This window comes from Zonotrichia leucophrys, chromosome 4, assembly GCF_028769735.1.
Source record: "Zonotrichia leucophrys gambelii isolate GWCS_2022_RI chromosome 4, RI_Zleu_2.0, whole genome shotgun sequence".
Taxonomy (NCBI): Eukaryota; Metazoa; Chordata; class Aves; order Passeriformes; family Passerellidae; genus Zonotrichia; species Zonotrichia leucophrys.
Window position 1 is genome coordinate 10943008 of NC_088173.1, and position 64184 is coordinate 11007191.

The following is a 64184-nucleotide window of genomic DNA, read 5'->3' on the forward strand; positions in this document are numbered from 1 at the left end:
CTAAACTGCCTACTCAAATATTGGAAGATCGGTTTGAATTACCTGAAAATATACCTTACTACTTCTACAGAGTTATCTTAAAAAACCACATCCATTATTAGGTCATTTGAATGGAAATCAAAGTACAGATGGGAATTTTATATAACAGAATCTACCCACAGAAAAAGAAAACTATTTGCCAGACATCTTATCTAGCATATGGGCCCACACCTCTTGACACAACTTGCTGTCTTTAGTGCAGGCTTTTAAAGTACATAAAATATGCTGCTTTTTTTGCTACTGTTTGGATTATAACATTATTTATATTACATTTGCCCAAAAATGTAATCTATATTAATAAAGTATTTGAGACATGAGGTACTATTTGAAGCCTGAATTTGGCAAAGGTAAGCCAACATACTTAACCAATTGGTATGCACAGATTACAGCACATCCAAAACATGAAAGAAAAGGAATGTGTGAACTGGCTTTTTGGAAGTTGTTAACAACATAAACAAAGCCTCAAAAAGAAGTGCCAGAATCATATCTCAGATACTGCTGTTCAGCAGCAAAACCACAAAATGTTTAAAAAAATCCCTGAATCTAAGGTAAGTAGTTTTAAATAGTGCAGTTGATTAGGACTTTTTGTCTGTTTACTATTTATGATTTCAGGACAATTTTCAGTCTCCGACAGATGGACTATCTGGACTAACCAATAATTTAAAATGTTTTCAATTTTAATTGAGCTTCAGCAGGTTTCTTAGTTGTATTAAAAACAGCAAAGAAAATAAATCCTTTACAAAGAGTAAGGTTTAAAAACTGTATCACACATAAATCATCCTCGTTTTCCAGTTCATAAAGCACAGAGTCCCATAAAAGGTTTGGAGGCATTTTGTCTTTCTGATATCATTTTCAAAGCCACTCTTTTCCGAAAGCATAATAAGCAGGTGATACAACCCACAAAGAAACCACATCAGACAAACCTGCCAAGAGTAGTGGTAGAATAAAGGTAGTACAATTCTAAAAAGCCCAGTAAATGTTAGATCTATAGCTAACTTGATTTTCTCTTTAAAGCAAACATTTATTTCATGTTTACACGCTGTAGGAAATCTTCCTTCTGAGAAGAACTGTCTGACTACTCTCTTCTACTTCTTAAAGCATCCATGTGCTATAAAAGCAATTAAGAGCCATTCCAACAGATTGTTTTGACTATGGGGAGGATGATAGGAAGCTCTTTAATCACCTTTTTACGACTGCTAAACCAATACACACCAAAACTCACATGTCGTTGACAACAGCAGGTTTGTTCAGATGTCCAGCCTCTACAACTACTATTTAGGATTTACTCTCATATCACAGGTTGCCTTCTGCTCCTTTGGGTTTATTGGCAGAGAAGGCTGGCTGGGAAGCATTTTAAGCACTTAATCAAAGAGGCATTTTAGGCTCCTCTGCTTCAGCTTTATGTCCTTCTGCAAAGCAAAGCAGTCTAATGCAGCCTCAGGATCAGCATGCCCAAGTCTGTGACCTATACCTTTTACAGAGGCCCAAGAAGCTCCAATACCAATAGTGAGTGCAAAAAGGGTCAGTGTGACTCCCGACCATTCCCATGAACCTACGGCGTATGCCTGTGCTCATAGACCCCCAGTACAGGCTGAGCAGTGCCTGCCTCCTGACTCACCTGGGATGCCCAGCCCCCCCTCACTACCTGCCCTGGTGCACACCCCATGGCCGAACGCCGGAGGGTGAAACCTTTCTGTTCCGAGGGCTCATCCACCTGCCTCGGCATCCCTAGCATCACATCTCCCTCCCCAGAGCAGGGCTGCTGCCGCCCAGGCACACACCGAGGCGCTCACACACACACACCCACACCCGCCCCCGGGGCCGCGCCGCAGCCGCCTACCGAAGAGGCTGTGGTCCTGGCGGGTGCCGCGCACGCTGCCGTCGGGCAGGATCTGCAGGTGGAAGCCGGTGCGGCAGTAGAGCTGCCGCCGCCGCAGGATGCCCTGCAGGTGCGCCAGCTCCGCCGCCGCTGCCGCGGCCGGGGCGCGGCGATCCCCCCGCTCGGCGGGGGCGCGGCGGTCCCCGAGCAGCGCCGGGCGCTCCCCGGCGGGCGGCAGCAAGAAGTGGGCACCCACCGGCTGCCCCAGGCCGTCCAGGCCGCCCAGGAAGCCGCCCACCTCGGCCAGCGGAGCCATGCGGGCGCGGGGCGAGCGGGCTAGGGCGCGGCGGCGGCGGAGAGCGGCTGCCGGCCTCTCCCGGCGGGCATGTGGGGGTGCGCGGCGGAGCCCCAAGCATGGGGAGCCGGCAGGGCCGAGCGGAGCGGACCGGGGCCGAGCCGTGCTGATCCGAGGCGGTGCGAGCCGGGCGGCGGGATGCTGCTCATCAGCCTGCCGCGTGTGTATATATATACGGCGGTCCCCTGACATATGCTAATGAAGCCGCTGCGGGGAGGCCGCGTTTGAAATTGTAAACCGGCTCCCCCTCCGCTCGCACCTTCCTCTGATGTGCGGCGCGGCGGGGAGGGGGCTCCGGGCGCGCCCCCCGCGCGCTGCCGGGCGCGCACACGCGCGGCGGGGGCGGGGGCGCGGGCGCGGCCCCTGCGCGGAGCGGAGCGGGCAGAGGGGGACGGGCGGGAGCTGCCGGAGCATTACGTGGACAGGTGCAAGGAGAGGCAGGAGGGAAGAAGGAGAAAGGGCGTTACCTGAGGGTTAGACCTGCCCAGACACACATGAAAGAAAAAACCCGAAGATCTGACGGCTTTACTCCCTGTTTCTAAAACGCTAATAAAATGTACATGCATTACGCTTCCCTTTTATCGCTTCAACTACAAGGAGGGGAATTTCTAAAGAAATTGGCATAGTCAGGGAGGTGCTTTCCCCTCTGCAAATTCTCCCTCGCATTTATCATTAATGTGACACTAAACTGATCTATCGTATTTGGGTATTGACAGGAGGTGTTAAAAACATAAATGGGCAGCCCCATAGTTTGGGATAAATATTTTCAAATCTTTTGCAGAGAAGAAGAAAGAAAGATTGTGGCTCATCTAATCCATCTTCTTTGGGGTTTTTTATTGAGCCTGTAGCAAAGGTCTGTGAGCATCATAAATTAGCAATATTATGTACTGAAAGATCCCTGTTGTAGTTCTACAATATTTTGAATCAGTTTGGGACTTTGTTGTCCTGTTCCAGAGGAGAATATGCAATTTTTCATCCCCAGAGTAGAATGGCTCACACAGGAAAATATATTTTGGTGGGAAACATATTCACCAATGGTAAAACAACGCTGAATTAAATCTAAGACTTTGACTTTTGCCATCTCTCCTGACTTTTCTGTAAAGTCCAATGAATTTTAGAGCTTAAATGACATGACCTATCTCAACATCTAAGATATGCAGTTCTTTGCCAATGTTAAAACATGGTATTAGAGTATAAAATGTAAAGATCTTTCATAGGTAATTCTTTCAAAAGTTCAAGAGAATCACTTGGTGGTTTAAGGTTTCATTTAAACAAAAAAGTTGCAGAGAATCATGAGAGATTAGTTCTCCCGTCTTGCTTCATGGTCTTTTCAGTCACAGTCTAAATCTGAGAGATCAAATGGATTTGACTGCTTACCTTTATTTGCTATGGAGAGTATAGGGCTAATTAATTGGCAGGTGCTTTAAAGCAGGTAATGTGACACCTTTTCATCATTGCAGTCCTAAGTACTGCCCCTGTGTGCACCTGAATTATAAAAAGGCTGCTTTAAAGCAAGTGATTTACTGTGGAGGGATTTAAAACTGAAAAAATTAATGTTAAATACAATGATCAGATAAATCACCTCAGAGGAGAGCACAGGCAGACCTGTTCTGAAGGCTGTTACAGATAGATGTTATATTATTTTACCTTTCAGATAACAGGAGCCTGTCATGTGGTGGGACCCAAAAATCCACCATAATCGAGATTTCAAAGCACATCTGTGTAAACATTATCACATCAGTGTAAAACATCAACCAATGAGCTTTCTCTTTGAAGCAAATCTACTTAATTGTAGTGCTAAATCAAAGAAATAGATCAAAGTTGAATAATCTATATGGCACCTATTTCTCAAATAGCCTGTTCACTGATTACTCAAATACACCAAAAACGTTTGAAACAAACATCAAGTATTTTTATTGACATGACTGACAGGTCAAGATCAAACTGCTCATCACAGCTGTTGAGTTGCAGGACATGCAGCAGGATGGTACAGTTAAATGGAGGAGGTATCTTGTTCCAAGCCCAAAGATGCTCCCATACAGATGCTGTTTGTGGGTCCAAGCAGTACCCTTGACCCCTACAAACAGCAGAGGGGTCTACAGTTCAGATAACATTCACTGTCTCCAGTGGAGAAGGGTTGGGGTTATTTCGAACAAAAAAAAGTCTTCAGCAATCACACACTGAAAGACCCTTATGGCTAAATCTTTCCTGTTATATAATGGAAACATTTAAAGTAGAGCGGAATACATAACACTGATCTTTTCTGAGTGGAGTCTTTAATGTCTGGGAACTAAACCGGTTATGCTGTTTTATAAAGTACCAGAAAAGAAACAAAAAGATAAGATTTTGTGTGTGTGTGTTTGCACTAGCCATGTGACAGGAAAAGATAACGCTAAAGATTTTTTTTTTGCACCTTCTGAAACTATACCATGGGAAGTTAAATAATTTTGAAGAGTTTTTTACAAGAGTACATAATTCAACTTAAAGTATACAGTACAATCTAATCAACTCTATGAATACTTCCTAGAGACGGCACTCTCAGTGTCATTGAACAAATATATATGTGGTCAAGATTTTATTTCCATAGCAAGTAGTTAGGACTTCTAGAGACAATACAATTACTATATATTGCCTAAGAATAGCATGTTGTCATAAGCAAAACGTAGTGGCTACAAAAGAAGTGGAGAATTAATGACTGAAATTTTTCATAGATAGTCTATACATATATGGAGAGACAGACTGATCTGCATATCTCAAAAACTCCTGTAAGCTATTAAACGTTAGGTCCTACAATTTATTGCACCTTTGTTAATTTTAGAACTCCCTCATAACAGTTCTGTGCCAGCCATAAATTTTTAATGATATAATAAAATATTGGAAAGGGAGGGTTCATGAATACATAAGAAAGCAAACATTTGGTGGAACAAAAACCATGGAGTAGCACCAAGGGGATATGTCCAGCTGGAGATACCTGTGTATCATGGCCAGTCTCAGATTCTTCCCAGATTTGGACACAAAAATATGGTTCTCTGCTTTCAGGAAGGTGATCAGAACATGCACAGGTTACATTGAGTGGGAAAAAGGTGTATTTTTGTGCAGAATTCACTGTGAAGAACAGAACCTTTCCAACGCTCCATGTACAAATTAGGGCATAATCTGATGACCTTTAAAATGCAATACATGCAGATTTTTAAAACATTGAAAGCTTTCTCTTCTGAACAGATACAGTAGCAGGTATGTATACATATATGTATGTTTCTATTTAACTATTTAAGAAACGGAGATGAGGAAAAAGCAACAAGGATTTTTTTTCCTGTGGGAAGGAAGTTCTTCCATCTTCATGCTTTGTTTTATTTCTTTAATTGAAGAAAAAAATTCATAGAGCTTTTTAAGATTCATGATCTCACTGTCCATGGTTTTGTTGACACACATGAATAACCCCTATATATGCAGAATGGAACAGAGAAACTATTGCAGTGAGCACATATTTTCATGGCTACATCCAGTGAGAATACACTGTTTCCATATATCAATATTCAAATGCTTCATTTGACATCTTTTTTATTAATCCTGTAAGTGAATCATTGGATTAAAACAACATTAATTTATTTAAATGACATGCTTTCTGAATCTCTGCATACAAGATGTTCAGACAGTGTATGTTTTTAGACTTGCTGCACAAATAAATTTTCCTCTTGTTCCTAAGCAAACACTTCACCAGGGGAGTTCTGCCTAAAATTACCTGGGTGTAAGTAGTTGCAGATGTGAATTGAATTTTTGAAGTGAAAGAAATTTTAGTCTAAAGGTGTTATTGAAAAGTCAATAAAATGTGGCTAATTAATTTCAGGGAAACAGTGTGAACAGGGAGATAACTCATGGTTCATGACTACAGTTTAGGTGACTGATGAGCTCTTGACAGGTTTACTTTGGGACAGCACACTGACCAAAAGTGGTTTCTTTTCCAGTCAAACCAAAAAGGTAGACTATTTGAAAAAGCTAATTGTATTGCTGAACGAGGTCTCCTAATGAGGCAGCTAGAACTGATAAGATCCAAGAGCCACATTCTACAAAATTTTCCAAACTGGGTGCTTAGTCATGTACTTGCAAGAAAAGTACTTGTGTTCCAGTCATGCTAAGCATCAGAAATTATTATTGCCTTGACTCATAAATGCTGGTCTCCATATTGGCCTTTAGTCATTGAGTACAGAGATGTAACTCAGACTTGCAGACAAGGATTTTGCTTGGGAGTCATACATATAAAGTATAAAATAAAGCAGTAGATTATTTTTAAAAAAACTCCAAAAATAGTTTTTGACAGTTGGGAATAATGTGGTCAAGGGAATTACTTGATGAATGAACTGGCTTGCAGTACTCCAAAATTTTGAAAGAAATGCAGTAAATCCATCATTCAGCCCAGATGCTTGCTTTTCCAGCTATAGCTGTGAGGTAACTCAACCCTGGCCATGTTTACAGTTGCATGATCTGACTGACTGTCAGTTGACAAAGATGCCCACACTTACTCCTTGACACATATCATAACCACTGAATGTGACTGAAAATGCATGAGCATGTCTTAAAGGGTATCAAGATATCATTTTTGTATTTCCCAAAATCTTGTTCATAATAACAGAAAAAGTCATTTAAGATTTGGGGGGGGCAGCGGGGGAGAGAAAGGATAAGGCTGAAACTTGGGTAAAATGTACTTATGTAAAGAAGAAAAAGATTAAGACTGTACCATTGCAAAAAAAAAAAAGCTATAAGGTGTGTTGAATCTTGAAATATTTGTGTGCAGTTTATAAAGTTTCAAGTTAATGTAGGTTGTGATGCAGGTTGTACCATGGAAGAATGCCCTAACGTGAAACGCCTGACAAGATTTATTGCCCATCAATACCAAGCAGGCAGGGACAAAGGACCATGCTCAGCTTTCACAACTGGTCTTCAACGAGCCCTTGGTTATGCTAAGGAAGCTACCTGTCGCCAAGAATATTTATCAGAGGAGAGCCTGTTGACATGGCAAGGACACTCGGGGCATGGTGCGGCACACTGGCCCGGGAGCAAGGCCGTGGAGTAACGCGGCGAGGCTCCGGGCACGATGCGGGGCACAGGCGGCCCCGGTGTGCGGGCAGAAGGCAGCGAGGGGCACGCACGGCTCTGCCGCGCTCACGGCAGCCGCCCGCATCACCCTGCCCGGCACTTGGGCTCACACTGCGCGGTCCAGCTCCGTGCCGGATCCCCAGGTCTGTTGGGTCTGCCCGCCTCGCATCTCCGCTAGCCAGGCCGCGCCCCGCCTCTGGCCCAGCCCGTCCCGCCGCCTGTCCCGGGAGCAGCGCCCGCGGGCGGCCCGGCGGCGGCGCGGGGTGGGGCGGGGACTGCGGGGCCCGCTCGGTTCCCCACCCCCTTCCCCGCTTCTCGCGAGGCTTCTGCCGGCACCGGGGGCTCGGTGCGCCGGGCGCTGGGGCGGAGCGGGGCTATGGCCGCCCTGCGCTCCCTGCTGCGCTGGCGCCGCCGCCTGGGGCCCGCGCCCGGCGCTCCGCCGGCCCGGCGGCTCTGGGGCGGCGGCGGCGGGGCCGGGGCGGCCGGGCCGCGGCGGTGGCGGCGGGAGCTGGGCTGGGCGGCGGCGGGGGCGGCTCTCGCCGGGTTCGCGGGGTACCGGCTGTCCGAGCGGCGGCGGGAGCCCTCCCGGGAGCCGGCAGCCGCCGAGCCGGGCGGGGCCCGGGCGCTGCTCCCCATCCCCGTGGCGGCCGCTGCCAAGGAGACGGTGACGGTAGGTGTGTGCGCGCCCCTTCCTTCGCGGGGAGCCGGCTCCGCCGGGGCCGCTCTCCGGGAGGGCGCTCCCCGGGCTGTGGCGCAGAGGTGACCCTGCGTGGGGCCAGCCCCTGGCCGGCAGGCGAGGCTGGGCCCCTGCAGGAGCTGTCAGCCATCGGGAGAGCTGGCCCGGCTGTCACCGCAGCGCGGCCGCGGGCGCTTGGCTGCGCCTCGCAGCGTGAGCCCTGCGTTTGGCCCCGGCGCTGTCCTGGTCGAGTCTTTCTTTAATAGGAAGCGCTGGTTTGCAAATGGAACAGCTCCCGGCAGCGCAAACCCTGAGTTTCGATTTGTACTTAGGACAGTTACGTTTCTAATACAAAATTTCCTGTAGAGTGAAAGGTTTACACTGAACTTTCTAAGAAGTGACAGCGTTGTGACAAATAACGGTTCAGTTCGACCAATTCAGCGAAAAGAGCGATTGAGTAACCAGGGCTAACAAGGAACAGTTGATGTTCACCTGGAAAATGAAGTTTCCTGTGATAAGGATGAACTCCTGCATCGCAGCCTATGTAATTAATATATGGTAATTATAGGGTTGGGGTTTTTTTAATTTGAAATGTCAAGAGCTGTGATGAGGCCGTTTGTCAGAGTGGCATCTGCTAAGACTGGAAGTCAGTGGTGCAAATGGCCTGCGTTCTCTATGCCGAGTTTATTTTATACTGTCTTTGAGAACAAGATCTACATTTTTATAGGAGGCCTTGTGCCTGGGTATGAATGTTGTTCACCCTTTCATCCTGCATTGTTAGCTCAAAGGCAGATTCTGTTGGGGGCATCCTTTATGAAGGGAAGTTAAATCTGATATTTTTGGTTATTCATGGTGTAGTGTCTGGAGTGTGTTACTGTGGCACAGAGGACTGAAGACAAACTGTTTCAGTTTTTCGTAGTGTTTTGATTTGACAGAACTTTACATTGTTTTACTTTGCCAGTCTTAATGCTAAGTTTTCTTTAAAAGGAAGTATTGCTGCTGTACCTTTGAAAGTCAGTGAATTTGCTGGGATGTATGGTTATGAATTTTCATACACATCACTATAAAAGCATTAGGTTGAAAATTAAGAACTAAGTTTATATTTTAATTAATGTAAAACTAAAAAATAATTAGAAAATGTAATATCTATATTTACCTATTTTTTTTAAAAAATAGGAATACATAGGTATAGGCAGTAACTGCCTTGAAGCACCTTGCTCTGGTATGGCAAAAGGCTCTTAATTAATTTGATTTTCTATTTGCATAGAAGAAAATTTGAAAGACTAACTTGAAATATGTCCAGTCAAATTGTGTGGACTAAATCCAGACTGATATCTGAGAATATTAGTTTTATGTTGCAAGTTTTTATTTTTGAATGATTAGTCTAATTGATTTCCAATTGCATGCCTATGTACTCAGGATTCCTGAAAAAATATCCTTTCAATTAAAGCACTCTAAAAATGAGGATCAAATAGCTGTGAATTTTTTGGTCTGAGGTCGTGGGTTCCTGTGCTTTTTCTATTTGACTCTTGTTCCACTGAATGGCTTGTAGGGAAAGACCATAGTTTGAAATTGAATCTAGACAGGGAACTACCATGAGTAGTTTGACCATGAGCTCTATCTGTTATCCATTTATAATTGCCCTCTAGACCTGTGATGAGCACCAACTCTGTCAATACAGATTTCTAAACCATCTCCAGAGATGGGAAAATGGATGCATATATTGTGTTCAAATTGTGTTGAATGGTCTTCATGGTATTCTGCAATGGTATTGTATTGTAACATCCTTTGTTAGAAGGCTGAATTAGTGTTGCCTCAGGGGCAGTAACGTTTTAATTCCTGATTTAGAGTGCTGAGCTTTCAACTTTAATAGTGTGTAAGAGTTTAAAAAGTCTGATAACTTTGAAAGTAGAAAATTCTGTCATGAAAAGTCATAGAGGTGTCGGTCTTACTAGGATTAAGGTTGGAGCTCTTGGATCAACTGTATAGTGTGTTTAGAGCAATCATTGGAGAATGATAACCTGCAGCTTCTGTATAGATGAGTTTGGTAGAGCTGTGATGCATGTTTTGCTGGGAAATTTTTACAGTTTTGTCAAGTACTCAACAAAGAATGATGAGGCTCAAGTATCTTGGAATCCTTTCCAGCTACTTTTGGTTGTTTCCTTATGTCTGATGCATAAAGTCTGGCACTGCTTTCTGGGATTTTCTAGTTTCTAAAATTTCCCTAGTTCCCAATTTCATTTCCAATCTCAGGCTGTTTCTCATTCCACCACACCAGAGCAAATCATGCAGTGGCTTTTCTTTTTCCTCCCTCCATCCAAGCCACACTCTTTTACTTCATCCTAATATTTTTATCTACATGTTTCTTCCTTAATCACTCCTCCAGCAGCATGCTCTTCCCAAATGCTATTTACTTAGATGACTGGAAGCAGAAATGGTGTCTCTGCTGTAAATGTTCTGGGGAGGAAATCTATGTCCTGCCATAGATTTTCTGTTAATTTTTTTTTTTAAATCCATTCTGAAACATTAATTGACGATGGATAATTTCATTTATAAAGGTTAACAGAGTTACAAACTGAAGTCAGTATCACAGTGTAGAGTATTCAGATACCCAAGGCAGTTACAGCTGTCTCACCTGTAGCATTGTGGTTAACCTTGGCCAGCAGGCACCACATGGTGCCACACAGCCACTCCCTCATCTTCTAGCAGTGGGATGGGAAAGGGACATGGAAGTGTAAAAGTGAGTCAACTGTTGCATTGAGATAGAGACAGGTTAACAAGCCGAGTAAAGACCACAGAAGGAAAGGAAAATAAGCCATGCAAATAAAGCCAAACAAGGAGTTTATTCACTGCTTCCCATGGGCAGGCAGGTGTTCAGCCATCCCCATTACAGGTAATGGAGACCTGGGAAGACAAATGTTCTGAATGTGTGTGTCCATTTCCTGTGTCTTCCCCAAAGCTTTTATTAGCAAGCACAATTATTGTATGGTGTGAAATCTCCCTTTGGTAAGTTGGGCTCAGCTGTCCCATCTGTGTCCCCTCCCAGCTTCTTGTGCACCTGCAGACAACTCAGTGGTGGGACAATGTGAGAGGCAGGATGAGCCATGACACTGTGCCAGCGCTGCTCAGCAACAGCTGAAACATCTCTGTGTTATCCACACTTTTGGTCACAAATCCACAACATAGCACCCTACCAACTGATGTAAAGGAAGTTAACTATCCCAGTCAAAATCAGTACAATGCCTGGTATTGAACTCCCATATGTCTTTTTTACTTCCTCAGAGGAATTTTTGTAAAAGTTTAATGAGTGAAGTGGCCTTCTTGTTTCATCCAGGCAGCTCCAGTGGACAGCAGAATACTTTTCTGATACTCCCAAACACTAAAAAACAGGAGTTAACTTAATTTACATATTTACTCTCAAAGAACAACTGTCTTTTCTGCCAGGCCACCTGCTTCCACATAATGTTCATACGGCCTGTGAAAGTATTTTGAGAGTTATGCTAGTCCCAGTTAATATCCCTACAGCTGACTTTTCAGATTCTGTGACTGAGTTGAAATAATGCTTGGCAATAGTGACAGAATATTTAAGTGTATAAAGGTATAATATATCTTGATAGTTGGTTGCTTTGTCCTACTACTGTCTTCTAGGATTTATGAGCCAGGAAATTTTAAAAGGAGTTTTGGATTCCAGGACTAATAGTAATGATTACACTGATGTTGATGGGACACCTTTTTAACCAGTTCAGAAGTGAGGCACATCATTTGAGACTAACTGGAAAAAAGTGTATGTGACACTGTGGGAATTGTAGAGAAGCAATGTCAAAAGTGTCAAAATGGTCTGCCTCTCTGTCTCCATGTTCTATAAAGTTGTTGAAGTATGAAACCTGCTGAGCAACAGAGTTGTGAGTTTATGTACAGATAAGTAAGATGCTGTTTGCCAAAAGTCAGGTAGGCTCTGAATGTGTCACCAACGTGGGGTCTGTGGTGTGACAACCTGTTTGATCAGACAAAGATTGTGGGATCAGTGTAGAAGTATGCTTGCTTGACTAAGCATAACACTTGAGGTGTTCTGGTGGAAAGTAAGGTTTGTTGCAGAAGCAGCATGAAGCTAAGCTCCCTACAGGATTAACTTTCCCAGATGCTTTCTGAGAATAACTCTGGACCCAAGGGCTTTATATATGATTACTTGGAGTGAAGTCTTGGACACTATAATAAACTGGCAGTTTTAATTCCAGGGGGTTGCCACAGAACATTTCAGAACCAAAGTAAAATTCTGCACTCAGAGCTCCTAGTTTTGTGTCTGAAGGTTTTGGTGAAGACTGAGAGAGCTCTGCTAGCAGACGGCTCCTTTAAAGTTTAGGAGATGGTTATGCAGAGCAAGAATCTGTTTGGAAGAACTGTTGTTTTGACAGAGTTCCTCAGAGGAGTTAATATTTGTCTTCCAGAATTTCAGTGTCATTAGCAAAGCTTGCTAAAATTGTCTTGGAAATACCAATGAGGCATATTTGTCCTCCTAAGAGCCTTCTATGTAATCATGTTGTCATTATGTGAAGGTAGTGAACTCCAGGCCTCTCTCTAGTTTTTGGGGATATGGTCTGTGTAGTTTTGGAGATATGGTCTCTCTAGTTTCTGGGGATATCACTTCCTTCAGAGATGATTTAGGAATCTAAAGAAGGGCAAGGAGAGATGGACACAGGCTGTGTATTTCACATTTCTTGAAGGCACATTAATTTCCAGGAGAAGAAAGCTTTATAGCTTGGGTGTTTCCAAAGGGGTTTTCCCTAGTATCTCAGCAGTACTGTCAAACTCCCACTTTGTGAAAATAATCAAAGGGTCAAGTGTTTTCGTAGCAGCACATTTCTAAGTGCATTACATCATGTATTTCCATCTCTGTGAAGAGAAGAACTAAACTTTACCTCCAAAAAGTAAGGGAAGCTCCCCTAGGGAGGAGGCTCTCCTGCCTGCTCAAAGAGGATGCTGTTGCAAAAGATGCATAAGCATCACTTTTCCAAAAACCATTTGCAGCAAATGCTATTTCATAAGTATTGTGCATTTCATGCCATAGGGAAGTTGCCAAATGCATGAAGATGGTTTGCTCTTTGGCTGATCCCATCTGAAGTTCCTGATCAGCATAATCTTGAGAAGGATACTGCTTGCCAGCTGTGGTGAGAGCCATGCTGAAGGACAAGGAAGGTTTACCTTTTACTTTATTTCTGTGTTCCTCGTGATGTTAAAAATGGATGGCACATGTTTGGGATGGACAGATCCAGCTACTAGTGTGTTTTGGTGTTGCATGCAGTGAAACATATGAACATGTGGGGCTGGATGTACGTGCTGACTAAGGCTTCTTGAAGCACAGCCATAGGTGAAATGGGTCCCCAGTGAAACTAATGCAAGAAGGACCACTGTTACCGCAAGGATTTCCTGTGCCAGAGTTATATCTGAATGTGGCCCTTTTTACAGCATTTTAAACGCATTCCAGCTTCCTATGCTTGTAAATACTATAATATAATAAATTCCTTATCTGAGTGAAGCAGGATCAACTAACAGAATTGTTGGCTGTACTACATCTGAGTAGTCTGCTAGAAATACAACTTCAGTAAGCATCAAAACAATTTTGTCTACTTTGGGATTTTCCCACACTGGAAACCTGATGGTTAACCTTTTGGCCACCCAGCATGAAAACAGAATTGTGCTACTTTTATCTACATGGGAGCATATTAAATAAGCCTGAAGTCAAATATAAACGAAGGAAGTTAGAAACAGCATTGCTTTGAAAACCTTTTTATTTTAATAATTTGCACAGATTCTCATTGATGGAAGACAGATTACTTTGCAAACAAAAAATTCAAAGAAAGCTACTCACTTGAAATACATTAAACTACTGTAGCAAACATATTTTTGACTGCAAGCAAAATATATCTTTAGTAGTAAACGTTGGCTTCTTCAGCTAAAATAGACTCTCCTTTATCTCAGTTGGACAAAGCAAGAGAACACTGATTTGACTTGGAATAAAGTTGTGAGATTTTATATGATCCTCTTGGAGCTTTTTGCCTCACATGCGCACACAGAATATATATTTTTAACTATTTTTTCTGTAAAACATTTTTCCTTTTTTGTGGATATTCTCAGAATCTGGTAATTGGAGGATTACTCTGGGTTTCAGCAATGGATTCTTGCAGATTACTTCTTTAATTTCCAAAAATCATGTATCTGGCATTTAAGCTTACCTCTATGAAAAAACTAGATCTTTTGTCGCAGAATAAAACTTACTTATTACTGACCTAACGTTACACAAGACTCACACTTGACAAAGAGCATTTCTTTTGTGTTTTTTAATAAAAAAGAATAATGTGGTACTGCTTTATCTTCTGCACTTTACTCCCAGTGAATTTGGCCCATAATACTGCCATTTTTTGATATTTTCAGATCATTCAGTGTCATAAGTACTACAAAGTTTTAGCTGTTTCAATGTCAGAATGTGCCCTGTGTTAGGCCTTGCATTGTGTTATGACAATGTAAAGTTATTGCATGGCTTTCACTGGAAGGCCATACCAGTTAATTCATGTTTTACCAAATTCTGAAAGGAAATGTTCCTGAGGTAAGACAGCTGGTGAATGAACATGGACATGGGACCAGAAATAGATTAGCCTGTGCTTCAAGGAACTTCAGGGAGTGCATGGAGACCTTTGGTGAGAACACCAGATTTTCAAGGCATTTTGACTTGTCTCTACTGGTAGACACAGCACATGAAAGATGAACCCAAAATGGGAATGGATTTTGAACACTGAATTTGCTTGATAAAAATTCTAGATTTTCTTCACTCAGTTTTTGCTGTGAAGTGTCACTCTGAGGAGGTTCTGTAAGGAATGCTTTCAAAGCTGATTGACTTAAAAGTGTCAGAAGCTCTCATCTAAAGGACTACTGCTTTGTGACACACGTGGTGATATTATTACAAGTAGAGCTTTAGGTGGCCCTCTTTAAATACAATACTTGCAGAAAATAGTTTTTAGTAATTATATTAAGTCATTGAAACATGTTAGTGAGAAAGCATTATCATCATATTTTCGTTTTCATAATAAATTTGAAACTTTTGAGGCCTTTCACAGATATTTTAGGCTATTTGTAATATGTATGTAGCGCAGATTGGCAACAACAGCTCACCCAATTGAAGAATGATGCTTTACCTTCAGAGAAGTATCCTTCCAAATTACTACTTGGTCTTCAATTTAATTTTTACTTACTTTGTTTCAATAAAAAATGTTTCCCTCTTTTTCCTTTGTCCAAGTGTGATTTGTATATAATTGTTGAATCTTTTAAATCCATTTTAAAAAGGACATTGAAATATCCTCCATGGGAGAATTGCAATTGTGTATATGCAATTCTGTGTTATGGATCAGCAGGAATATAGGCCAAGATAATTTTTTCTCTTCAGCTGATTTGAACACCCAGAACAGGTGCTGTGTTCTCTTTGCAGTCCTTCTGCAAGAGTATGGCACAGGAGGATGGGCTGAAATGTGGAGTAACAAGTTAGAAAAGTTTGAGGAAGGAAGTACAGAAAGATGATAACCATAATTTGTTTCTTTACAACTGTTAAAACTTAAATTTTTTTAGAACAGTGAAAAGATGATATATCGTTCATGAGATTTTATAGGCTTCAGTCTTGCCTCTTTTTGTTTACTTGTTGAGTTGTGAAGTTGAAAGGATGGAAAGTTTGTCTACCAGCTAGATTCTTGGTTTTAGCTGTGGAATTTCTCCCCCTATATTTCTAATAAAGCAGGTCAGTGTACATGTGCAGGTAAACCAGAGATAAGCAGCTATGCCTATAATTAAGATAAAACTGCTATTAGAAGATTTGTGACTTTCTGTGTGATGGAAATGGGGCTGTTTATTTTTTAAAAGACAGAGTATTGTAACATGATACAAGATCATAGTAATTAGTAGGCATGATTGCCAAGAGGATTAGTAAACATGTAGCATAAAAAAATCTACCTTCATTTGTTTGTCAGAGAGATGTGCTTTCATGAAAGTTTTTGAAAATACTTGCTAAGCACAGAGAGATTTAGTCTGGATAAGCTCGTGAAACTTCAAATAGAAATCGGAACTTAGTGAATCTTGTTCACTCCTTCACCAACAGTACCTTCCCTGAGGTGCTCAACACCTACTTTATATGTCTTGTTCAAAGAATCATAGAATGGTTTGGAAGGAACGTTAAAGATCATCTAGTTCCCAACTCCTCTGCCATGGACAGGGACAGTTTCCACTTGACCAGGTTGCTCACAGCCCTGTCCAACCTGGCCTGGAACACTTCCAGGGCATCCACAGCTTCTCTGAGCAACCTGTGCCAAAGTCTGACCACCATTATTTTTTTCTCAGTACAGAATATCTTGTTAGGATCTAATCTTATTCAACCCTCTTTCAGTTTAAAGCCATTCTTCCTTGTCCCATCTCTACCTGTCCATGTGCAAAGTCCCTCTCCAGCTCTTTTGCAGACCCCCTGTAGGTCCTGGTAGGATGCTCTAAGGTCTCCCTGGCTTCTTTGAGGCTGAACAATTCCAACTCTCTCAGCCTGTCCTCACTGGAGATGTGCCCGTTGTGTCCATTGCTACAGTTAAGATTGCCCAAGATGGGCATAAATGTGAAATAATGAAATAAATCAATCAAGAGCAATTGGTAGTGTCACTAAGATTTTCATACTTGGATCACTGCATTATCATTTGCAAATGTTGAGGAAAACAGAAGATGCTCCATTGTTATGTGTTGAGATCAATTTCTTAAATGAATGCCTGAAGAAGTTGCAAATTGAGGTAATACTTTAGAATGTCCTGTTTTTTAATTAGAATATTTGTTACTTCTCAGTAATTACAGCTTTTACAAGAGAAAATGTTCTGTATGATACATAAATTATTAAATGTAATAGAAGCAATAAAGCTCTGAGAAGAAATTTGGATTAAAAATAATATTATTTCCAAAGAAAGTTTTATTTGTCAGTTTGCTGATTGTGTGCCTGGAGTCTTCTGTAGCCAAACTTTGCTTTTATTTGGGCATTTAGTGTATGGACCAGTGATCCAATATGTATTAAGCTTTGATTACCTTTTTTTGGATTCCTGTTGGATCAATAGCTGAAATAGGTTGTTTTGATTCTTTCAGATAAAACCACCAAGTTCAAAATAAAGTGGTGTTTTTACTCCTAGGAATAAAATCATGTTTAAGCCCACCATTTCCCTCACTTGAAGTAGGTGGAGCTTGCTGCTGGAACAGGTAGTATTTTCTTTTTCCATAATCTGCAAGCTCCTGTGGCCTAGACTTTGAAACAAATAACTGTTTTCATGGGCTAGACCCAGGCATCTATCTGACTTAAAAATAACACCACCAATAGAAAAGTTCTCAGTCAGAGCAGTTCCCTTATCCAGTTTGACACTTGGAAAAGTGAACATAAAGCACCAGAGCAAGGTCATGCAGGTATCAGCCTTTAGGGCAGTACTCCTATTTGTGGGAGCAGGCAATATTCATATCAGGGTACCATGATTTTGAGCCAGAGCATGAAATACTGGCATTGCTATATAGTCAGAGGGAAACTGGATTGAAAAACAAGGCAGAAATTAAGGCTTTGCAGACCTGAGTACTGACATGCATAAATTTTAAGCATGTCTTTAAAATTCCATGTTTGCAGCATGTTATTTTCTACGTGTAGTAGCATAGAGTCCTTAAGATAATATTGAAATATGTGTCTGAGAATTTAGCAAATATTTTTCTGAGCGTCTCAAGCGAAATATTAAGCAGTAGTACCTGAGACAGTGAGAATTTCTTGAGAGCCAAGAATCTCAACATGCTCTCTAAATACTGACAGTGATCAAAACTGAAATTATATTTGAGAGTTACATTATCTGGAGATTTCTGTGATTGTGTATGATTGATTGTGACTGACTACAATTTATTATACATACAATGTGTGTAATATGGCCTGGAAGCTGTTTCTTTTCTGAAAATTGACTTTGCAGAAATACTGCTTTATTACTCATGTTTACAACCTGACTGTATTCACAAGCATGTTTCTTAATAGTGATAACATACATTTCAAAAAAAGAGATAGATTATTAAACTTCAAATACAGGGATAATCAGTTGTGTCACTACAAGTTCTATCAAAACAACTGACTTGTGTATTTCCCACATGAATGCATAGTTTGAATGCCACTGGACTGCTGAAGGATCAGTAAGACCAAAATATTCAAACAGTGAGGTAGGACAGAAATATTTTGTCTTGCATGTGGGTACATTACAAAATAATTCTGCTTCTTTCTGTCATTTTAAAATGACTTTGTAGGTCTGGCTATTAGACTGTCTTTTTCTCCCTATATTTAATTATTAATCATTTGAAAATTATAAAAAACATGGAGCCCGGGTTTAGAGCTGCTTCTCAAGGAGGAGTGCAGAATATTTTTAGAACAGTCTACTAAAAATTAAATTATTGTATCAACCTTTCTCTTAATCTTACTTTCTTTGACAAGTTCATCTGTTGAAACAAAACATTTTCACACATACACACATGGAGCAATGATTTCAAAAGAACTAGAGACAGAGAAATACAGAAAGAGAAATACACAGTCAATAGTCTTTTGTCCTTATAGAAGGCTGGTTAAAATGTCCTAGATAAGCTATTAAGTAGTAAGGCTCCCTATAAAACATTTTTTTTTTCAACTAGAAAGTGTTTGACCTCTTCTAGACACATTAATTTTTGATGTTTCATTTCTACACGTCTGATTTAATCTCCTAATTACAACTGAGGCCATACAATTTTGACTGCAGTAGTCTCACCAATCTTTTGTTTAAGAATGTTGTTTGAAAAGCTGAAGAAAAGTGAGCCCAGATCTTTGACTACTCAGTATGAATGTGTCTTTGCTTCTAATTGCTGAAATCTGTAATGTATTCTTAAAAAGGTTTTGGAAAACCAGTTTGTGTTTCTATATGAGAACAGTTATCTCTAAGTGGACAGCCACTGCAGACATCTTACAAGTTATGTTTGGGTTCAGATGCCTCTCTGAAAAATAAAGTACATTTGTTGGTTTTCTTAGTTGTTAAAAGAAACCATAATATTAGTTAAATTCTGTGTTCCGTAGTTAGACAGATGGAGAATTTTATGAATACGATATTAAATGACAGGAATGATGAGCAACTTGGGAGATTTCATTGATGAGATGCTGCATTCCTATTTCAACATAATGGGAGAAGTTACCTATATGATTGCTTTTCCTTCTAGGAATCAGTTTGGGTTTGGTTTCTTCATTTCTGAAAAAATGTTGATCCTTACATTTTCTTCAAGATAATGATTCCACAGAGGAATTTGCCTCATTATGGTCTAAAAAGAGTTTTCAGATAGCAGTAGCATATTTTCTATTAAAGGTTTGGCAGTGCCACAGAAGGATGTGAGAATTTAGAACATTTACAGTTTTGGGCTACCAAGTTTACATTTAAATCAGCTGAATGGGAAATATACCAGAAACTCCTGACACAGGCTCTCATAATATTTGAACCTAATGCTATATTATACTTTTGTAACTCTGGAATTATAATTATGCTCTTCTCTTCTTCAGTTCCCACAGATATGGTAGCTTTACACTGGATCATATTACGGAGGCCTATTACTATCAACAGCTGCCCTCTATATTAAGAAGCAATATAGAAAAAGTATTACTCTGTTCTCTTCTGGAACTATCAGAAAACTGAAGTAGTTCTGGCAGAGTTGTTTGAAGTCTGCCTGCTGAAGTTACAATGATTTCCTTGAGTTAAGGTTCCCCTTCTTCTATGATTTAGGAGCTGAAATTCTCTATATTTTAATTTTTTCTTCTGAGGTTGGGTAGTACCACCAATTTCAATACCCAAAGATTGTTGCTAAAGTTGTAGAAGACTGAAAATGATAGCAGTGAAGTCCCCATAGTAGTTTCAACTCTTACCATAGAAAAATACTTGGATATGTTTGACTTTATGAATTATCACTTTTACAGTTACAGTTCCTTTATGGTGAATGTGGCAATTGTAAATAGTAAATAAAAAATTGTAAATCAGAACGTTTTCCATAGATTGAAACTGACTCCTTCTGTCTTTGAAGGTTACAGACAGCAGATCAGACCTGGAAGATTTACACCTTTATGCAACTCCGCGGGAGCAACGGTTTCGTAGGTTTGCCAGTCTGGAATTTGAAGGACAGCTGTACATGACTCCACATGACTTCATCCAGGCTGTTACCAGTGATGAACCCAAACGTAAGCAGGAGCTTTGTAATGCTAGAACTGCCAGGGAAAATGGGAAAATGTCTGTGGTTTATAGTTTTTTCCCATTTGCTTTTGATTCCTGCTTCTGTTTCTGGTTGTAGTAGAAAGCTACTGCATCTTCAGGATTTTAATTGTGTCCAAGTGCATACAAAGAGTGTCCTGATTGTTACTAGATTGTAAACATCTGTATGCTAGTTAAACATTCTTGTCTGAAATGTTGCAAACAGCTCAATAGTCATGAAAGATGGCAAGTTAATTTCTGCCATTTGCACTGACACAGTTTCTTTCTGAGCAGGCCTGCATTGCTGTACAACTCGGGCTTCCTCTTTTGTGGAGTTTCTCTGTAAGCCGGCAACATACACATTTTCTAAAAGGCTAAAATAAGATATAACTGCATCATATTTAGAAATATGATAAATAACATGATAAATAACATGCTTTGAGTCAGAGTTATAGTCCCCCAGGGGATCAACTTTTTACACTTAAACATTGCCAGTGTTAGTACTATATGTTAATTAATGTAAAATTAACTATCAACTTTAGGTCATTTGTTGTAAAATCTTTGCTTTAATTATCAAAGAGTGACTAAATAGTAAGGTGATCCCTTTTTGCTCTAGTTTGATTTCCTGGCCCTCAGGCTTGCAGTGCATTGGTAGCAGCACAGAACTTCTGGAGAATGGGAATATCTTTGCTCAGGTGTGACATGTATAATCACCCACCTTAAGTTTTCTTACAGTTCTGTGCAGATGTTGGATTTTTCCCTTTTGTTCTGTTAACAGTAATGAAACAAGAGTAAAGAATTCAGTCATGGCACATCAGTGATCAAAACTTCTGTAACTTTTGAATAAAGATATAATCTCATTGTAACAGTGAAGACAGAAGATAGAGCTTAGATGGTGAAAACTTGCAAAACTTTGAAACTCTTACCAGAAAGCAATTTTTTTTTTTGCTTTGCAGTTAAAAGAGAGGAAGCAGATTGCTTATCGCACAAGTTAATACAAATACATATCAGCACTTTTTATCTATTTCCTCTGCTCACAACTTCAATTCTTCCCTTTTTTGTTAGTGTGGAGTTGGGTTTCACTGTGTATGGTCATGAAACATTTGTGCTATATATACTGGACATCATTAAAACATTGTGGTTTAACTCTGTTTTATGATAGTTTTATTGGCTAGACCATACTATATGTATGGTTTGCTATTAATATTTTTCCATGCTGGTGAATTTTCTGCTTCCTTCTCTCACAAAGCAAGTATTTAGATTTTAAAAACAAAATCAAACCAAAAATCATTAAGCTCATAAGGACATTCTGTGTGTCTCATGGAAAAGGAGAAGAGATCTGGAGTTGCACAGTCAGGCACCCTTCTGAATTCAGTGTCGCAAACATTGTTTCTATCAAAATCCTTTCTGTTCATCCAGTTCACCTCTGAGACCAAAAGCAAAACTAACCTGGGTGTCTTTTAGGTTTTGTGGTATCAGAGATTGCATGGCTGACATAGCTATTTTAAAGGATTACAATTAAGTAGAAGTAGATCACTTCATTCTCGTGCAGGTCATGTGGTCTGGGAAATTGAGACAGAAGGCTGATAAATAGGAAGTAATAGCTGAAATAGATGACCCACAGATTGCCACATCCAGCTTCTCATCTCTGACTATGGTAATTTTAACCTTTGTACTGCAGCATTGCCAAAGTACCATTTCTCTTCTTGGGCAGGTCAATTTTCTGTCTTGCTCTGTTGAAAGTAGTACTTTTAAGGAAGGATTTTTTCTAATGATGCATTCTAAACATTTTATTTTTTACTTTTGGGATAGTTTTATAAATAACTTGCAAGTTGTATATGATTGGGTCCATTCAGGCAGACATACTATACCATCTATATTTTGCATAATAAAAAAAGAATGTATACCTGGGGTTTTTATGAATGAAGACTAGAAAGGTCTTGAGTTTTGTCAAAAAGCAAAAATTCCCTTTGAAGTACAATTATAGAAGCTCTTTATGTCTACTTTATAGAAAAGCTAATAATGTTAGGCCTGAATGATATTTGTGATGGAGTGAGTGTGTCTATTGTGATTGATTTACTTTAGAAATCATGTAAACCCTACAAAAGTCAAGAGGGTGTTCACTTCCTTTTTTTGATTAAACACTAACTAATATGGTAAGAGTGTGTTTTCTTTTATAAAATGTAACTTTTTACTCCAGACATTTATTGCAAAAAAAATTAACTTGTTATTATGACTTGCTGTCATTAACTTGTTTCCGCCTTTATGGTGCAGGCTTTCATTTGGGAACATACATTATTTTTAAGAGTCATTATTGATACATTTTTATAATCTGAATATATGTTAAATATTGAGAAAGCAAATTAAGAGAAGATGAAATATATTTTTCCCCTTTGTGCTAACTATAGTAAATTTAGCTTGATACTGAGATGTAAGAAAAATCTGTTAGCTCATGCTACGATGTTGCATGATATAACTTCACCATAGTTAGAGTGAGATTTGTCAACAGTCTTGGTGTAAACCTTTACCAAGATATAAAATTAAAATTTCAGTCAATTTCTAACCATGAATTGATGGAAGACCATAGTAGGTAGCTTGTGTATTGTTTCAATTATTTAATGGTGCATGAAGTTCATTATGAGTAAAGGATTTCTAATACCAATGTGTCTTTTGCTCTACAAAAAAAAGCCTTTACCTACCAAACTTTGTTATGGAGTTGACCACATAAAATGCTAATTTCTGGACCTTTGTGAATTCTAATATTCACAATGCCTTATCATAATATTGAATCTGTACAAATATTTGTCTTGAGAATGTGGTGATGAGCCTTAAGTTTTGAATTCTTGAATGGTTATGGACAACTCTTGTTCAGTTACAGCTACCAGAGAACTGAGCCTGACAGAGGCTGGAAAAGGAATGTGAGGTAGTAGGAAGGGATGAAGGGTGTCTTAGCACTTGGTGTAGTTTCAAAGGCTTTTTTTCTGTATTTGCTTTAAAAAGTATCAGTGGTCCATGAAGCAAGAATTGTAATCCAGGTCTCCTTACAATTTGCATTTTAATACTACTGCTGCTAAATAATAATTTCAGAATATTGTTACCAGGGGTTAGCATGAATGCCCTCTGTTTCCTGTTAAATGTTTTAAATCCTTAAAATATAGCCATATTTTGGAGGTTGAAGGTCTTTTCCTTCATTGAAGCAGAGTTGGATTAAAAACTACATCTGAATTGGTTCTTTGAAGTTAGGACTTTAGGTATGTATTAAGTTAAAGGGTTTTTGTAATATCATAAAGACAATTACACTCATAAAGTAAGGCAAATAATTCTTTGTGTAGAAAACACAGTATAGATGTAGCCCAATTTTTATGGCACAACATTGGCATAATTAAATTCCTGTGCATTCATAACAACTTCTTTTTTTGCAGATGCTAAAAAATGGCGATCACTTTCAAAGCAGGTGAGCAACAATTCCTGTGTGGTCTTATAACCATTATAACCATAAATTCAACTACATTTTGGTAGTTGAATTTTTTGATGTAAATGTAGAGGTGCAGGATACGTTAAAGGAACTTTAATTTTTTAATTTTTGTCCCTTCAGCCTCAGCTGAATCCAGAATTTCAAATACTTTAGCTGCAGTGCCTGTTTTGGTGAATTTACTGATTTAATCATCTGTCAGTTTCTCCCTCAGTCTATACCTGACTGCATTTCTTAGTGTCTAGATGTAATAAGTGTATCCAAATCTGCCTGAAATATTTATGCCACTCTCTCCCTTTTGTGGTGTTTAAGGGCCTCTTTTTTCTTTTTTTTTTTCTTTTTTTCATTTGTATAAGTTCAAAAAGCCCCTGTCTGTTTCCCTGCATTTTAAGTAAAGTACATTCGTATTCACGGGTGAAGTTTTCTTTAGTTCAGGTCGAGTGTTTTAAAACAGTTGCTCAGATTTTGTATGAAAACCTTACTGAAATCCAGGGGGACTTATCCTTGGCTTCAGTCAATATGACCAGTGGTGAGTTATTTCAGCCACAAATACATTGCATGTCTCTCTCCAGCTCAGCAAAAACTTAGCATTCATGCAGATGAGTAATTCTTGCAATAATCATGTGTGCAAAAATTTATGGAGTGCTTGAGTAATTCCAAAATCATTGTGGTAACTGAAGTTCAAGTCTCTGGTAGATTTGCATGCAGTTCCTTGTCTTTTGTATTGATATCCTAGAATTTAATCATTATCTATTAACTACTTAATTAAATACTGAAATATGTGCTTTTAAATTTCTTAAACCTTATTTTTTAGGAACTGAATCAGATCCTTATGGAGACACCACCGGTTTGGAAAGGATCATCCAAACTTTTCCGTAATCTTAATGAGAAAGGTGAAGAATTTATTTTCCTTAACCAAATTACCATTCTATTAACTTTTTTGTGATGATGTTCTTTAATCTGAGTCCAATTTTCAAAAATAAAGAAATTGCATTCTACATTTTACAGCATGGAAAAGTTCCATGTAATCTCTACAGTGTTTTAATGATGCCAGCTTCTAACTAACCTCTTTAAGTGATTGGGGACTCATAATTTGTTAAGCAGATGTTTGAATATTTCAGGTTCAGTTTGTTGCCATGAATGATATCTGGACTATAGACAGACTATAGACTTCTTTACTTCAGTAAAGAAGCAATATCTTTTTACTTCTTTTCAATAGGTTCAATAATGTGATTATTTCTAAAGACAGTAGTGCTATCTTATATCACTGGAAAAGCATTTTGTACACAACACAAAGAGACAGTTTCAGAAATGTTATATATTCCTTTAAATTCTGCAGATGAGGCTTTGATAGCTTTTAAAACTCACACCATCGGTAAGTGAAGAGCCAAGAGTCGCTGTCTGTCTCCTCGGTTGTATTTTTTTCTTTCTTAATAAGCTCTATCACTTCACAACAAAAAAACATAGGGAAATAAAACAATTATGGCTTTACAGACATTTAAAAGCTATTTATAATAAATAATCTACATATTTCTTTGCTTATATTGAGAGTGGCAAAGGTGTGGTGGTGCATTTGAAATATTTTCAAAAGCAAACACAAGTACTTGTTATAAAAGGACACTTTATGGGTGTTTAAAATAAGCACTCCAGCAGCAGAATTCCAATCAAACATATGCATGTAATTGGTTAATTTAACTCAAATGCAGCTCAGATTTATTCAAGGAGTAAGTAGTGTGGACATACTCTCAAAGGAGGCTCTCTAGTGCATGGAGGCACTCTTTTTTCCTGAGTCTACAGCCAACACTCACAGAGAGGCAGAAATTGGCACATCTTTGCATTGTATTTCAGTGTACTTCTTTGCTCTAGGCTGCTTTCTATATAGTTGATTTCTGAAATATTAATTGCATAAATATATTAATTGCAGTATGCAGCTGACTTTTGATATATTAATTGCATTAAAATTCAACCTCAGAATCTGTTAGATCAGTACAGTATCAGTTAAAAATGTAGCTAGATGTTGCTTATTAAGGCTGTAATAAAATGTCTGCAACATCAGTAGTCTTGATTCAACAGTATCTTACTCCAGTTTTTTGCCAGTGGAGTTCTGCAGAAGTTGATGGAATTCATAGGACTCAAACTGTCAAAATATGATGGTAACATTAGTATTAGACTTTAGTACTTGGATATCTTTTCAGCATGTTTTATGAAAAAGTGAGTTCTATTGCCCAGTTTTATAAAAGTATAAGAAAATATGATGGGTCTTATGACTGATAGTGTAAATTGGTTAAAGAAATGATAACAGAATTCAGGTCTCTGTAGTTATAATGTAGTCTTTACTTTTTTTGTTTCTTAACAATTTTTTTTAACATGCACATACAAAGCAATTAGCAAAAGACTATGTGCATTTATTGTGCCGTGGATTTATCTAATTCAGCTGAGGCACTCTGATTTATGCCCACTGACCTTAAGCTTTTATTATGTTTTTCCCTTGAGTGCCTTCCTTCTCTTCTTTCTGATCCTAGTGTAAGTTTTTCTTTCCCTTCAATCATCATTTCAGAGCCTCTCTCCCATAACACTCAGAGCAATCAACCAGAACTATCTGTCTGCCAGTACAAACAAAAGGAGAGAAGGCTTTCAGGGCTGTTTCTATTGCTTTCTTCATACCTGTGATGGACTACTTGACAATTGCACATTCTTCCTGTTTTATAGCAAGGAAGATGCCATCAAAAAACAAAAAAAATATATATTTACATTTATTGACTGGCTATTAAACAATGTTTTCCATCAGTGAATGAGAACCTTTGAGGTATCTGATTTCTTGATAGGTGCTTGTCCAAACAGATTCAAGCAGGCCTTTGAAAACTTAATTTCTGCAGGCTGCTGTATAAAATCAAGAAGATAAAACATAGAGCATGTGTTACTTAAATGCCTATATTTAATCATTACTAATCTTCAATAATGTGTAAATTGAGGAGAAGTGTAGGTAGTATTAAAAAATCATAGTAGTTTTCCTAACTGTATCTACTAGCAGTAATAAAATACTGGTTCTGAAGACTTAAATTTGCTCTTGGATCAAAAGATGGGATGTGAAGTATAGTGGAAGTAAAATCCACATGAATGATACATTGCTTTTAGTTTTAATTGTACAAGTTTTTCAGTGCAAAAAAATAAGATGACTGCTTACCTAGTTTGTCACGTTTTCAGTTAAGTCAGATTTTAAAATAAGATATTTAAACATCCAAAGATGTGGCTGTTTTTCGAAAATCTTTTGCACCTGACTTGGACTGAAATCAAGGAGACAGCCAGCAACTTTTGAAAATCCTAGCTGATAGACATCTTTACTCTCAGGCATCTAAATACTTCTCTTTTCACTCGTTTGAAATAATCTGAGATTGTGGACTGACTTAACACTTCTGGTTTTGGAGGACAGACAAAACCAATTTGCTAGAAACTTGTTTCCCTAGTTCAGCCTCAAAGGTCATTGGAGCTAAGGGCTCTTGGGAGAGCTGCAAGCTGTTGTTTTCTGTTCTTGTTGAGCTAAGAGATGCTTCTCTTCATTGCTGCTCTGGACATTCTGCAAGGTTGTCTCTTTACCCCTTACTCCAGAGCCAGAAAGCATGAGTATGACTTATAGTGCAAGACATACTCTTTGGGTATTAACTTCAGCTCTAATTTAAATTTTGCCTTAATCACTTCTGAAGAGAAAAGGAAGTGCCATTCCACAGTGTGGTTCCCTTTTGTAATCTTGCAAAAAGAAAAAAACTATGAGATCAAGTTTTCAGTTAATACAGCACATGTATTAAAAAAGCACTTCATAAAGTCAAGACCTGTATTCAAATGGTGTGATCAGGAGGAAGCATGTTGAGAATCTTCTCAAAGTAAATGTTTTCATAGTGTTCAATTATAAATTACTGGTGGGGTTTTTGGAAAGAAAATTGAATACATAATTTATATTAGCTTTTAACAGTCTGTCCAGATTCTGTTTAATGCGCCGTGCTCCACTGAAGGTCAATTTACTTGCCATGTTTAATGTACTCTTCCCCTAAAATACAAACCCAAACAAAAACCCCCAAGCCATAGATGAATATTGTAGACCAATAATTTATTGACCAAAAATAGTTACATGCATGAATATGCATATGCACGTGTACAAAAATTCTCCTTATATATAGATTTAATGTTTTCAAGTTTAGGATGTGAAGACAAGGTAAAACTAACATGACATCTCTTTTTTTGTTTGTTTGTTTTTGTCTTCAGGTGTGATATCTTACACAGAATATTTATTCCTCTTATGTATTTTAACAAGTAAGTATTTTTGGAGATAAAGGATTCCTTACAATATCAAAGCTCTGGATGTGTTGTTGTGTGTTAAATTACACTTCCCATCCCTGCATATAGAAAAACTACACCATGCATGTCTATGTCACTCTGAACATCTTTTGCCTTCTGAAACCTTGTGTTACGTGTTATTTAAATGCATTATTATCCAGAATACCTTTTAGTGGCTGTTGGTGAAGCTGTGCCATAAGCTCCAGCTAAACCCCACTTAAGAGCTTAAATTTATTTTCTTGCTTGAAATTCCTGCAAAATTTGTAGCTAAATTTCCTGAATTAATACAAGGAGAACAGAAAGATACACATTTTTGCTGGTTTGTTTCATCAATTAGTGCATAATGGGCAAAATCAAAGAGTCAGTGGTAAAATATAAAGTATTTCTTTCAGAAACACTAACAAAATTGAAAAATTATTCTTTTATCTCCCATAAAAATTGAAGTAAAATAACCTAAACTGAGCCTGATACAGACTTTTTAAATATTTTAACAGGTGTTTTCTGGCAAGAAGCAAAGAATTTTACTTGTCTTTCACTTACATGTAATTAAATAATTTCTATTGGATTGATTAGTGGGGTTTTTTTGGAGATGAACTGGATTCCTGTTATGAATCAGAGCTGGAACTTGACCCTGCACCCTTAGTGGCATCAATGATTCTTCCATCATTTCTTTGTTATCTGAATTAACTTCTGGCCGTAATTCATTCATAGTACAAATCAGTGGGTATCCCCAAAATGTTGCCTAAAGGCTTTACTTACAGTTACCTTCAAAGTCACCATGTTTCAGAAATAAGTTCTAACCTGATCTCAAATTTCAATGGCTCTAAGCATGTAAACAAGAAAATGTTGAGTTTCTTCCAGCATAACATTTACTTTGACCAGAAGTTGTGTCCTGTACCTTTTTTCTAAATCTTTTAAAATGTCTTTTAGAACATTGTGTTTTCATAGAAAATTTATTTTCTACATATTTCTGTTTGTAATATAAAATGGACTCTATCCATGAACTAACACTCTTTTATATTATTCTTGAATATTTCATGTTCTATTTCTACTTTTGTGAGCATGCCTTCTGTTTGAATAAAATGGGTTGTACTGTTTTACATTGCATTTAATATGTACACAGACATCCTGATTTAAATTAGTTGAGGTTCTGGCTTTTATGAAGGAACACCTAATAATTTCTTAGAGTATTATACTTGCTTTCTTTCCAAGAAAATAAATAATTGAATGTTTGGCATTTTTTTTGACAGAGCCACATGCAGGTTTTCGAATTGCTTTCAACATGTTTGATACTGATGGCAATGAAATGGTGGACAAAAAGGAATTCTTAGTGGTATGTATGTTTGCAGTTTTTGATGTAATCTTGAAACTAATGTGATGATGTCAGTAGTCATGAGAATATAATCTACTATTCTTCACTGAATGTAGTTGTTTATTTGCCTGATTTAGTATAAAGAGTTCTTATAATGTGAACTGAAAATAGAAGCTCCTTCTTAGAGTGCACAGGAGTCTTGTATATAATTATTTTTGAAGCTTAATTCTAGTTTTTATTCTGGATCTTCTAATTGCTACTGTAAGTCACAGATAGGCTATTAAGGTAATAGAAATGCTTAATTCTAGTTTTTATTCTGGATCTTCTAATTGCTGCTGTAAGTCACAGATAGGCTATTAAGGTAATAGAAATGTTTTAATGGTTAGCAGAGTTATTTAACTGCTCTAATGGTCACCTCACTTTGCCATTCATTCTGCTGATAATCACAAGTGACCCGAAAATATTGACTGACCTAATGTGACACCATCATCTGTTTTGGACAAGATCTATAATGAAATAAAACATACTGTACATATATCTAATTTATGCGGAAGCAATTTGCTAAGGTGGGGTTCAGTGAGTTCTTTTTACAGAGAATATTCCTGCAGGGGAAACTGACTTGGACCTGAATGATTTCCATGTGCTTTGGAACAGATGGCAGGATACCTAGAACTTGGCAGGAGTTTGGTTGCATCCAAGGTTTTGTTACATTACTAATTTGAATGAAAGTATTTTTCAGATTAGAGCTTTACTCTGTTTATGGCTTGGAAAAAGCAGTTCTCTAAATCCATCTTATTAATTATTTAAGCAGAGTTTATATTTTTTTCAGGTTAGAAATGTAAACAGTTTTAAAAAGCCCAGACTTCAAAAGAAAAATTCACATGACGGTGAGATTTGAAAATGAAGAATAATTTGGCATTTGAGGGAAAATCTTTGAAAATCCTAAATCATCCACTAGATATTCATTTTTATAATGATAAATCTTCAATATTATATTCAATAATAATTCAAATTAAAATTTCAATACTTCATAAGTTTTCAGGTAGTAAAATACACCAAGTTCAGGAGAATGATATTGCAGTAACGAGGGCTATTTTAGATTTATGTTCATTTAATTTATTTTCTGATTTCAAAAAAAATGGGAGGAATAATTAATGCCATTCTAAATAAATGATCATTTAAAAAAAAGGAAATGCAGAAAATTGACCACTCAAAGTTAGGGCTTCTGAGTTTACGATAACTGTGTGGCTTTATGCTAAAAATGTGCACCATAAACCAGAGATCTCTAAATTGGTGGTGTCCATTGGCGGCAGCTGTCTGAGATTACACTGAAGCACTCAGTTATGGTGAACATATGTTTTGACATTTCTTTAGAAATTAAAATCTAAAATTTTATGGTATAGGCAACCTTTCTGAAGACTGAAAAAAGCCTTAATTTTCTACTGAACAAGTACAGATGATTAATGCCATACAACATCTATAAGAATTGAATCAGATGTTGGAAAAATATTTTTGTGTAAAAAACATATTTTATCTCCACACGTTTTTGTGTAGTTGAGCTTTTGAAGAAATACAGTGAGTACACATGAGAAAAAGCCCAGTGTCTTATTGAAAAAGATGGAACAAAATATCAAGGGTGAAACAGACACGTGGAATGTATTTAAGTGTTTGGCCCCAATTTATTTAAAATAAAGACACCCTAGTTTCCTGTGTGAGGTTTCTTAATTGATTCAAATGAACTATGCTAACCTTAAGAAAATAGAAATATGGAAGAAACTCTCTTTAACATGCTGAACTTAAATTCCAAATATATTTTGGAAGGTGACACCACTTGCAAATTGTGGCATACTCAACTTTTTTTGTACTCTGCTATTAAATGTACACATCCTTGTAAGGGCTAATTCTTAATAAGCATCTTCTCCAGTTGGAGAAAAACCAGCAACCATTGGATTAATTAACAAAAGGAAGAAATAGAGGAAGAAGAAGAAAAAGCAAGCATCTTTCATGATTCAGTGTAACAGAATGTGGTGGATAAACTGACAAATCTGTTCCGATATAAAAAAGAGCTTTCATTACAACAGCTAAATGGGAGGAAATTGAAGTAAGAGGCTTTGTCTTTCAGAAACTGATGATAAAACTGAAATAAAATAAGCGTATAAAGTGGGAAACAAGGGCAATATTTAACTAATATTTCTTTCTAACTATGCCTTTATAGTCCTCTTCACATGCTGCTATGTATTTGTTCTCTGTCATGATCCCTGACTAGTTTCTCCTTATTTTTGTTAGCAGACTTGGTGGATAAAAGAAAGTAGAATTTTTAAACATTAGGTATACTGTCACCTACTCATTGTAGGGGATTATTGTATTTAACAAATTTGTATGGCTCAAACTTGAGTGCAACTCTGCTTCATTAGATGTCGGTGATCCTTCAAAAATTAAATCGAAACCCTTAAGTCAGAATATGAGGTCTGAAGTGAAAAAGAATAGACAGGTAGATAGAATTTTGTGTAATGAAAGTATATATGAAAATAGAATTTGATTCAGTGATACTGCAGCTATTATAGAACTGGCCCCAAAACATGCATTCGGCATCTTTACTCACCTTGCTTGAATATAATGTATCATATCCTGTGTGCCTGAAAGGAGACTGTTCAAAAGTTGGCATATGAACTGCTCCAACATTTGCAAAATATTTATCCATCAATTACAAGCAGCTATTGCAAAATTGGTAATAAATGCTATTCAGTTTTATAAATAAAGAGACTTTGAAGAGTTTTGCTTAGGGATCACGTTATGTGATTCTTGAGGAAACAGTGTGTGTAGTGAAGAGTTGAAAAAGGCCTTATTTTTCTGATAACAGCTGTATTGTTTTTGTAAACTAATTTCATGGTGTTTGTGCTTTCCTCTTTGCTTATGTCATAGGGGTGAGGTCAGGGAACAGAAGGATTGTGTTGCCTTGTTACTGGAGATCTTGGTTTTGCTGCCTTCAGCAGTCAATCTCATTATCCTGTTTCAAACAATGTTCCTATGAAAGTACTCCTAGACCCTTTTTGCATTCACTTTTTTTCAGTCACTGGTATCCTATAGCACTCTTTCTGAACAAAAGATCCATTTCCAGAAGTTTAGCAAGGCTTTAATAATGCATGCAACAGAATCCTACTTCTTTTGCCTCTGTGGCAGGGGAAATACATTCAAGGATGCCTTGCTTTTTACTGATCTTTTTTGGTTTTTCAGTTACTGCCACTCCTCTCCTGCTTGATGGCTTGTCATTTCACTTTTCACAAGGGATTTTCTTTCTGTTTCTCTCTGTTCATTTAACTTTTTTCTTTGCATTGTTCTGAGTTGCAAACTCTGTAGTACTCTATCCTATCAAGTCTCTTTCCTTGTTGGCATAAGTTGTAGTAACTTGCACCTGTAGGTTTGCAAAAAAAACTGAAAAAATTTACCAAGGTCTGTAAATTTATCCCATATTCAAAAATAGGTATTGTGATGCACAAAATGTTCTGGTCTGTATTTGCCTGATAGGAGATTCCAGAACTCAGTAGTCAGTTTTGGAAATTCATAAAATGTTGTTCATAAATGTGTTTGCTAATTAATCACTAAACATTGATTTCTTTCATTTCAATGTTGCCATACCCCTGCAGTAAATCTTGCTGATCCCTTTGCCTTCTCTGAAATAAAGATATCCTGAAATTTAGTTTGGAAAATTTCCTTGCAAAATGTATCACACACACTTTTTGTTTCACATTCCAATCCCTGTGGAGCTCTGTGTACATGCCTTTATATTATCACGTTTTACCAGACTTATGGTAGGTAAAATTGCTCCTTTGAAAGAACTGCCACAATTGTGTCTGTATGCCAAGGTGTTTGTTTCTGAAAATACCATATTCTAGGTTGGGCAAGTTTCTTAGATCAGGGTTTATTCCTTTTCCAGCCCAGTTATAGGATAACAAATGCTGCATGAGACAGTATGATATTTTCACATGCATTTTTTTCAAAAGCTGAAGGTCCAATAGAGACCTAGATAGTATCACAGTTAATACTTTCTTCTGTTGCTAAACACTGTGAGACCTTTTTCTAATGGTTTGGGAACATTAATTGGTATTACTATAAATAAAAATACCTAAATAAAACAGATACTTGCAGAGAAAGATAAGTACAATCCAGTTCTTACTCTGAAGACTTAACAAAAATAAATATGCTTAAGAATCTGTATGTTTGAAATCTTGTATTTGAGGTTTTCTCAGAAGTCATGTTTAAAGCTCTTCATGTTGAGATAGTTGTGAAAGGGGTATTTTACAAGACCTGAAGGTATTCTTTGAACAGACTTGAAAAGAAAGGGTACTTGATAAATTACTCTTGAGTAGTAGTTTGTTGCTGCTGAAGGGGAATGTTTCACCCCCACCAGGTGTTTCTACCCCTCCCTTGTGCCAGCAGGAGTAAGAACTGATCAGGTTGGAAACTAATGTGAAAAAAAGATTGATCCAGCTGACTACATAACCACAGAGACACTAATTAGAACCTGACACGAAAGGATGTGCCTGGAGGTGGTGAAAAGGGTGGAACTTCCCCTTTTTATTTTGGCCAGATTGGCTAAATAGGACATTCTTGGTATTGTGCTCCCAAGTAGAATTGTTACCCTTACTTTGTGGAAAAAAATATTTCCTTTTTTCCTTTCTGTGTGATGGTTTAAGTCACAGAAGAATTGTGAAGGCATGACTATGATTAATAAAGCATCATGAAACTCTGATATTTCAGTAAAGAACTGCATTTTAATACTGTTTGTAATGTTCCTTATGATGAAGGATATTGTTATGTATGTGAAAACAGGCTGAACACTAAATGTGAACAAAATGGTTTGGTTTTTAGCTCCAAGAAATCTTCAGGAAAAAAAATGAGAAGAGAGAAAAAAGAGGAGATGAAGAAAAACGTGCAATGCTGGTAAGTAAAATCCAAAAAGTTGCATCTGGTAGTTTGTTTGGGTTTCTTTTTTTTTTTTTTTTTTTTGATGGAGTACAAAATTATGTGTGTATATATTTCACTGGTCACTAAATTCATATTGTTAGAAGAATAGGCATAACTTCACATGTAGAAAAAAAGCAGTATTTAGCCTAAACTGTAGTTACTGGAAGAAAAGAGTAAGTGTCTTATAGGAAGGAAAAACTAGTGCTTAAATACTGTAGTAGATGTTATGACAGTAGAATTGATTCCATTTGGAGCCTGGAAATCTAGGGAAAAGTGAGTAGTAATGAGCCAGTGTTACTGTCTCTAACAGTGAGAGATCTCAGGGGGAAGACCAAGTTCCACACTTGCTTTCAGAACTAGCTGAAGCTGTCCATGTAGACCTTCTGATCCTGCTGCTTGTTATCCACACAGTAGCTTTAAAATAGATTATGAAATGCTACAACTGAACTTAGATTTTATATTCAAATTTAAATTCTTACTAAATAATTATTACGACCAATGCAAAATATATTAATCTGAATAATTTTTTGTGAAATATTGGGTACTCACATAATGTCAAATTTGCATTTTGTGCAAACAAATAAAAAGGTAAGTCAGAAAGAAATGAGTCTGTGGTGGTTTGTCTGAGGAATGGCAGCAAAAACAGGTGCTTCTTTTACTGTTGGAAAGTAAATATCAGGGACAAATCTCTACCAAGGCGAGAGCAGAAAAAAAAAAACAAACCTATGTTCCTTTGCAATTTGCATGTTTATGGAAAAAATTCCCTATTATAAGAAATATTTTGACATATCAGCAGAGCTTCTCAGTGTCCATTATACTTTTGCCAACATCAATGCTCAGTCTCAGTTTTTTGTCCCTGAAACCACAGGAAGTATGATTTTCAAAAATTGTTACTTTTTAAACCTTCCTTGAGAAAAAAAGGACTTTTTTCTTCCCACCCAGAGAGACCTATCCTGCTCAGCTTTTCAAAACTGTAGGTCTGTTGTTGAATTTCTCAGAGAGTATTTATTTTGAACAAAGGAAACTTATACCTAAAGGAAAAGCTTTTGGAGGACGTAAAGATGGCAAAATGGCACATAAGCCCTGAGGGTAATCTCTAAAAACCTGTACTTCTCTTTTGAAAATTTGAAGAGGAAAACTGAAAATCAACCATTTTTTTTCTTCATTGTCATATTGAAAACAAATAAACAAACAATAATAATAATATATATATAAAGGTTTGCTTGTCTTAACCTATTCTGTTGTCTTTTTTTCCCCCTTCTTTTGTCTTCATTCTGACATGTGATACTTGGCTTGGCCCATTTTTGCTGTATGTCAGCGTCTTCAACTTTATGGATATCATACTCCTACTAACAGTGTATGTACTCTAATTATTTTCAATTGATGCAGTCTTCACCAGTGAGATGAAATAATATGCTATAAGAAAATCTATTGTATTTATCTTTTTCATTAAGTAAATTATTTCTGCTAATCAGTAAAAATGTGAGGAATCTTGACTTGCATAAAAGATTGCTGCATGCATGCTGAACAGGCAAGCCTATCAGGAGGAAAGGTTGCTCTCTATTTATATGAAATGAGAAAAGAGTATTTTTAAGGCAAAGTACAAATACATTTCAATAAACTGTAGACATATTTTTAATTAATGTGTGAAATTAAGTCATCCTGCATGAGTCATTTGATCCATCTCTTTCTTTCATTTTGTGTAGTGTGAATAATTAGTCAGTTGAATCCTTCATCTCTTTATTGCCCCCCAAAAAGAAACCTGAAGAGAGCTTTTCTATTTTTATACTTCACATACAGAACAAATACATAAGAACTTTCAGTGCTGAACTAGGCAAGGATTCCCTGTATTACTTAGGTGACAGTAAACCCTTTTACAATAATTTTTGAGGGCTGAAAAAGAGAAGCAGAAAGATCTTCTGAGGTTTCTAATGTCTTCATCATGACCTTATTAATTTCTGGATCATGGCAGAAGTAAAACAGTTTTTAAAAAACAGACAGATTTTTTGTTTAAATAGAAGAATTCATCTTGTTGGGGCATTATTGTGATATTCCAAGTGAGGGGATCAGATGCAGGAGAATTAGATGAGTTATGAAATTTCAGTTTTAAAATTTGTTTTGTTATATAATTATTCACAGAAATGCACGAATTTATTTCTTGTGAAGTTGGCACCTACAATTGGAGCAATGTGCAGGAAGGAAGTCGGTTGAATTAAAATGTGCAGTTGACATGATGTGTATACTGCAATGATGTGGGAAAAATGAAGTAGAATATGCAAGGCCTTATGATTCAATAGATTTCAGATCAGGCTTTACTGCAGCAAAACTTGCTGGACAGTGATTGCCATATTCCCATGCTTTCTCCTGTTTCAAGCTGAAACCAATCTAGTTAGGTATTCTACTTATGTAATTTTCAGATTCAGTAAAAAAATCATCTTCTGGACTGAGCCATGTCCAAGCACTTTATCAAGATAATGCCCAGGTATGTGCCATGTCTTTTGCCCTCCTACTATCTGAATGGAGATCTCCATGCAAAGGAGACCCAGGTGTATAGGAATTCAGTAAATCCCTCATCTCCAAAAAATAGAACCCCAGATATTTTGAGGTTCTATTTCTTCTACTGCAACAAGAAGTGTAGCAGTCTTTTGTTTTCCTGGATGTCCTGAGAAGTTGAAGATACCCAGGTTCCAAGGAGATGCAACCCTGAAATGTCTGGGATAGTCCAACATGCTGCCTCATGCATGAGGCCCTTCTCCTCACTTCATCTGACAAATCAGTTCTATTTTTTTAAAATGTGTTGAGGTCCATAGGCCATAAAAAGCATATGGTGATGTTTTAAATGAGTTAAATATTTTGGTATTTTCATTTGCGCAGGTTAATTCAAGTCATGTTCTGGTGCATACTGCATTTGTGTCTGAGACTGCTTTGGCATGTACTGCATGAGTGCTTTCACTGGCCAAATGCCAACCAGAACATGATAACTGTGATGTGATGCATGTAATGGAAATGAAATGTGCGCAGCCAGAAGTACTAATTCAATTGACTAAAGTAACTCCAGTAAGAGAACAAATTCAGTGAATACTTAAAATAGATAATTATAGAATTGTATGCATAAGAGAATGTGGTGTTCATTCTCATGACAAGGTAAGTTTGATCATCAGACATGGATAGTGTTTTCCTGATAAGTATGTTACAGTTGAACTTACTAGGCCTGTTTTTGCCTTTCTTTGTTGGTGCAATGATGCCATCATAAATATTAGATTAAATTATTTTATATAACTCATTATATGGTGATATTTTTATTTTACCAATGAAAAAAAAATTTATAAGTATATGAATTAATATGTTCTGGAAAACCAGAATTGATAGAAAAAAACACTGGCAAAATGCTGAGTTTAAATGGCCATTTTGATATGCACTTGTAGTAAATATTTTCACTTCTGCTTTCTTGAATTTATTTTGTTTGAGAAGATGAAGTCAGTGATACTTTTGGTGAAGCCAAGAACATTAGGGAAATAGCTGTAATAGACCAATGTTCCTTTCATTTACAAAGTGTCATGTAACTGGTAAAAATGTCACTGTTTAGAAGTAAGAGAACCAAGCCCTGATTTTGAAGATCAGCTAGAAAATATTTTAAAGTTCATAAATGGTTGTTCCATTGTTTTTTGTTTTTCAAACAATTTGCTTCTTGAAACTGCAGGTTCTTAAAACAGAAGGAGAGGACCTTGTCCCCAGGAGCTATTGGGATACTTTGAGACGTAGCACAAGCCAAGCGCTCTTTTCAGACCTTGCGGAGGTATAAAGCAACCTCTCTGGTCTCTGCTCCATAAACAGACTGCTATTTTATTTCTTCTTTTCTGATTGCTTTCCTACATTATGCACCCTGTTTCTTCTTTTCCTTTTAATTACTTTTTTGTTTTAAACTTCAAAGTTCTCAGATCAAATGCATTTGGCTCTCTGCAATGTGATAATTGAAGGTTGTCTTTTCCAAGAAAAAGCAAAGTTACCTTTTGAAAGAGTTGGAAGATGAAGTCTTCTTCAGTCCTTCAGAAACATTTTCTAACACTAATAGTCATGGTAGTTCACAGTTAGAGAAGTAATTCAGGAAACCTTTGTCATTTAGGCATGGTCCAGTAAAATGACAACTTTACTGAGAGTTGCAGCACTTTCAGCTTTTAATCTTTATGTCTTTAATGTGCTTTTAATGTATATTATCAGAACCAAACTTCACAAAAAGTATAATGCAAAGATTGTTTTAATTATTGGAGAAAACCAGGAATGTTTTAAGGTAACCAAAACATTGGTCCATCTTTTGTAATATTACACAATCATTATAGAGGTCTAGAAATACTACTGATCTGTCAAATTAATTTCCATGATGCTTTAAATTCTAATAATTCTTGCTTCATGATCTGCTTCTAGAGAATTGAGTAACATATTTCTTTGTATTTATCATTTCAGAAGATCAAAAGACTACATCGTTTATGCTTTTCTGTGCCCACACAGTGAGGGTGATGGCTCTGCTGGTAGTGGCATTAAGAACACAGAGCAACTCCCCACTGGCTCTGGTCTCAGAGTTCCATGTTTCCTAAGCAGGATCATAATGAGAAAAGAACAAGAAACCAAAACTGATCTCCAGAGTAAAACAGTATTTTTCCTTGGTTTGGAAGCAATGTGTGCTTCACATTGAAAGTAATTAGTGTTTTGTCCCTGCTGTTCCTCTGCAGAAGCTATTGAATAACCTGAGGACTTCTATAGACTTATTTCTTATTTCAAGGCTTAATTTACTCATAGTCCCTTTATATCAGTCTGCTGTTCATTAATTTCCAGAGAGATTTTTCTTCTTTAGTGTTAATCTTCATACTCGTGGTTGTGTTTATAAATGCAGTCATAGCACTCTGTTTAAATTTATTTGAATTTTAATTATAGGCCAAAGAAAATAAGGTATTTGATTTTTCTTTCAAGGTAGAACCTGCATTTCCTTTTCTGTATTTCTCTCAGCTTGTGTTAATTTCCCCTTCAACAAAACAAAACGTAGTGTTACAGAGTTGAGTTTTACAACAATATTTATAGAAGTATCCATAGGAATAACATATACAGAGTAATCTTTAATAAAATAGTAGACCCAGCCTATCTTCCCTTGCTTCTACACTCATGAGCTTCTGAATTGTTAATCCAGTTATGAATACTAATTTATTCCACCAAAGTTTAAAATCCAGAATATCAGTGCTCTTGTCTAGTCAGATAAGGAGACATAGAGGGGAGAGAAGGCTTCTAAATTCACCTATTATTCAAGAAGCTTGGGGCATTGCATTTTCTTAATGAAATGTCATCTTAATGTACAGTTAGATGGCATGAATTCAGTCCCAAGTATAGATGGACTTAAGTTTGGAAATCTCTACACACATTTAATTTGAAGAGAGAGGGATTTTTATTATCCGATGCCTCAGACTAATATCTGCAACTATACTGTAATTGAAGCTTAATAGCAGCTATACTTAATAGGGATGTAAATTCTCAGTAAAGTGTATAAAAAGCCTGTGTGCTCACTTGTAAATCATTTTATGAAGAAAAATCATGTTCAGCATTTTCTCTGCAGACAATTTCCCACTTCTCGCTGTCATTATCTTTATCTTGCTTGGTTTGGGCCAGCTGGGTTTCATCCATATTTTTATCTCTCCCAGGCACTCTTGCATCTGAATAATATTATAGCTATTTGTAGTGAGAAAGTGGCATAAAGCAAGGTGACACTGGAGTCTGTATTGTTCCATAGGCTTTTGAGAAGGCTATATGTAAGTTGAAAAGGAGAGTAAATAAGGTTTGTTGCTATGGGAATCAAAAGGTCTCTTTGGAGAGTAAAGTTATTTATTACAACTAGTTTTCTCTAGGACAGTGTATAATACTGGTTTTGTACTTGATAATTTGGCAATTCCACTGTCCTGTTGGAGTATTGCAGTTATCACTAAATTCAGTTTTGGAGTTTATTCTTAAATTCCTAAGTGAAATTGGAAACCATTAGGTTAGTTATCACTGTTGGAAAAATCAAGAGTTTTCAGTAAGAAAGAAATTATTAAATCAAATCATAATATACATACTTAATTATTGGAATATGTTGGTAAAAGTGGAATCAATGCTTACAAGCATTACCTACTTTTAGTCAACCCTTGTTAATCAAGAAATTGAAACTCATTTTGCAGAATACAAAATAAACAGATTTTATGCACTTCAGGCTAGAAAGTAGAAAGAAAAAGATATTGCCATTATGCAACAAGTCAATCAAGTGATTGAAACACTTGTCTTCAGTTTCTCTCTTTACCTGCATTTGTATTCCAGTTAATGTAAAGGTAAAGAGAAATGAGAAGGATTTTATTCTCATTTAAATGACTTATTTAAAAACATATTTGATCAAAATTGAGGCTCCTATTTGTATACTTGGAAACAGGTGAGGCAATTTAATTTGCACTGATCTAAAATAAAATTAATTTTATCATGAAAAACAAATAATAGCTTTAAATGATTAAAACTTCTGGTTGTATCCTTTACCATATAAAAGAGAATTTATTTAATGCTATCAGTGCAGAAGGAGCACAGGAATAGTGTTCAGTTGCCTGCAGTTCTTCAGAGAAGCACACTGGGTTGAGTTTCTGCAGTGAGGTTTTTGTTTGGGGTTTTTTCATTTAGTGAGGCCAGCCAAGTGGGAATTGTGAAAAGACTTACAGATTGTAGGTTTTTTTAAACGGTGCTTTAGATATGGGTGAATGCAACCTAAGTCTAAGGTTTTGAAATGTTTTTGCAAGATGAAAGGCTGTAATTTAACATTTGATATCTTTTCAGTGTACTTGAGGGAAATTGTTTGAATGTGCTCAGGGATTTAACTGCTTAAAAGACATAAGAAATCAGGGTATCTGCATTTCAGTATATTGTGTCCTGTAGTGAAGGATAACAATATTAAAAGACAAATAGTGATTACTTTTCTGAATTAGTTTGCTCACTTGAAGAGCAGAGCTGTCTTAATTGAAGGACATGAAATATCTCTACCTCTATATACACTATGTCATCTTATTTCTCCCTGGAGAAGAATATGAGAATAAAGAGGAAGCTAGAGTACATGAAATGCAATCTTGAGAATCCTAAACTGATTATACTAAAGAACAGAGAAGTCACTCTCATTTCTTTAGATTGGATGTTGAAAGGGATTTGTGTTTGTTACTGCCTTGTGTTTTCCCTTGTTGTTGATACATAAATACTCTTACTGAGTATAGCACTTTACGTTTCTTACAAACCAGTATGTAAATTTGAAAATTATTTAGTGTATTTTAGAGAATGTAGATATGAAATGCTTTTTCATGGTACATTGTTTATCATGATGTTGAACACATTGTTGCACATTGTTCAAAATTTTTTCCTGGTTTCTTCACTTAGAGTTTCTTTGTTACAAATTTATAGCCTCTTCAGTGAAGAAATAGAGTCAGACTTAAAGGACTCTTGAGTGTGGCTTGCAGTTTTATAGATGTAGATCTTTATAGAGCTGTATAAACAGCTTTCTGCACCTATGGTGGATCCCACAGGTTTATAATGTATTGTTATGGTGATAAATTATTACTGTTACATCTCCCAAATATTTGCTAGGTTTCTGTACTGTGCCTTGTTTTGTACTGTAACACTAGAGTCAGCAGCCACACTTCCTAATGGGTGGTAGCTTGCCTAGGAAGAGCAGAGACTGCTCTCCTACTCTGTGCTTTTCATAAAGTCTTTGAAAGAAAAAGAGCTTGGACAGGAGGTAATCCCTAAGCAGGTGCAGTAAGGAGACCAAACACATTACTTTTTAAATTTCTAATGTTGGCAGAAGCATGTTAACACCAGGAGAACAGTGTCATGTTGGGCTGCTGTGGCTTATTAAGAGCCTTATATTACTGAATTATTCTTCAGCTCTTCAGAGTACCAAGAGCATCTTTTTCAAAGTATAATCAATGCATATATGTAATAGTTAAGGGCAGTGAATATGTAGTAAAAAAGTGGAATATTATGCAATCATTATACACAAATGACAGTTACCTCTGTTTGGATTCCTGTTTACAAATGGTCAAAATTAGTTGGCTTTCTTTTCTAAATCTGGTTTTCAAAACCTTAGTTATTTATTAAGGAAAAAGTATTAGTACTTATTCAGAGATTCCAGTCCTGCACAGAGACCACAACCTAGTACATGAGGAACAGTCCTAAGAGAAGTAATCCAAATACTGCTTCATTATTTCAAAGTATTTCCTAATTCTGTTGTTTTAAATGTGTTTGGGCAATAACATTTAAGATGTAGCTATCTACAACTTACAGAAAAGAATCATTTAAAATACACCTAACTGATGTGATTGTGGAACACAATCCCCTACTTACTTTTGAAATATGGAATAAGAGTATATGAACTACTGTATTTTAATTTATTTCTTTCTTCTTACTACTTTATATTATAATTTCTTAGTTTCATAGTAGAAGGAAAGTGAGATTGTGTACAAAGGAAGTTACATTTTATGGTTTACCTTAACTGATGAGATTTTTTTTTTCCTCACAAGTTTCTGGTTTTATTTTTCATACCTTTTCTCCCTTCATTGCAGCTTCCATTACATCATTCTGTTAGTTTAACTACTTTCTACTAAATGCAATTAACAGCTGCTGTTTTGTGTGAAAATTGCATGGCAAAATTAATGTAATGGATTGCAAGATTTAAAATCTTCTTAAAGATTGTAAACATGAAATACAAATAGAAAAGTCTATTATTCTATTATTTATATACTATTCTATTCTTTTAATAGAAAAGTCTATTATGATTATAGGCGCTCACAGATTATACTTCTGTATCTGATCCAGTCATGGCCTTTAATTTTTTTTATTCTAATATTTAAGCGTGCTGATGATTATACAAGTTCACTGTCAGATACTACACTGCTGGTACACTTTTTTGGCAAGAAAGGAAAAGCAGAACTGAACTTTGAAGATTTTTATAGGTGAGTCTCAACTTCATTAATTCCTTATAAAAATATTTGTATAGTTTTTCTAATTAATGTGTACTATATTACTATACACATAGCTTATGTAGGTATGGTTTTATGTTTTGTGTTCCCTTTGTGTGTGTTATATACACAAAGAGAAAAATAAAACAATAAGTGGCCCAATAATAAAAAGTCCTCTTCCAGTGCTGCTGCAAATTTTATTTACTTTGGGTTGGAAAGGTTATACCCCAGCCCTGTCCTTATTTAAGGACACAAACAGTAGAAATATAAAGTATGAGAATTTCTTCACATTTTGTTTGTGTTTTAGATTTATGGATAACCTGCAGACTGAGGTTCTAGAGATAGAATTCCTTTCCTACTCTAATGGGATGAACACCATCAGTGAGGAAGACTTTGCCCATATTCTCTTGAGGTATACAAATGTAGAAAATACATCAAGTTACCTGGAAAACATGCGTGGCAGTATTCCTGAAGAAAAGGTAATTGCTCAGCAGTGGACTCAGCATGCAGTCCCAGTGTCATTAACATGAAAACATAGCTTTGTTGGACTGAACTACTTAGCACCAGGATTTTATTTTGATCATAAACTGCATACCTAGTTTTTCAGATTACTTGCTGAACAAAATGTAGAAAAGTAAATAGCATGGAATTATATTTCATAGGATTTAGTTAGTAATATTGCTGAAGCTTAGATAGGATATAACCAATAGAACAGGTTAAATTGCAAAAACCATAAAACGTTAAATATAAACATTTTCTAGCAATGAATGATCAAAAAACCCTCTCTTTCTCTCCTTCCTTCCTTCCTTCCTTCCTTCCTTCCTTCCTTCCTTCCTTCCTTCCTTCCTTCCTTCCTTCCTTCCTTCCTTCCTTCCTTCCTCCCTCCCTCCCTCCCTCCCTCCCTCGCTCTGCCACTGCAGTAGCATTTCCTCAGAAATAACATCACATTTTATCTCATTGTTTCTTAGTTTTATTAGTGAATTAGTGCTTGTAATTTTTATTGGGTGTGTGGGTTTTTTAAAGACTGAAGAGACAGAAATGATAATAAAAATAGTAAATGTCAGGCAGTAGATAGTCCTTAATTTGTTTAACAACAAATGCATTGTCAGAAGTGTATCTGAGAGAAATGTAACACCAACTATACATCAGTGATAATCCATAGGATGTTAAAAGTAGCCCTTCAAACAAGAGATGTTTTGAATATACTTCTTCTGTTTGTCTTTACAGAAGAAGATCAGATTAATTTGTCCTAGAAATCTAACTCTTTCAATAGCTATATCTTTCAATAGCATTGACAGCAGAACTTGCAAAGAAAAGTAATAAATCAGTTTGAACAGTTTGCTTAGGTTTTGTTTTTATTTGAGGCATGACATTTTAATTTCAGTCTCCACAGTAAGTAAGATCAGTCAGCTGATAGAAGCACACTCCAAAAATTAACAGTTTTCTGTTCAGATATTTGGATAATCTGATTATTCCTGTGCTTGTACAGCAGTTAGGGCCACTGAATGTTAAATATAGCTGGGAAAGCAGGGCTGTCTCCTTTGACCAGATTGGGTGTCAGATGATGTGGTAAGATTGGGATCAGAGCTCCTGCTCAGTCACCCTTTCCAAGTTCCTGGTCTAGGCACTGAGGTGCTCAGATCAAACTGCTGTAAAATGTCTGTGCAGCTTTCAATATTCAGAGCCAAGACAGAACTGCTATAACTGCATGGTTCCAGATGGAAGTCTAAGGAAAAAAAAACCCAAAAAACAGAAAACCACTGGCTTTGGGTCTTGTATAGAAACAATAATGTAAGTATCATGTGGGAAACTGAAAAATAATGACAGTTGTAGTTATAGAGAAATACTTTGAATGTCAAAGGTGAAGTTAAGTACATATACAGACACTTTCTTTTGAACACAAGGTAGTAGTCTTTGAAGTTCATGTCTAAGTCTTCCAAGGTCATAACAAGTATTCCACACTAGTTTCCTCTTCTTGGTCTCTGGTGAGACCAACAGTTAAGGAAAACCTCCATGCAGAAAGCTTTGTCACTCAGTTACGTATTTGCTTTTATGCTGTGATCTGGCAGTGTCCTGGCACTGGATGGGTGCCATACATTTGAGTATTTGAGGTATGTCATATGCTATGCCTGCATTAAGTGAAACAAGACATCGCTGTTTTTCATAACTTTGTATCATTGGCTTGGTAAATGTGCTGTCACTACATCTCTTACGCTGGCCACAGGCTTTTAAGAATAGGACTTTGACTCTTACTGCCACGGATGGGGTGTTCATATGTTGATTAAATGTTGTCACATTTTTTTGGCTCTTGTCATAGCATTATAATTTGAAAATTATAAAATTTGCTCTTTATTTCATGATAGTGATATGCTGCAATACTAATACTACTAACCAGAGGATTCCATTCAGTAGAAAAATTAGTCAAGAGTGTAATGTGCCTGTACTCTCACAATGGCAATGTTAACCTTTCATGGTGCTGTACAAAGAAGCCCCTAAAGCAGCATGATGATCTTTTGTCATATTTTAATCATGTTAAAATGTTCAGCTGGCACGCTGCCTGCTCACAGGATGTCTTCCTCCTTTTACTAACTAGATGCCAAGCAGTGATTCATGTAAGCTGGCATCATGAATTACTACGGATATCAGCTCCTGCTGAAAGTCTGTGCATTTTTAGCAGCATTGGTACATTAATCTGAGTTTTCTTTGCTGTAGTAAAATAAAATCTGTCCTTCTAAATTGAAGTTATCTTCCTTTTTTTGTCATGGTTTAATCTCAGCCATTGACCAAGCCCCATGCAGCCATTTGTTCCCTCCCCCACCAGCAGGATCAGGGAGAGAATTGGAAGGGTAAAAGCCAGAAAACTGAGGGATGAGAAAGAGCAGTCTATTAGGAAAAGCAAAAGTCATGCACACAAACAAGATTTTTGCAGTAGCCTGACCTCTTACACTTATTTTTTGCATTCAGAATTTTTACAGACAAATTGGTGCACATTAAGGATCTGTGAACCTAAAAGTGTCAACTCAGGACTGGGGTGGATGTTCTCTATGATTGCTGTTTTGCCATAGTACCTGAGGCTCCTGGCTGAGAAATGAAGTTTCACTGATCTAGGAATTTCACAAATGCATGGCAGAGTTATCCCGGTCCCGCAGAGCTTTCAGTCTAAACACAGTGCAAGAACTTGAACTTGGACACATAAACTAATAGTGTCAAATGCAATGTGTTGATAATAATAAATTCAGGTTTTAAGATAAAAATTTATATAAGATGGTAGTTCTACTTGTGTATATGAGGGTTTCCTCCCAGTTGTGAAGGATCTGCTTGTTGAGGAAAGCAATTCATGATGGAGATGGGCCAAGCTCTCCAAAGAGTTTATAAATCTTAGCCAGGGGTTAGGTAGGATCACTTAAGCAGGGGTTTACATCTCAGGTGTGTGGAGACCTATTAAATTCTTCTATTATAACAATATTATGCTGCTCTCCACATTTTCCAGAGTCCTTGCTGTTTCATATGGGTTAGCATCCAACCTCTGCCACCTCCTGGCACAAACCTACACTTGCATGTTTCCTGTGTTCCACCATACTATAAAGACTGTGTATATGTTTGAGCAGAGACATAGATCAATGCTTTAGTTTGAACATAAAGGCTTACAGGTCTTACTATTGCCTTCAAGTATATTTTCAGATACAAGATAAAAGAATAAAAGGAAAAGGAAAAATAGCCAGGAATTATAGTTATAGGAGTCCAAGGTTTGATACACAATGCCATTCCATGTTCAGAATGGCTGAGACTGGGGGGAATTTGATATAGGCAATGGTCCTGGCTTAGTTCAAAGTCTCATTTCCAGATCTCTTTCAGAATTGATTTTGAGATAGCTTTTCAGATGTTTGGATCTCTAACTAAGATGAGAAAAGAGCAGAACCAATATTACAAGGAATGAAAATAAACCCTTTTAACAAGAACACTTTCAGTGAAGCTTTCACAGAAGATGGTCTGAAGTCTGGTCAAAATGCAATTGATTTTTTAAAAGCTGGACAAACCCTGCAGTACTTGCAAACCCTCATCTGAAGAGACTTGGGTGTCTAAATCTGGATATATGAAAATTTCACCCTCAAGTACAGGATTAAGATAGATCATAACGTATATTTATGGATCCATTTAATGTATTTATATGATCACATACACTCACATTTATATAATAGTGGCTTTCAGAAGTAAACATACTCCAATATTCATCTAAACCTAGAATTTTTATTCTCAGTATTGACTATCGTGTTGTAATAATCCTGGAATTCTTAAAAATTGCCCTCAGCAATGGAACGGTATTTTTGACTACTCTGGTGAGAATTGCTGTCTTGTTGCAGTCACAGAGAGGAAAGACATTTTGCATTCCGCAAGAAACTCCAGTTCTCTACTTGACTGACTTTTAGTAAAAATCTCTTTTCTTTTTATTAGGTCTGGTATCTCTTGTTAAATGAAGTTGACATATATAATTGCAAGGTTTGTTTATTCGGTTGTTATTACTACTGATAATTCTTACAGTGCATATTGTTCTCCTGTTTTTAGGGTATCACATTTGAAGAATTTAGATCATTTTTTCAATTCTTGAACAATCTAGAAGACTTCACAATTGCAATGCAAATGTATAATTTTGCAAGTCGTTCCATAGGTCAAGGTAAGTATCTGTATTTTTATAAAAATCCATTGATACCCATACAGAACATTGACAAAAATGCAATTTTTTTTATTGATTTCCTAGTTTGTAGTTTTAATGTTTCCAGTAAATGGCTAAAAATGGTAGGACTGCAGCTGTGAGAGGAAAAGGCTTGGTTATATCATAAGAGATATCATGTAAAGTTATATAAGTGCAGAATGGCTGTCCATCGGATCCTACAATACAAGGGTTAAGAGGCACTTGATGACACCAGTGAGACATCAGATTAAAGTAAACAAAAGCATTTCTTTACACTGTGAGCATCTGAAACTTGGCCTTCTGCAAAGGCTGTACAAGAAATCAGTGCCAGGCGGTCCAAGGAGAGATCAGACAGATTTTTAACAAATCAGTAAGTGGGTACTTAAAGACCCAGGCATGTATGTACCTACTACAATCCATAATAAAACATCTGTGATGCCTGGGGAACACAAGGTGAGCAATATGCAAAGTGGTCGGACTTGTGTGCTCTCCTCAAGCAGCCTCTGCATGGGTCTGACCCCATAACACCAGTGTGCTCCTACCTCATGGCCTTACCAAGGGATTCTGTCATTTTCTCTGTGCTCTATTTCTTGGGTTGTGTTTTGTGTCAAATAAATAAATGGCATAAATGTAACATAGGTTTAAGTATAATATTATTTTCTAATTTTGTTTTTGCACATAGGACAGTATATGGACTGTTATCCTTTTTGTAAAATAATTGGCACCAATTAAGCAGTGTCATTTTATATCAGTTAAGAACTACTTGGTTTAGAACTGTGAAATTCAGTCCTAATTTTCACTTTCTCATATTTTTGAGTATTTAAATGTGAAAACTCGAGTTAAAAGTTTAGTTATATTTCATAATATGCTGTTCACAAAGTACCCTTAAATTCACCTTTTTAAACTTTTTTCCTGGTGTTCTCCTTATGCAGATGAATTCAAGCGTGCTGTGTATGTAGCCACAGGTGTGAAGCTCTCACCACATTTGGTGAACACTGTGTTCAAGATTTTTGATGTCGACAGAGACGACCAGTTGAGTTATAAAGAATTTATTGGCATTATGAAGGACAGACTCAATCGAGGGTTTAGGGTAAGGATTCTAATTTTTATAGTTATCTCAGTGGACTCTGCTACTTACCACCTACTTTAGCATCTGTAGCACCTGTAGATTTCAAACCAGCAGTGCATGTGTTTAAAGACATACATTTATGACATATATTTTAAGACATACATTTATACATTTATACATTTATAGAAATACTGAAGCAATCTGTAAGATAAAATCCTTCTTAAATTCTTCTTTGGTGTTGTTTTATTAGAAAGCAATATTTAGAGGACATGATGTACCTTTATAATGTGCAAACCAAATAGGAGATGAGAAATCCCCTGTATACTGTCATTTTTTCTGTATTGTGCGATTAGCAGATTAGCACTAAGAATTTTAACAGTGGCAGCAATTATGTCTGTATTCCATGCAGAGAAAAGAGAATTTGTCTCTCAAGCTCAGGAAGTTTAGATAAAGGTCAGCTCTTCTAAAACATTATATAAAATTCCAAGTGCTCATAATGACAGTTGGAAAGAGTTGGAGCAGAAGGTAGTTTTAATTTTCAAATAAAAATTAGTGAAGTGGTGCTGAACAATGCTGTGTTCTTGTTCAGAGCTGATTTTAATAATTAAACCCTGTATCTAATATTCAATTATAATAAGCTAGAGGGCAGGACATTACTTACAGTCATTTTTTGTCTTCTCATGGCAGGTGTTAACATTTTAAACTAAATGTAAAGTGGTGTTCTAACTAACAACCTTATTACTTTATTGCTTAGACATAAATTTTAAACTGTATTATGATTCCTAAAGTCACATTCCAATATGTTATTTCTGTAATTTTAGTTAATTTTAGTTAGCTTCCTAAATATAATTTTAGAACTTTCTGTGGTGTTGAGTCTAATAGTTTACTTGTTATTTCTGTAATATTATGATTTAACAAAAAATGTGGATAACAACCCCTGTATTTGTAACAAACTTATTTCCCTGTTGGTCCTCAATTCCTTTTATTATGGTGTGGTAATGATGATTGTTTCACAATTGTATCAAGCTGTTCAGCTGTATGTTTTAATTGTTTACTAATTGTAAATGTGCAGTGTATGTTAATTTAACCAGCAAACAGTCTGCTTACTAAGTAATTCTTGTATTTATTACATGTTCCTATTTCACAAAATGCATGACAAAAATCACATATAAGTTTAAGACTCTGTATCATCCGGCACTACTCAGTCTTATGTAGGTATCGTGCTTTTCCCTGAAGCACTATAAAATATTCCAGTGGACTGTAAAAGAACTACAAAGAACAGCCAGTATTCAGAAGAATAACACAGTCTTTCATTAATTATAATTCTAATTTAAGTTAAATGTTAGACACCTGCTGGACTGGGACACAACTGTGATTTGGTCCTGTAATTCTGTTAAATACATTCTCTTCACTAATCAGTAATATTCCAAGACAATTGCAATAGTAAACTAAAGAATTACAATTTCCAGTAAGTTTTCATAAGTGTCACACAAACCAGTTTTTTCCAAGAGTGGATAATAGTAAAAATTCTGCAAAAATTTGCCTACATAAAAAAAATTCTGCAAAAATTTTGCCTTAATAAACATCCCCCACCCATTGCAGTCTAAGTTTAGAATAAAAAGTAGAAAATGCCAAAGAACCTTTTTCCCAGCACAAATTGGTGGAAAGTGTCATTAATTGCTTCCTATTGTTTGTATGTTAAAGAGTATTTCTTGTGTCCAAAACAAGTAAAACTTTGCCCTCTTGCTCCTACAATGTGGAGGGCTCAAATGTCGTCTTGTGCCAAATCAAAACTAACAAATTACTAACATTTTCTTTATCAATAACTGTGGCTTGAATCCATATGAAAATTTGGTCAGTTTCATTACACAGATAAAAAATTGTAACAGCTTCAGCTTATTCAGTGTTTTGTAGCAACATAGAAATCTTGGCCATGAGAAATCTGAACCCCTTTATGAAGTATAAATGCCTGATTTTAATTTTAAGTATTCTACAATTAATGTCTGCCAATTAATGTAGTGTCTGAGTATCTCTCTAAAAAAATCCCAAAATAACAGTTTCAGTTGTGATCCCAAAATAACTGTTTCAGGCCTGTGATTTGAAGTACAATTTTACAATTAACATCTTATACTTAGAAATTCTACCTTTTTAAAAGTTGTTTCACTAATTAGGTTTGCCCAGAATCTTGAGGCCATTACAGGATTTGGTACTGGGACCATGTATTTTAGAAAAGGGCATTTTGTCGTTATACAGTCGGACTAAAGTGAACCTATTTAAGAGCAAAAAGTCACACAAGTCCAATGAAAAGGCAGTTCTGAAACATCAGTCAATGTGTAGCTGGTTTGTCTTATTTAAAAGCTTAAAAACTTCAGGAGGGTCAGTTACTACCTCTTATAGGAACACAATAAATGTTCATTTTAATACAAACTTCAGATACGATTTTGGAAAAGTAAATGTCTTGAAGACTTTACCAAACGAACCTTCTCTTTTTCTGCAATTTTGTAGCACAACCTGAAACCTTGTTTTTGTTTTAGTAGTTTGATACAAACTCATATGTTAAGCTGCCATCAAGTGGCCAGTCAGAGTATTGCCATAAACTTACTAAATGTTCAAACATGAAAAGCTTTTTTTTTGCTTGCTGTTTAGTTAAAATAATTATTTCCCTTCCTTTTTCAAATTTAAAAATATATAGGAAGATTTCCTTTCCTTTAAAAATTCCATTTTTAAACCAGAAGTATTGAAAATCAATGACTAAATGATAAACATTTTGCATAACACATATTGTACTGTACCTCCTAGCTATTTGTCAATTAAAGCCATTTTTTTGTATTTTCATGATACCGTTGTCTTATGCTTACCCCTGGCTGCCTTCACGTGTTGTCTGCATCTGCACACTTCTCCATCTTCTGCTCCACAGGGCTACAAACCTATACAGAGGTACACTACTTTCAAATCCTGCGTGAGGAAGGAGCTCTATAGCAGATAAATCACGGTATGTGTTGGCCACCAGTCTGAGTGTGCTGGCATGCCTGCAGGAATGGCTGAATGTTGAACTGTCACTGCTTTTGTTTCCTGTTCCAAAACTCAGGAATAGGTTATATGGCTGCAAGCAATGTAGTAGCTCAAGGCATCATGTTGTGTTTTGACTGAAGCAATAGAATTTTATCCTGGAGTTGGTAATGAGTGACTCACACTGTCGCTGTTCTGTGAGCCAGCTGTGGTTTTGTATTGTGTTTGAAAGTAGAAAAGTATTTTTTCTTAGTTTCTGTTGCTGTTTTCTGTCTGTGCCATTACCTTTTTTTAAATAATTTCTCAGGTACCTATAGCTAATAAGTATTTACTAAGGAAGATTGTAAAGGCAGATTTTTCTGACTTTCAGTGACTTGATTATCCTTTGATTTATACTGCTACATTCTTGAAAGCAATCATGTATTTTTGCCTCAATTAATGCTGTACCAGCAATTTTGAAAAATCAGCTTTGTGTCCACACATAGTCACCATGGCCCTTTTCACATATCCACTACATGAAAGCCCATCTGTACAGTTCAGTTGTATAGTGCAGATTTCAGTGTGGAAACTGGGGTGTGCATATGCTGTAGCCGTGTTGTGAAACTGTTTGTCACAACAAACAGGGGGCATAGACACTGCACTAGTAGACATTTCTCCTCTTCCATAAAGGGTCTGTTCCTTTGCAATTTAAGGGGTTTTCCTTTCCATGTAAAGACTTTGCAGGAGTTGCTCTGAAGGCTGTTGGCCCCCAGATGTTTTTTTTACAGGGGGGAGGAGCAAAGAGCTGTACACCATGACAAGCAAGGCCCCATGGCCAGTGTCTGCTCTGAGTGACCCTGTGAGGAGTCCAGCACATCTCCTGCTCCTGAGCCAGGGGGGTTTGACTTCATTCCCCTGCTGGCTTTAATTCTGAGGCACAATATTAAGCTGAGGCTTTTTGTTCAATACTATCCCCCAATACTGAAGCATTGTACGACTATGTGATGGGCAGAAGAAGAAATTTGATGTTACCAGAGCGTCTGGTTTCTCCATATTACTAATGGGAAGTGTAAATTACTAATAAAGTAGTTTAATTTTTTTAAAATTTAATGTTTCAGTAATCCAAGTCACTAGTCACATGAGAGGCAGTAATGGCTTTAGTTTAATCTTATGTAACTTTATATCTTTGAAACTTTTGAATTTCAAAGATTCCTTTCTTCTTTTCTCATGTATTTTTAAAAATAGTTATTAGAAGTACTTTATCTTTTTGTCAAAATCCATATTGTAGTTTCATATTAAGTATTATTTAAACTGTAAACTTTTCAATATGTGGAACAGCTCTTAAAGGAAAATGGAAAAATGCTACATAGTCATGATGCTCCCCTAATAATTTCAGTGAAGGGTTTGTGACCAGGTGGAAGAAAATGCAGTGACACAAAGGAATTCAGTATCTAATCAACAAACCTAATAAAATTATTTTGGTGACAGGAAGAGAGACTGGTAAAAGCATCAAGTATACATATACATATTTATACATACATCAACACCTTGTCAGATTTAAATTCAGGCACTAATTTAATTAATTCATATGCTCAGATGATGTAAACTGGAAAAAAAAGGTTTAGAAATAGAGATGTTGTTCATTCTGTATAAAGTCATTCTCAAAAAAAAATTGAATTATAGTACATCTACACTACCCATTTGGAGAGAGAAGAAATCAGGTTAGTTTTCACAGCATGGACTTGGCTACAGTCAACCTCTCTGAGTTAATGCAGAAGCCTCTAGTTATTTACCCTGCTCTTCTTCCCACCTAGAGCTCATTGATGTAACAAAAATTCTCATTGTATCCAAGCTTGCTTGAGTGGTAGGTCTGTATCAAATACCTGTTGCCTGTGCACTGAAGAATACAATGTAAGCCTTGTATACATAAAATTCTCTCTTCCCTGCTGACACATTAGTTTGCTACTGCTCTTCTCTTGAGCAGCTGCTTCTTATCACGAGTCAGAATCACAGAACTGTTAAGGTCAGAAAAGACCCCTGAGATCAAGCCCAGGCTGGTTACAGTGATGTTGGCTGGTGCAAAACGTTGCCTAACTCATAACATTTCTTCAGATTTGTTGTAAACTTCTGCTAATGGAAATGGAACCTTTAGCCAAGGCATGTGAAGTGATTTGGCAAAGTACTGTGGAGTAGAACAGAGATAGTTCTGTCTTTGCCATACATTGTGGAGTGAAAGTGGATTTTACATAATTCTAAAAATCATTATTTTCCATTTAGTTTATAATTTGAAAAGATAATAAAAATTGAATCATTGGAGATTTGAAAGGAACAATTTCAATAGGTAATTAAATTTCAGTCTGATGTCCAAAGAAGCACATAAATGTACATAAAACACAAAAATCAGCTGCAACTATATCCCACAGTTCAGTGCAGTACAAGTACTATTAATTTTACTTTTTTTCCAAATATAAATGTACAGCTCATTGTGCTTTGAAACACTGTGCTTTTCTATGGTAAACGTAGAACTCTGGTGAAGGAGATTAAGATACTTGGCAGGCTTGCCATAGATTATACCCCACTGTGAATCTGCACTCTGACAAGCAATAAACAGCACATTGTGCTGCACATCACATATCTCTGAAATGCACTAATGCCATTACTCCAAAGAATGTTGTACCCTAATCATAAATAATGCAGATTTCTCCTTGGGGAGCGGCTGTACAAGCTGTGTGTGGTCCCTGCAGGGCACACAGCCTGACTGGGCATTGCAGGTACTGCTTTGCATACACTGCAGGGAGAACTAAAAAACACCTTTGTGGAGAACTGCCTGGCACAGCACAGAGGAGAGCTCTGCTTTGAATGTCCTTTGATAGAATTATCTAGGAAATTTCTAACAAAGCCCTTCAAAGTTAATTTCCAAAAAGGGATGCTAGAGACCAACTTATGAAGGGATTCAAGTCCATCTAAAGTACTGTTTGCTAAATGTGCTCAGTAACTGTAATAGATACTTAGGCCATAACTGTGATTTTATTGACCACTGAAGTAATGAAAGTAATTGCTACATCACAAATGTAAATCTAGAAGTTAATTTCTATGTACTAGTAATTTTCTGAGAAACTTAAGATTATTTTAAATTGAAATAATTGATTTTTAGGTGTTCTGAATATTGTGGGTTTTCAAAATTTCTGATTACAAGCTTTTAGGAGGTAATGGTTAATAGTTGAAAATAGTACCTTGAGAGTGAGCAAGGAAGGAAGTTTATTTTGAAGAAGACATTAAAAACTGAAGCATGGATTCAGAACCTCATTTCTAGCCATTTCAACTATAAATTGCTTTCTTCTGTAAACATTTCATCCTGTCAAGTGAAATTAAATTTTTCATGTAGCTAATCTTTAAAGTTTTTTATTTCTATAGTTTCCTAGTACACAGCAACTTAATACATCTACTGTAAAAGACAGCTTTAAAAAATTGAAAGAGGCTGTTGCTTAGTGTTTGAAGAGACTTTTGCTTACCTCTTCTCTAAAGCAGAGAGGTGAGAAGTGTATGATTAGGCATATCTTCCTGACTCATCTTACAAAAGTAATTGAAAATTGCAGAACTTGGGCTTTTGATCCTAAACCTGACAAGAAGCTTAAAAATGTACCTAGATGCAGTGGGAGGAGAATGTTCCAGTGAAACATGAAAGCATTGCAGAACTTGTGGACAAGCTGTTCCTTCTGGGGATTTGGTACACTGAGAGTACATACAACAACAGTGCATACATGAGAAATAAGTAGATGAATAGTCAGTGTATTTCAGCATTTCTTTGAATGACTTTCATGAACATTTCTCCGAACTTGTTTCATAAAATAAAAAATAAATGCATATCTTAAAGCACAGGTTAATAAACTGAATAGGCTTTTGTTAAATAATGCACTACAATATGCAAGTTATGCATTTTTTCATTAGACTGACAATAAATATCAGCTAAATTATGCATTCATGTAAGTATGGTTTCCAATATTTCATTTAATGTCATCATATACTACTGTGGATTAAATTGTGTGCTGAATATCTACAACTTCTTTATAAACTTCTGTGCTTTTTAACTAAACAAGATGAGGGATAAGAATAAACAGATGTAGGCTTCAGTGTCCAGTGGTGGATTTTCATGTACTGCGGTGTGGCAATTTCTTTAACATTTTCACTCAGTTCAACCAAAACAGGGTATTGGACAGTCTCACCATGTGTCCTGGTTTTAGCTCAGAGTGAGTTAATTTTCTTCCTAGTGTGTGCTACAGTGCTGTGTTTTAAATACAGGATGGGAATACTGTTGATGACACACTGATGTCCTGGTTGCTGTGAGCAGTGCTTACACAGAGTCAAGGACTTGTCAGCTCTCTCCCCACCCCGGCTGCGCGGAGGCTGGGGGTGCACAAGGAGTTGGGAGGGGACACAGCCAGGACAGCTGACCCCAGCTGGCCCAGGGGATACTCCACACCATGTGGCATATGCTCAGCATATAAACTAGGAGGAAAGTGGTTTGTTTCCCCAGTTGCTCTAATTCTTAGTATCTCTCCGTCTACTTTTTACACTTACTATGAAAATAGACTTGTGGAGTTAGGAGCAGTGGAAGAAATCATGAGATCCAGTGATAAATACAGAGAGCATAGAGCACAGAGCAGTGAATCTCCCAGGCCAGCCCTTGGCCAGATTTCCTCTCCATTCAGTGGATAACTATTCATGTTGCAGAACTAAAATTAAGGATTAAGTTAATCTAATATACAGAAGCTTTCATGTCATCTGCCCATATGGTATTTGGCTTTTAGTGCCTCAGTTTAATGAACATCAATAATTTTCTGTGCTTTTTGTTTGGGGTCATAGATGAACTTTTTAGTACAGTGTCAATACAAAGAAGCAAGGAACAAAACTAGAGAGGGAGCTGGGCATACCTGAATTAAGAGGAAATATTTTCTTGCATCTTTTAATATAAATAGGCTATTGGTTGAATGCTAATTGTGTGCTGTGAGGTGAGGATGCCTTTTGAATACTTAACCTATGTACGGATTTATAACTCTCATTTTACAGACATAAGTCTGATCTCCCACTATTTTAATATTAAAAAAACTATCTAGTATGTATCAGTCTGAGTAAAACTTAAGGTAGAATTAGTGAATTTAGTGGATGGTATCTTTTTTCCAATGGTATGTTTTTCACTTTTCCCAGGAGACTCCGAAGTATGGTTGGAAGGAATATTACTCTTGTGTGATGACTGTAACCAGTGAGCATCTCAGAGATCTGTGGAAGCAATTTCGGAGACGAGATATGCTGAGATAAAGGAAGAAAGCAGGATTGTCTGCACTGGCTAAAATTATTTATTCCCATGAATTCTTAATGAAGAACAAACTAACCCAGGTGAATCGCGAATCTTCCAGCTGCAGTAGAAAACACAGAACTTCTTTTCCACTTAGTGTAGTGATCATCAACTCTTAAAACTGCTTTTCAGTATGGATTTCATTTAATTGATGAATTAACTATGCCATGTGAGTGGGCAAAGCCTTCTTTTGTAAGAACACCTTTTGAATATTATTTTTTATTATTTTGAGATAAATTTGTGATTTAAAAGGAAACAAAAATAAGTCTTACACCTGGGCAGGAAGATGTTTGGCAGTGAAGAGAAACCGCCTGCATCAGCTTAGACTGTGAATTCACTTTCAGATGAGCACTATTAAAAGTTTGTGCTAAACTGAAAGTGAGACTACATTAAGTAGCATAACAATTACACATGAGTTGAATGGACAAATTAAAGTCTTAGAGGCTGTTATTTTACAAGGAGTAAGCTGTTATGGTTATAATGTGAATGATAGGTATTTACCTAGGAAAAGTACTGTATGAACTACAATGTTCAGATTCTCCAAGTCTTATTATTGTGTTTATGAATTTATCCTTTTAAAAATAGTACAGATTTTAAGATGTCTTACAAGCAGTGTGTCAAAGACAAGTCAAAATGTTCAAATTCATGTAGCACACACTTTGTAATATTTATTATAAATTTTATTGCCATACACTGGTATGTTTCAGGTAGAGTACAAATTCATGTGTTTATTGTGAATAGTGCACTTTTAATGAAGTGGCACTGAATAGGAGTTATAGTTGTCTAATTTGCTACTCTGGAATGCCGTATCTGAAAACTAGATAAATAGCTTGTGTTTGTGTCAAAGCAAAAACAAAACAAAACATGAATGCATGCACAGTACAGAACAACACTAAGTAGTATTATTTGAATATTACTTGTTTGCTATTCAGCAGCATATTTCCTTACTCCCTATTAACATTATTGTTAGGTAGTAGGAATTAAATCCACACAAACAAGAACAAATATTTTTCACACCCTTCTTGAAGAGATTTACTGGATATTGAATAAATCTGTATCTGTTTAGGAAAAGACTGTGCCATGACATGATTCCAGCTGCATACGCACACACTTGAACTAATGTCAACAAATTGTCATCAGAAGCAGAAACATTTGGTAATCAGACAATCAAAACAGAACTAAAAGAATGCTTTTAGATATCTTACTACTCCAAATCATGAAATAAAACTTTTTACAGTTTTATTCAGTGCACATGTTGCTCAATTATCATCTTAAATGTCATGTGAATAGATGTATGGTGTCTGTGTAACAGTGCATCTAAGTTTTGAAATGCTTAATTTATAGTAACATATATTTCTGGTAGAAAAACCAAAACAAAATGAGAAGGAAGCTTTTTTTAAGAAATTCCACACTGAGAATTGTTAAAAAAAAAATAAATTGCTAAGTGTGGCTTTTATCTGAAAAAAAAAAACAAACCCCACCGCAAAACCCAGGCCAGTTCAGAAAACTATCAAAGGATGATACTTCAGTTAATATTTCATGATAAATAAAATTCAAAATTTCCACCTTGGTGTCCTTAAACTATTGACAGCAAGAAATAAATCAAATAAATTGAGATTAAGTTTCTTGAACTGACACAGCAGAACAGAGGTAAGCTGCAGTCCCTGAGTGATCACTTGGGGAATCAGCTGTATTCAGTGTATTGTCTTGGTACACAGAACTGTCTCACTGCTTCTTGTCAGCACATGCAAAACCCAGTTTGCTACTTCAGTGGCAAAGGACAAAGAAGAGAGAAGAAAACATTGGGAGTCACCAAAGGGGTTCCCATCCTTCCTTTTCATTCACGGCTGTCACTCACAGTGACCTCCCCTTGGAGGAAGCAGCTGTACCATCATCATTTTGCTGCTCCACTGCCCTAGGCAATAGTGCACTTTGCTTTTATGGCTGGCTTGAAGCAATTTTTGCATTTTTCTATAAATTTCTTATCTATAGTTACTTAATATTAAATAGAATGTGAAAGTGTCAGATTAGTTTCTAAGACTATTTTTCTTCATGTTTAATAAAATTATTTAATATAAATATGAATATATACATATAATATTCTTGTTCATTTCAAAATAAATGCACTTAAAACTAATTTTCTTTGCCGTGTATATAATTCAAATTCTTTTGTCACAATCTTTTTTTTTAATTTGGTAACATGAATGTGTAAGCACTTTGAATTAGAGCATCTTGCCATGACAAAAAAATAGACTTGTTTTCTTCTTTTAGTCATCTCTTTAGATAGCTTTGCTTTTCAGCCACAGAATTCTGCATAGAAGACCTGAAAATGCAAGGACAGGTGAAAGCAAGGCACAGTAATGGCATATGCCATCTGCTCTAGAGGCACCCCTCGGATAAGCAACAGTCACTGGGCTCAGTAAAACCTTATTAAAAATCAGCAAAAATCCTGGCAGCACAGGAGATGTGTATGCTGCAACTAAATTGTTTGAAAAGTTGCATAAATTAAGGCTTTGTTTAAAAGCAGCTCTTGTTGTCCTCTGTAAGTTGAGAAAACTGTAATAATGCAAGTGAATATTCAGAGGGTGCTTAGGAACTGCCCGCAGATGCCCAGACCAGCTCAGATAAAGTGAGAACCAGCAACCTCAGCTTTGGGTTCCCTTGTGGTGCTAACCAACTTCTGCCTGAGCTGTGGGGAGCCCCTGGCTCCTGGCAGAATATCCTACAGTGTAGGCTGCTCCCTGATAATCTGCTGGTGCTTCAGATCCCAGTGGCAGCAAGATCCCTCCTTGCACATTTTAGCAATAAGTGGATACAGACTCCTTCCACTGTAGATTGTCACTTTATATGACACAGAACATTATCAGCCTGAAGGGGAAAAAACCCAAAGTATTGAACAGTAACTTTCAGCACTTTGTTAGTCACACTGCCTGCTTTCTGTAGTTATTTGATCTCTTCTTTTCCACCTAAATATCAGGATACAAATGCTTTGAAGTGAAGGGGGGAAAAATGATACAGAAATTTTTCACTTTGATGCGACATTGTGTGATATGATGATCATACCTAATGATGTGTCTTGCCCTCTTGTCCCACTGAGGATATAATCACGACAGTGTCTAGGAAAAGAACTTGAGACTCATTCTTGCAGAAGGAAAAGAATCAGAGCAAAAAATCACTATTCAAAAATGGATCTGGAACTAATTTGTAGCAATACCAAGTTTGAATTCCCCTTAAAAACAAGCCAAAACTTACATGAATATTTTTAAAATGTGTGAGGTCTGAATGCACAGTATTTTTCCCTATATCTGAGAATCCATTAAAGCATTTGGCACCCTGAAGCTGTCAGCAGATACTGCCCTTGGATATATTGCATTTATTTTCTTACACACACAATTTAATACAAGGATGTGCTTTAATCTTGAATGGGTAATGTTAATTTTCACCACTAGCTTGACTTCAAAATTCCTCCCACAGATGAACATTACAATTAGCTAGTAGTATTCTATGAAAATACTAGTACCCACTTGAAATTTTTTTATTAAAATACATAATTTTGTACATACAAATACTCATAGAAAAAAGCAATGTATTACCTGTGGGGTTTTTTAATTCTAACCCTGATTCAGAAGCTATAACCTAGATTCAAAAGAGTATGACCCTGTAAGAATAAACTTTCAGGTATTCTAATCTCTGCAATAAAATACTTAGTCTGAAGCTAGTTACCTAGGCTTTACAAAAAAATGTCCTTGCACTTGGAAACTGTGTGACAAAACCCACTGCAGGGAGCAAACACTGGAATCCAGAAGTCTGTGCTGTTTCAGGCAGATTCTGTAAGAGGCTGCTGAACCATTTACTTTCTCTGTGCTGTGGCCCTTGCAGCATTTTTTGTATCATTTCATGAAGACAATGGACAAACTACCACAACTGGCTTGCAGGCTGACAGGTAAAACATTTCCATGGGAAGTGGAGAGAAAGAAAATGTGGCTGTTGCTGCATTTTGTGCAGACATACTCTGAGGATCCCAGCAACAAAAAGCACGAACATAGGCAGGTATTTCATCCCTGGACAACAGCCAGACCTAGATGTATGACCAAGGCATGGAGTGGCTCAAATCTGTCAAGACATTTCAGGGCATAAGCTCTAAAAGTAAGTTTTAAACCACCCTGTTGGGAAGGGGTGGGGGGAGGGAAGAAAAAGGAGGTTCTCAGATTGGTAATTTTAAATTTAGATGTCTGCTTTTGGTGTCAACCATTAAACATAACTTCTACTCCACAGGGCAGAAAGTACTGGAGTGGGGCACACAGCATGGGATAAGGTGTCTCACATATTTCTTGAAGGGTTTTGATTTTTGTCTAAGCAGAGACCTGCTTTAGGGCACTGTATAGATCTCCATTGCACGGGAACTAGCACTGATTGGAACAGATTCAACTTTTTCCCATGTTGCCCACCTTAAGAGACAAAAGGAAAAGCAGGAAGGAAAGGAAAATTCCCAGATGAATGCATCAGGGGAAAAAAATAAAACAATGCAATGAAAAAATTACCACTGAAAGTGACAGAAGAGTGGGTGGATAATAAGCCCAAATAGGACTTGAAAAAACTTCCCTGAAGGCAGACTCTGACAAATACAGTATTGTATCAATACAGAGGTAGAAATCAAGAAATCTAAAGAAGGAATTGGAAAGGAGCTAAGCGTGCCTCTCCTGTGGAGAACAAGGAAAATTGCCACAAAAAATTAAGAAAAGAAAATCATACAACAACAGTTAGGTTTGGATATCAAAACAGTTGCAAATAATTAAGTACTAAGCCGGGTTGAGAGGGCAAGCAAGGAATTGAACACATTTGGGCCAGCCCTTCAATGAAAGTACATTTGACAGCTAGCCTGAGACTAGGGAGGCTCCTTAACTGCTGGTTTTCATGTAGCCAGGAGCTATCAACTATACACAGATGGTCCCAAACTCCAGCTGGGATACAAGATGCATTTTCCTGGTAATATCTTACGCCAGAAATGTTGTGGAGATTTCCTGTGTGTGGTAAGTGTGGTCCCACACCCAAACATTTTGGAGAGATGCAAGCAGCACAGTCACTGTCAGGAAGGCCAGGAGCATCCCTGCAGGGCTGCTGGTTCACTCAGTGAGTGCTGTGTGCCTGTCAGTCTGTCTGTGTATTCCTGCTTCTAGCTGCTGCTCTGTGTATTGCACTTGTGTAGGAGTAAATATGTGTTTTCCTGTCCTACTCTTCCTCCTCCTCCTCCACTGAATACATGGGACCTGGCGGGGGAGGAAGTATTCCATCGTATCAGATTGCTTACAGAGAAGAGAAGAGCCCTCTCTTGACTTGCAAAGGAGTAGTTTTTAATTAGGACTGCATGCTAAGCATGTCAAGATGCCTTCCTCAGAAAGAGGCAGAGTTTTCACTCCCCATTCTGTACCTGAACCCAGCTGGAATCTACCAGTCAGAGCAAATGGAAGGAGGGAGTGCCTGCTTCACTAATGTCATCTGATCAAGGACCTTATCACGTGGAATGACAAAGGGAGGAAGCCAAACCTAGAGATGTACAATGTACCAGCAGGGAGGAGGATGCCCAGCCCCAGAGCTATGGGTGGTGACCCCTTTCTTTAACATCCCTTTGCACAGCTGGGTACAGAGAAATGTCAGAAGCAGCAATGTTAGAAATACCTAAATGTATGCCAGGAGAGACACATTTTAAAAAATCTACCAGCAATCATTTGCATATACCTTGCCTGAGGGGAAAGCCTGAGCAGCACCACTTATGACAAGAACATTTTATTTCAATTTGCCAAACACTCAAGCTGCCTCCTCAAACCCCAGCTTCCTTCAGCCCAACTCCTGACAAGAAAATTACCTTCATTTCCTCTCTTTTTCTTTCGAACATTTCATACAAGCAGCAATAAGCTGTGTCCCAAGTAACCTCTCTCACTGCAGAGACAAAGCCCAAGTACACTGATTTGGGCAACCTCTCCATTAATGGACTATCCCAAGACTTACTTCTGCCATAACACAATTGAATATGCTTGTTCTTGAGTTTTTCTGCTGTTACCTAAAATTTTTGCACAGAGGGAGGGAGAGGAGGAAAAGCACATCAGAAAAGAGGCCTTGTGACCCAGCTGGAGAGTGATGAGAGCTATGAAAGGAATAGAAAGTAACTATGGATATGAAAAGGAGCTAGAGAGCCCATGTCCATGGGGAAAAGACAGAAGAACAGGAGAGAAGGATTCTTTACAGCTCTCTGACCAAAGGATGCTCCAAGGTAATTCAGAGTATTAGTCAGGGCAAGATTTTTTGTTCCATCTAAATTAAAGTGAAGTTTGCCTGTTTATTTCACTAATTTTGAACCAGATAACCATGATTTTGGAGCTATGGTAAAGCATACACTATAGTAATTATTCATGTAATCACTAGCATATGAAATAAGAGAATTCTGATTACTGTGAAAGTGAGCAGTGAGCAGAGGGTGGTAGTGGCCATGGAAAAGATAGAATGCTGAACTACACAAGCCCATTTCCATGAGGCGATAATGAAAAGCTTCTGAACAGAATTTGTATTATACAATTTAAGGCCTTTGTAATACATCATCTTTTTATTCCCACACTCCTGGCAAACTGCCACCTCTCTATATGCATAATATTCTATAATAACTATGACTCCAAAGAATAAATGACTATGTTATAAAGTTTTCTCTAGTGTTTACTGTGTTTCCCTGGCATGTGTTGTTAATAAGCCCTGTGTCA

At 37.0% G+C, this 64184-nt stretch overlaps 2 protein-coding genes across 8 annotated transcripts in view; one reads left to right on the top strand and one right to left on the bottom strand.

Moving 5' to 3' along the window:
* FGF20 (fibroblast growth factor 20) overlaps positions 1 to 2460 on the bottom strand; it is a 4506-nt gene extending 2046 nt beyond the window's left edge. The window contains exon 1 of one of the 3 annotated variants that reach the window (XM_064712219.1): positions 1880 to 2460. In XM_064712219.1, the coding sequence (XP_064568289.1) occupies positions 1880 to 2405 (526 nt within the window). In that variant the 5' untranslated portion in view covers positions 2406 to 2460. Of the gene's footprint in view, positions 1 to 1251; positions 1272 to 1657; positions 1699 to 1879 lie in introns of those variants that run through there. The other 2 variants (XM_064712220.1, XM_064712221.1) reach the window with 2 other exon arrangements.
* Positions 2461 to 7426: 4966 nt separating this feature from the next.
* MICU3 (mitochondrial calcium uptake family member 3) lies at positions 7427 to 59572 on the top strand. Of its 5 annotated transcripts, XM_064710457.1 has the most exons (15): positions 7655 to 7977; positions 20092 to 20245; positions 23678 to 23709; positions 24542 to 24620; positions 27985 to 28032; positions 29307 to 29389; positions 34238 to 34309; positions 35652 to 35690; positions 38034 to 38129; positions 43229 to 43329; positions 43643 to 43814; positions 47899 to 48007; positions 48958 to 49115; positions 52012 to 52086; positions 57288 to 59572. In XM_064710457.1, the coding sequence occupies exons 1-14, from the start codon at positions 7684 to 7686 to the stop codon at positions 52078 to 52080; spliced, it is 1506 nt and encodes a 501-aa protein (XP_064566527.1). In that variant the 5' UTR covers positions 7655 to 7683; the 3' UTR covers positions 52081 to 52086; positions 57288 to 59572. The 5 variants fall into 5 exon arrangements, with proteins under 5 accessions (XP_064566529.1, XP_064566527.1, XP_064566524.1 ...); XM_064710459.1 differs by lacking the exons at positions 7655 to 7977; positions 52012 to 52086 and adding an exon at positions 7427 to 7450; XM_064710454.1 differs by lacking the exon at positions 52012 to 52086.
* The last annotated feature ends 4612 nt before the right edge of the window (positions 59573 to 64184 follow it).

What these genes read in the sequence shown, in the direction of transcription:
- MICU3 (XM_064710454.1), top strand. Translation starts at nt 7,684, where the DNA reads ATGGCCGCCCTGCGCTCCCTGCTGCGCTGGCGCCGCCGCCTGGGGCCC. An exon ending in GGCGATCACTTTCAAAGCAG is followed by an intron (nt 23,710 to 24,541) that starts GTGAGCAACAAT and finishes CTTATTTTTTAG; the next exon opens with GAACTGAATCAGATCCTTAT. An exon ending in AACTTTGAAGATTTTTATAG is followed by an intron (nt 43,330 to 43,642) that starts GTGAGTCTCAAC and finishes TTTGTGTTTTAG; the next exon opens with ATTTATGGATAACCTGCAGA.